Source organism: Oreochromis aureus, linkage group 3, assembly GCF_013358895.1.
Source record: "Oreochromis aureus strain Israel breed Guangdong linkage group 3, ZZ_aureus, whole genome shotgun sequence".
Lineage (NCBI taxonomy): Eukaryota > Metazoa > Chordata > Actinopteri > Cichliformes > Cichlidae > Oreochromis > Oreochromis aureus.
The window spans coordinates 100,391,290-100,463,378 of NC_052944.1; the positions used below are offsets into that span (position 1 = coordinate 100,391,290).

General features: G+C 41.4%; 3 protein-coding genes and 1 long non-coding RNA gene across 7 annotated transcripts; all 4 read right to left on the reverse strand.

Moving 5' to 3' along the window:
- Nucleotides 1-39,820: 39,820 nt before the first annotated feature.
- Nucleotides 39,821-41,814, reverse strand: LOC120434842. The gene is made up of 7 exons (XM_039603286.1): nt 41,776-41,814; nt 41,610-41,701; nt 41,387-41,501; nt 40,918-41,019; nt 40,556-40,723; nt 40,275-40,430; nt 39,821-40,035 (listed from the first exon to the last, which is right to left on the reverse strand). The coding sequence occupies exons 2-7, from the start codon at nt 41,688-41,690 to the stop codon at nt 39,821-39,823; spliced, it is 837 nt and encodes a 278-aa protein (XP_039459220.1). The 5' UTR covers nt 41,691-41,701; nt 41,776-41,814.
- Nucleotides 41,815-41,852: 38 nt separating this feature from the next.
- Nucleotides 41,853-44,686, reverse strand: LOC120437817. 4 transcript variants are annotated; one of them, XR_005611420.1, is made up of 7 exons: nt 44,614-44,686; nt 43,915-43,999; nt 43,398-43,771; nt 43,172-43,273; nt 42,608-42,840; nt 41,978-42,510; nt 41,853-41,882 (listed from the first exon to the last, which is right to left on the reverse strand). XR_005611420.1 is itself a non-coding variant. In XM_039608375.1 (6 exons), exons 3-6 carry the CDS (start codon nt 43,648-43,650, stop codon nt 42,451-42,453), a joined length of 648 nt encoding a protein of 215 aa, XP_039464309.1. In that variant the 5' UTR covers nt 43,651-43,771; nt 43,915-43,999; nt 44,614-44,686; the 3' UTR covers nt 41,860-42,450. The 4 variants fall into 4 exon arrangements, 3 of the variants coding, with proteins under 3 accessions (XP_039464309.1, XP_039464310.1, XP_039464311.1); XM_039608375.1 differs by having other exon boundaries at nt 41,860-42,510; XM_039608376.1 differs by having other exon boundaries at nt 41,860-42,510; nt 44,213-44,674.
- A 10,973-nt stretch (nt 44,687-55,659) lies between these two features.
- On the reverse strand, nt 55,660-56,298 carry LOC120437819 (stonustoxin subunit alpha-like; the record flags this gene model as incomplete). Its single annotated transcript, XM_039608380.1, has 1 exon — nt 55,660-56,298. A coding segment is annotated over one exon (537 nt), but the record flags the coding sequence as incomplete, so codon positions are not given.
- A 3,476-nt stretch (nt 56,299-59,774) lies between these two features.
- On the reverse strand, nt 59,775-62,612 carry LOC120437826. The gene is made up of 3 exons (XR_005611429.1): nt 62,555-62,612; nt 61,865-62,038; nt 59,775-59,832 (listed from the first exon to the last, which is right to left on the reverse strand). It is a non-coding gene; the product is annotated as an uncharacterized LOC120437826 (long non-coding RNA).
- Nucleotides 62,613-72,089: the final 9,477 nt, after the last annotated feature.

The window sequence follows — 72,089 nt, forward strand, 5'->3', positions numbered from 1 at the left end:
TGTGAGCAGCTGCTGTGTTATTGTCACTGTGACAGGGAGACACTCTCAGACACAGCGCTCATGTCAGCTTGTTCTCATGCAGGAGGATCAGGAGCTCCATGTTTGTCTTCATATTTGAATCATGATGTGTTTGTGCCATCAGAGTCTGTCATGAGTACTCAGGGTTTCACAGCAGCTCTTCTGGATGCTGACGAGGACTCCAACCTCATGTTTCACCTCTCTGAGCTTCTGATGTCTGTGAACACTCGTGTTTCTTCTCTGGGCTCATCTGGACAAAAACACCTTTCTGTGTTTGGCTCCAGCCTCATTGTGACTGACAGGAAGTGTGTTATCCATGAGCTGCACTTCTTTGTTTCCTGCTGTGTTTCCTGTCTGTGGACAAACACGAGTGTTTCAGCTGAGGACTTGGTTCCTTCCACCTGTCCATACAGGACATCACGCTGTCTTTTCTTTGATTTCTCTGACTTGTGTATTATGAACTAAATGTATCCTGATACACACAGAGATGGATGAGCAGAGGTCACATGATGAAAGAAAAAACATGGAGTCTTTGATTTATTTAGATATTTATTGATGAATGCAAACAAACCCTGACACTGAACCATCGTCGAGCTTTCACAGAACAAACCTGATCACATGACCTGCTGACCCAAACAGTGAAAAGCTCCATGACAACAACAACAAACAGCCTCACATATGTTAACAGAGGCTGTTAGAAGCACAGAGTCTTTACAGTCTTTCTCCTGTTTGTACACAGATCTCTGCACATCTTCATCACAGTTACTCACAGACGTGCAGAGTGTGTGGATATCAAAGCTAAGTTTCCACCATGTTTGTAGTCTGTACTGGGACTCATGGAGCATCTCTCTATGAGCACTCAGTGCTTTAAACAGTGAGTCCCAGTTTAACCAGCAGCCTTCACACCACACATCACACAGATATGGAAACTTCAAACCCTCAGACTGAAGTCACCATAATAAATAAATAGATGAAGATGAATAACTGGAACAGTTTGCTGTGGTTTCTTCTGTTCTTGTCAGAAATAAGAGTGGCAGCACTTTGCTCTCCTTCCACATGTTTAAGGAGGAAGTGAAGAAGAGTGAGTGAGTCATCTTCCTCTGTGGGCCCAACATCAGGCAGCAGCCATGGATTTTTAAAAACCCAGCACACTGGTTAGAACTGCATTCAAAACTATTGAGCCAATATTTTCAGCTTTTATGGCTGAAACATTTTCACATGATGAGCTTCCAACAATGAGTGAAACAGTAAGAGCATGTGGAGAGTTTGGAAACATCCCATTAAGAAAGAGAAATCAAACATTTGGATTCATCTTAATGAGCTCAGACTTGTTGAAAATGCAGAGGAGCTGGTTGTGAACTGAGCTTCAGAGAAACACAACATACTGATATTCACTGTGAAGCTGTGAGTGGAAAAAGACAGAAAACAACATGTGGATCCTAGAATAATGGGAGCTTCCATCTTTAAAGGACTGAAGAGGAAGAAGTTTACAAGGAATCATTTAGAACAGTTTAAAACATCAACTGATTGAATCCATGAATCTGACAACATGTTTCTGAGTGAAAGAGACAGACATGTACAGACTGAACTATCTGTTCAACAGTCAGAGTGTTTCTCTAACAGGAGACACTCTTTATACTCCACTCAGCACAGGGACACTGAGGCACCAGGATAGTTAAACCTAAACCCAGGATAAAGAGTTTGAGTGAATGTGGTGTTGAAGGTGTGGAGGTGGATCAGAGTGTCAGAGGAGACTCTGTAGAAGGACAGAGTGCCAGCAGGACAGTCCACATACACTGCTGCTCTGTTAGAGACAGAGGAGGAGGAGGAGGAGGAGGAGGAGATGGGTGTTCGTCTCTTATTGTGCCAGACAGAACGAGGACCATCATCAGAGCAGATCAGACTCCAGGACTGATCATTCCATCCAAACACACAGTCAGCACTGCCTCCTTTCCTTCTGATGCTTCTGTAACTCACTGATATAAAAACGTCTCCTCTCCACTCGACCTCCCAGTAACAGCGACCAGTCAGACCATTTCTACACAGCAGCTGAGGCCAGTAGTCAAATCTGTCTGGATGATCAGGATATGACTGAACCTCCTTCACACGTGTCACCTTCCTGTTGTTGTCAGACAGTTGGAGCTTTGTGTTCACTGTGTTTGTGTCGATTGTGAGTTGACAGGAATCTGATGGAGAGAACAAACACAATCCAGCTGCAGTTATTGATCCATCATCTGTTCATTGATTGACACTTTGATGATGACTCCTGACATGATGAAGATGGTTGAATGTGTGCTGCTTTGTTTTCATGAATCCCATTAAAAACACACTTACACTTCCTCAGACCTGGTCTCAACCATCGGACTCCAGCAGGCTCCACCCTGAAAGGAGGAGGGGGGTCAGAGCAGCACAGTCAGTATGCACACATGGACATTACATGGCTCTCATACACATGAACATTCACAGTGTTCATCAAAGTGAAAGGGAAAATTGTCTGGTGTCTGGTTTTTTTGTTAACAACAAAACAGTTTATCTCCACTAACTACACACCATCTGCACGCCGACTACACGCCAACTGCACACCAACTACACACCAACACGCCAACTGCACGCCAACTGCACACCAACTACACACCAACTACACACCAACATGCCAACTGCACGCCAACTGCACTCCAACTACACACCAACTGTAGCCTCCAAACATGCTAAACTAATGATACTTCCGGCACCGTCTCGGACGGCAGCCTGTCTAGCATGCTCTCTACAGTTGAAAATTACTTTCCCCTTTCTTTCTTTTCCTCTTATTTATTTCTTTTCATCTACTTAGTTAGTTTTTTAGTCTATACTTCTTGTGTAGTCGAGAAGTTTTTATCCGTGTTTGGACACGAAACTCCGTGTAAAACTACTGAGATGACCGTGACGCCACGATGCCCCTTTGTCTATAGCCGGGACCTGCTGCTGGGGCCAAGACAGCGCAGCCATGCCAGTGTTCAGCATGAGATCCCTGCAGTGATCAAGAGGAACTACCGCGGCTGCAGAGCCAGGAAAACACGAAGACTGGAGGAAAAGATTCTGTCCTGCTCTCCCGTCTGTAGTGACTGGCAATGTCAGATCGCTGGTTAATAAGATGGAGGAGATCGCGACGCAAACAAGGACAGAGAAAGTTTTCCGAGAATGCAGTGTTATGTGTTTCACGGAGACATGGCTGCACAAAAACATCCCGGACCAGGTGGTGCATATAAACGGATTTATGTGTGTGAGAGCGGACAGGGACCCAGGCAGCAGCGAGAAGAAGAGGGGAGGAGGACTCGCTCTTTATGTTAACAACCGCTGGTGCTCCCCGAGTCACGTTAAGGTGAGGATGGCTGTGTGTAACAAACACATCAAACTGTTAGCAGTCGGTCTTCGACCGTATTATTTACCATGTGAGTTTTCCCTCACCATTCTCGTTATTGTTTACATCGCCCCTGATGCCAACGCGGCGCAGGCGTATGACATCATCAGCTCTGCGACAGCGGACCTATTAAATCGTAGTCCCTCTGCGTTTGTGGCTATAATCGGCGATTTTAACCACACGAACCTCTCCACTGTTCTACCTACATTCAAGCAGTATGTGGACTGCAAAACAAGAGACAATAAAACACTGGACCTGTTTTATGCCAATGCTACTGAGGCATACACCTCCAGCCCTCTCCCTCCTCTGGGCAGGGCTGATCACAACCTGTTCTACCTCCAGCCCCTTTACAGACCTGCCATTTAGAGACAACCTGCAGCCACAAAACCGGTTACAACATGGACAAGGGAGTCGGAAGAGACTCTGCAGGGATGCTTTGAGTCAACTGACTGGGATGCTCTTTGTGATTCCAATCAGGACAATATTGACAATCTGACAGGCTGTGTAACAGATTATATCAACTTCTGTGGTGACACTGTGGTCCCCCAAAAAACATTCTGTGCTTCCCCAATAATAAACCCTGGGTTACCAAAGACATCAAAGCAACCCTGAACAAGAAAAAAAGAGCAGAAATGGTGACAGAGATCAGCTGAAACTGGTGCAGAAGGAGCTGAAAGCTAAGATTGCAGAGGGTAAAGAGTCCTACAGACGGAGGCTGGAAAACAAACTGCAGGAAAACAACACCAGGGAGGTGTGGAATGGAATGCGGGCCATCACTGGCCTGAGACAAAAGAGAGGTGTTGGGATGGATGGGGACGTCGAAAGTGCAAACAACCTAAATCTGCACTTCAATAGGTTCGACTGCCCTGCGTCTCCTGTCTCCACACCCAGCTCTTCCCATCTTCTCCTTTCGCCTCCCGGCTCTCCTGCCCCCTCAGACTGTCTCACCCTGTCCCTCTCAGCAGATGACATCAAAAAAGAATTGGGCAGACTCCACTCCGGCAAAGCTGCTGGTCCTGATGGTGTCAGTCCCAGGGCCCTCAGGTGCTGTGCTTCCCAACTGTCTGGAGTTCTACAACGGATCTTCAACATGAGTCTGGAAATGCAGAGAGTCCCATCACTCTGGAAGACATCCTGCCTGGTTCCTGTCCCTAAAAAGATCAACCCGTCGACCCTCGGTGACTACAGGCCAGTGGCTCTGACCTCACATGTCATGAAGACGCTGGAGAGACTCATCCTGAAACATCTGCGTCTGCTGGTGGAGCCCCGGCTGGACCCCCTGCAGTTTGCTTATCAACCTCATATCGGCGTGGAGGATGCCATCATCTACCTGCTGGACCAGGCTTATTCTCATCTGGACATTGTTGGGAGCACTGTGAGGGTCATGTTCTTTGACTTCTCTAGTGCTTTTAACATGATCAGACCATCACTGCTGGGGAATAAGCTCACGGAAATGCAGGTGGACGCCCCACTGGTAGGTTGGATTACGGACTATTTAACAAATCGACCACAGCATGACCGACTGAAGAGCTGCCGCTCAGATAACATCCGGAGCAGCACTGGGGCGCCGCAGGGGACGGTCCTATCACCCTTCCTCTTCACTCTCAACACATCTGACTTCAGACACAAGTCTCAGTCATGTCATCTGCAGAAATTCTCGGATGACTCTGCCATTGTGGGCTGTATCAGGGATGGACAGGAGGAGTACAGGAGTGTGGTGGACAGCTTTGTCGAGTGGTGTGAGCTAAACCATCTACAACTTAACATCACAAAGACAAAGGAACTGATCATGGACTTTAGGAAGCATGCTCCTCCTCCTACCCCTGTCACCATCAGAGGGGCTGATGTGGAGATCGTTGAGGACTACCGGTACCTGGGGGTACACTTGGACTGTAAACTGGACTGGACCAAGAACACCAATGGTATCTTCATAAAAGGGCAGAGTCGGCTTTTCCTACTGAGGCGGCTCAGGTCCTTCAATGTTGGTAGGAAAATGCTGACCATGTTCTATCACTCTGTGTTTGAGAGCGTCGTGTTCTTTGCAGCTGTGTGGTGGGGAAGTGGGGTGAAGACAGCTGATGCCGATAGGCTGAACAAACTGATTAGAAAGGCTGGTTCTGTCCTGGGTGTCAGACTTGAGAACCTGGAGGAGGTGTCTGAAAGGAGAATGCTAAAAAAGCTTCTTTCTATCATGGACAACCCCTCCCACCCCATGCACGCCCCCATAATGGACCATTGGAGCAAACGCAGCAAAAGACTCATTGCCCCGAAATGCAGAACTGACCGCCACAGTAAATCCTTTGTACCGGTGGCAATAAGACTGTTTAACTGCAAATAAGTCTGCCCCAGGGCAGCTGTGGCTACAACTGTAGCTTGCCTCCACCAGTGTGTGAATGTGTGTGTGAATGGGTGAATGACTGGGTATGTAAAGCGCTTTGGGGTCCTTAGGCGGGGCTAGTAAAAGCGCTATACAAATACAGGCCATTTACCATTTACCATAACTCTTCCTCACTCTGTGGGTGATTCTCCTGAGATGATTACCAATGTTATTCTGTTCCCTCCCAGACCGTGCAATATTACCCAAGAGTACTTATTGAATATTTGTTTCATCCCCCCATCATACGCTGCTACTCCCTTTATTCTATTGCACAATACTTTGTCACTTTCTAGAACCGCCTGAAGTTATTTATTCACCAGGATATAGTTATGTATATTACTTCGTTAGAGTTATCCGATACTATGTCTTGCACTATCCTACTGTATATTACTGTACACTACTATTCTTATTGTATATATTGTATATCTTATATCTTATATATCTGTTCCTCTGTCTCTCCTGCTGCTTTGAGCATGTACATGACAAAAGAATTTCCCTCGGGATAAATAAAGTTGTTCTTATTCTTATTCTTAAACATCACAAATCTCTTACGTATCAAAACCTGCTGAAAAGGTGAAAACAGCTGATTTCTTTCAGTCACACACATCAGTCTGTCCACTATCATTCTTTCCATGACTTTCCCTACATGAGATGTTAGAGCCGTAGGCCTATAACCTGTGGTCTTAGTGGGGTCTTTCCCTGGTTTCACAGTTCTTTCCAGCTTCCTGATATATTCTATTAGAGAAGAGCAGAGGAGCATCCTCTAACTGCTTCATCATGATGTAACACACCTGATCTTTCCCAGGTGAAGTAATTTTTATGCATTTAAGAGCTGCTTTGAATTCAAACATTACAAACTGAACATTAGAACTATCCTCCTCTCCAGGATTTTCCTGATTTAACATTTCAATATGATTTATTTTTATTCTCTCACATCTGCCGTCATCACTTCAATTATTCCCACTGTGGATTTGATCAAATTGTTTGACCAGCATCTCTACATTTTCCCATCCATACTACCTGTAGCTCATTATGGGGCGATTGTGGCTCAAGAGTTGGGAGTTCGCCTTGTAATCGGAAGGTTGCCGGTTCGAGCCCCGGCTTGGACAGTGTCCTTGGGCAAGACACTTCACCCGTTGCCTACTGGTGGTGGTCAGAGGGCCCGGTGGCGCCAGTGTCTGGCAGCCTCGCCTCTGTCAGTGCGCCCCAGGGTGGCTGTGGCTGTGTGAATGGGTGGATGACTGGATATGTAAAGCGCTTTGGGTTCCTTAGGGACTAGTAAAGCGCTATATAAATACAGACCATTTACCATTAATACTATTAATACTGGCAACTGCCATTGAAGCCTGATGGTGACACTTTATGGTGAAGAAGTTAACTGCAGTAACAGGACTGGTTGGCGTATGATGCACTGAACATTTCCGTCAGTGTGTTTACTGTAAGTAATAACAGGTTTATTACCTGTCAGGACCTTCATGGTTATTAGTTAATTGTATGGCCTGTTAACTATCCTCAGAATACCAGAGTATTCATCTCCTGGTTTATCATATGGTCTCTTTACATTTTCTCCAATCATCCCTGCTTCTAGAGTCTTGCCCCATCTGCAGGCAGTCCAAAAGAAACTGCCTCTGCCATTTTCTTCTTCTTAATCTTTGATTTTTCTCTTCACTTTTTCCATTGGGTCTGTTTAGACACACTTTCCAGAAAGCAGCAACATTTTTTTGTGCCCCACTTTATAAAACTGTGCATCTTACTTCAGCTTAATGTGTTTACTGATTTGTTTTTTTACACAGGTCATATAAAAAAAGTGTCTGACTAGGGCTGGGTGATATATCGAGTTTTAAAAAAATATCTATATATTTTTATACGAGATATAAGATGTGACAGTATCCTTTATATCGATATAGTCTATGTTACGTTATAATTATACTTGTGGAGCCGCAAGTTTGCCTCTCTTTCGTCCACTTTTGTCTCTACGCAACGTTACTCCGCCTCGCCTCTCTCCTTCACTGAACACAACTCCCCCTCCTCCCCCATCGCTTCAACTGCAGGCAGCGACAAGATGGACACGGCAAATCTCCGTTAACGAGTTACTGCGCATCGCCCCGTGCGTGGGGCTGGACGGCGTTAACGTGTTAACGAGCTAACCACGCTAACGAGCTAACCACGCTAACGCCATGCAGCCCAGAGGGGCTGCCAGACCTAAAATCCTTTCATTTTCTCAAAAGTTGACAGCGCACCTTATGGATGAATTCTGGTTGTGCTTGATGACTGCGAACTAATTTTATGTGGTACAAGGCGTGCAGCAATCTGTCAAAAAATGTTTTAGTACGACTTTGGTAAGCTACGGAGCTGCACCGCTTGATGGATTGTCGGAGCATTACGGCTACCGAGGAGCCTCGCGGAGGGATACGTACTGTGCTTCAACGTAACAATACCATACTCTGTGTGTATAAGGACCATAAATGGCGCCTGTTAAGCAGCTGTGAAATCTGTCTTTGTTATTATGCTCAGCATCTTTTAGTTTACATTTTGACTGCACAATTGTGAGCTCTTTGTTATGCACAAAAATAACATTGTTTCATTTTATTTATAGAGCATCATTATTTAATAAATGCTCATAATTTATTTTTGAGTAATTTTTTCATGTACATCTATACTGTATGTTAATAAAAGTGCCTGTGTGACATCTGGGACACAGCTTTGACTAAGAACTCTCTTTTTGTTCTTACTTTATGACTTTAAAAAAATATCGAGATATATATCTTATATCGCCATCCAGCTAAAACATATCGAGATATGAATTTTGGGTCATATCGCCCAGCCCTATGTCTGACATCAAAAATCCTACCAGAGGCTCGACAAAGCTGAACTGAAAGACAGCACAGGCACTAATTATAGCAGCACAGGACTTAAGCACACGGTCCATAGAGGCTGGGGTCTACCACACCAGGTGTAGGCTGTGTAAAGATGTCCTTTTACTCCTAGTGTACTTACACTGATTATCCATCCACACTAAATCTATAGTCTCCATCTGACTCAGACTCCGTGGACAGTAATTGAACTGAATACATTTTAATGTCACTGTCTAAATGTAGTCTGCAGACATTATACAAAGCAGACATTATAACATGAAAAGGCAGCAGAGGACCCTGTGGAACTACATGAATAATGCTAATGTGAGTGCCTTAACGCCCACTCACATCCTGGGCCATCTGACCTCAGGAAATCACATGATAGGGTGGGGCCAGGTTTCACAATGAGCACACCCGAAACTCTGGCTGATTGTGACCCACACCCGCTTTCACACCTTGGCTCATGTGATTAGGTAGAGGATCATCAGGGGGTCCTTTGTCCCTCTTTGGGGGGGAAACTCCCACTAGGTTTAAATCTGGGACTCTCCACCACTGATCCTTAGAACTGAAGAAGCTTCTCGGATGAGAGGTGAAACGTCTTCAAGCAACTCAAGAAGTCCAGACGCTTTTCTTTCCAAGCTCCTTAGTCTACGATGACCTGGATGACTGAGAACCTTCACAGACATATCCCCTGAAAAAGTTTCACTTGTGCTGTTTCTGTGTAAGTGACTGGTTTGTTTGAACAAGTTCATCAGCTCAACCATAAAAACTCCAAAACAATTTCTTTGTGATTCAGTGGGATTTTGCATTTTGTAATATTAGCATGTCAAACTCTATACACAGATGAGAAATGAAGTGTATTTAATAATAAAAGTTGTCTCTCAGACACAAAGTTAGTGTCTCATTCAGGTGTGTATCTGTGTAGCCTCAGACACATGCAGTGCTCATATTTGCTGTTTTGTTTGTCACTTAGACCTCTTCCTGACAGGGGCAGCAATTTCATTTAAAGTTACATTCACTGATACAGGCTGCTAGAGCTCCAACCAGGAGGTACACACAATCCAGGGAAAAATCTGATTAATATTTTTGTGCTGAAACTTTAACATATACGTTCTCTTAGATAAATATTAGGAGGTAGTAAAGTAGTAAAATACAGGACCTTTGGGTTAGATATAAGGTGATTTGACAAATCATGTCTGTTGTAAATGAGTAAGCCATTTATCGATGTGACTCAGGTTTTAAATCATCATCAGGAAAGACTGAATCCTAACCTGAGAATTGTACACTTTGGACTCTCCACTGCAAAAAATAGAAGCTTCAGTCCTGAATCCTGCAGGTTGTTGTTACCCAGGTCCAGCTCTCTCAGACTAGAGGACTGGGAGCTCAGCACTGAGGACAGAGCTTCACAGCTTCTGTCTGACAGGTTACAGCCACTCAGTCTGAGAAAATGATGACAAGAAGACATGAAACACTTGTGTTAAAGTATATTCATGGTACCATGAGGAGCTACTACATTTACAATATTTCAACACTGTTTCAGGACATGCTGGAATCCTTATTGCTTTATGTTACAAAAGAGTGGCAGTTTACTGTGACTTATTACGTGAATATTTTCCAAATGAAATTGATTAAATGACGTTAATTAATTTTAAAAAAATCAATATTGCTTGATCTGACCTCAGCATTTCCAGTTTGCAGTATTGACTCTTCATCCCAGCAGACAGAAGCTTCACTCCTGAATCCTGCAGGTTGTTGTTACCCAGGTCCAGCTCTGTCAGACTAGAGGACTGGGAGCTCAGCACTGAGGACAGAGCTTCACAGCTTCTGTCTGACAGGTTACAGCCACTCAGTCTGAGAAAATAATGACAAGAAGACATGAAACACTTGTGTTAAAGTATATTCATGGTGCCATGAGGAGCTACTACATTTACAATATTTCAACACTGTTTCAGGACATGCTGGAATCCTTATTGCTTTATGTTACAAAAGAGTAGCAGTTTACTGTGACTTATTATGTGAATATTTTCCAAGTGAAATTGATTAAATGACGTTAATTTTAAAAAATCAATATTGCTTGATCTGACCTCAGCATTTCCAGTTTGCAGTATTGACTCTTCATCCCAGCAGACAGAAGCTTCACTCCTGAATCCAGCACGTTGTTGTTACCCAGATCCAGCTCTGTCAGACTAGAGGACTGGGAGCTCAGGACTGAGGACAGAGCTTCACAGCATCTGTCTGACAGGTTACAGCCACTCAGTCTGAAATCAAGCGGGAAGGGAGACAAGATCAACAAAACAAATCAGAGCTTTATTGCTTTTTTTCTTGTTTTTAAGCAGAAATCAGTGAGGTGCTGGTAGATTCTGTTCTTTTGGTTTATTACCCAATAACACACACATAACCTATTATTCGTGACATTTGTAATAGTAGCATTTATAATGCATAGAAAAAGCGATCACACATTGAAGGGGCCTGAACACTACAATACAGTGACATTTTAAGATGACCTGTTCTTCCAATTTCCAACAACAGATTTCTCCAACCTTACAATTAAAAATAATTCTTTATCTCATACTGAATCTTGGTGCACCTCCCCCCAGTTTATTAGGCAAGGCAAGGCAAGTTTATTTATATAGCACAATTCAACAACAAGGTGATTCAAAGTGCTTTACAGAGACATTAAAAACAAAAACAAATAAAAAGCATAATTTGAAATTGATTTAAAAAAAACAGTAGATAAAATCAGAACAGTAGATAAAATCAGTAGTTAAAATGTAAGTTCTGAAACTTAAGCTTAAAAGTGTGGATTTGGTGCTTTATTCAAATGCAGCTGAGAACAGGTGAGTCTTCAATCTTGATTTAAATAAACTGAGTGTTTCAGCTGATCTGAGGCTTTCTGGGAGTTTGTTCCAGATATATGGAGCATAAAAGCTGAATGCAGCTTCTCCGTGTCTGGTTCTGACTCTGGGAACTGATAAAAGACTGGATCCAGATGACCTGAGAGATCTGGAAGGTTCATACTGGGTCAGGAGGTCACTGATGTATTTTGGTCCTAAACCATTCAGAGCTTTATAGACCAGCATCAGAACTTTAAAGTCTATCCTCTGACGGACAGGCAGCCAGTGTAAAGACCTCAGAGCTGGACTGATGTGGTCCACTTTTTTGGTCTTAGTGAGGACTCGAGCAGCAGAGTTCTGAATAAGCTGTAGTTGTCTGACTGATTTTTAGGTAGACCTGTAAGATGCTGTTACAGTAATCAAGCCTACTAAAGATGAATGCATGGACTAGTTTTTCCAGGTCCTGTTGAGACATCAGATCTTTTATCCTTGAAATATTCTGGAGGTGATAGTAAGCTGATTATGTTATTGTCTTAATGTGTTTTTCTAAGTTTAGGTCTGCATCCATCGCTACACCCAAGTTTCTCGCCTGGTTTGTGGTTTTTAGGTGTATAGATTGAAGTTCTCTGGTGACCTGTAATCATTTTTCTTTGGCTCCAAAGACTATTACTTCAGTTTTGTTTTTGTTTAGCTGGAGAAAATTGTGGCACAACCAATCATTAATTTCATCAATGCATTTACCAAGAGCATGTACAGGGCCTCGGTCTTCTGGTGACATTGTGATATATATTTGTGTGTCATCTGCATAGCTATGATAGTTTATTTTGTTGTTCATTATAATCTGTGCCAGTGGGAGCATGTAAATGTTAAAAGAAGGGGTCCCAAGATGGAACCTTGGGGAACTCCACATGTGATACTTGTCTGCTCAGATGTGAAGTTACCTATTAATACAAAGTATTTCCTGTTTTCTAAGTATGTTTTGAACCAGTTTAGTACAGTTCCTGAAAGACCTGCCCAGTTCTCCAGTCGTTTGAGTAATATGTTGTGGTCAACTGTATCAAATGCTGCACTGAGATCCAGTAAAACAGTGTCTGAATACTGTCTGTATTCAGACATATATCATTAAACACTTTGGTCAGAGCGGTTTCAGTGCTGCGGTCCTGTCTAAAACCTGACTGGAAGGCATCATAGCAGTTATTCTGTTTTAAGAAGTAATTGAGCTGTTGAGAAACTGCTTTTTCAAAGATCTTACTTAAAAATCGGAGATTTGAGATCGGCCTGTAGTTATTCATTTGTGTCTTGTCAAGATTATCCTTTTTCAGTATAGGTTTAATTACAGAAGTTTGTAGTGGTTCTGGAAACACATCTGACATTAAAGAAAAGTTGACGATTAAAATAAAGTGGTACTGAAATTGCTGTTAGTGATGTGTGATACCACTGATTTCCTTTCTCATACAATACAAAGTAAAATTCGGGCTGGTATCTGCGATACTGATGAAAACTATTCCTTCAGAATCAATACAAGACATCATAAGAAAATATAATGTTTTGTATAACATAAAAAGCCTGAATTTTAAAATATTCAATTAATAATCAAAAACAGATGTGACTGAAAATAATAATGCTGAGAAACATTTTATGGCCATTGCTACGGGCCATTCGATCCTTTTACAACCATTGCAAGAGCTTGGTCCATATAACCGGCAATAAGTCGGACCCGTTTCTGGTGGGTGATGGGCTCTGCCAGGGCTGCCCTTTGTTACTGATTCTGTTCATAATTTTTATGGACAGAATTTCTAGGCGCAGCCAAGTAATAAATTCTAGAACAGAAATATCAACATATATCAATAAGCAACAATGAACACACCACACCCAGCAGCCTGGACCCCCCTGATTCAGGTGAACCAGCCCAAGGCTACATACCGAGAGAAATGACAAAAGAACCAAATTCCCAAAAATCCAAACACAGAAGTATTTGCCTACATGTGATTCTGCACATGGGTCCATCCCACCAACCAACCTCAGATCTCCACGCATGCTCACATCAATGCACATACATTTGCAGACATACAGATTTTAATGTTCTGTTTTTAGAGTGTAACTAGAGTGTTTGATGTGGGTTCATAGATCAAAACATTTTAAGCTCCTTAAGTGTTTAAAGGCTGTATCAAAAGTTCATTCAAGTTACAATATTGTGGTCAAAAGTTTTTCTTTTACACTATACAACTATGTAGGCTCATGCCCAGCAGCCATTTTACAACTAAAGCTATGATCACAGATTTACTCACAGAGCTTTGTTGGAGGCTTTGACCACTGGCAGCAGCCTCAGAAGAGCCTCCTCTGAAGCAGAGTATTTCTTCAGGTCAAACTCATCCAGATCTTTTTCTGAGGACAGTAAGATGAAGACCAGAGCTGACCACTGAGCAGGAGACAGTTTATCTGTGGAGAGACTTTCTGATCTCAGGGACTGTTGGATCTCCTCCACTAGAGAACAATCATTCAGTTCATTCAGACAGTGGAGCAGATTGATGCTTTTCTCTGGAGACAGATTCTGACTGAGATTCTTGTTGATGTACTGGACTGTTTCCTGATTGATCTGTGAGCTACTTCCTGTCTGTGTCAGCAGACCTCGTAGGAGAGTCTGATTGGTCTGCCGTGAAAGACCCAGGAGGAAGCGGAGAAACAAGTCCAGGTGTCCATTTGGACTCTGTAAGGCCTTGTTCACAGCACTCTGGTGGAGAGAGGTTAAACTCTTTTTAAATAATTTAGACCACATGGAGGTAGTTTGCTGTTCTTCCATGAGATTGAGTCCAGAGTTGATGAAGGTCAGATGGACATGAAGAGCAGCCAGAAACTCCTGAACACTCAGATGGATGAAGCAGAACACCTTGTCCTGGTACAGTCCTCTCTCCTCTTTAAAGATCTGTGTGAACACTCCTGAGTACACTGAGGCTGCTCTGATATCGATGCCACACTCTGTCAGGTCTGATTCATAGAAGATCAGGTTTCCTTTCTGCAGCTGATCAAAAGCCAGTTTTCCCAGAGACTCAATCATCTTCCTGCTCTCTGGACTCCAGTGTGGATCTGTCTCAGCTCCTCCATCATACTTGATCTGCTTCACTTTGGCCTGAACCACCAGGAAGTGGATGTACATCTCAGTCAGGGTCTTGGGCAGCTGTCCTCCTCTCTGGTTTCCAGCACATCCTCCAGAACTGTAGCAGTGATCCAGCAGAAGACTGGGATGTGGCACATGATGTGGAGGCTTCGTGATGTCTTGATGTGGAGATGATCCTGCTGGCCTGCTCCTCATCTCTGAATCTCTTCCTGAAGTACTCCTGCTTCTGTGGGTCAGTGAACCCTCTGACCTCTGTCACCATGCCAACACAGTCAGGAGGGATCTGATTGGCTGCTGCAGGTCGTGTGGTTATCCAGAGGCGAGCAGAGGGAAGCAGTTTCCCCCTGATGAGGTTTATCAGCAGCACATCCACTGAGGTGGACTTTCTAGGGTCAGTTAGGATTGTAGTTTTGTGGAAGTCCAGAGGAAGTCGACACTCATCCAGACCATCAAAGATGAACACAACCTGGAGTCTTCAAAGCTGCAGATTCCTGCTTCTTTGGTTTCAGTAAAGAAGTGATGAACAAGTTCCACCAAGCTGAACGTTTCCTCTTTCAGCACATTCAGCTCTCTGAAAGTGAATGGAAATATGAACTGGATGTCCTGGTTGACTTTGTCTTCAGCCCAGTCCAGGCTGTATTTCTGTGTTAAGACTGTTTTCCCAATGCCAGACACTCCCTTTGTCAGCACTGTTCTGATTGGTTCATCCCTTCCAGGTGAGGCTTTAAAGATGTCTTCTTGTCTGATGGTTGTTTCTGGTCTGTCTGGTTTCCTGGATGCTGTTTCAATCTGTCTGACCTCATGTTCATCATTGACCTCTGCAGTCCCTCCCTCTGTGATGTAGAGCTCTGTGTAGATCTGATTCAGAAGGGTTGGGTTTCCTGCTTTAGCGATGCCCTCAAACACACACTGGAACTTCTTCTTCAGGGTGGATTTAAGGTTACGGTGACAAACAGCAGCTTGAAGTTCTGAATGAGAAGAAAAATAAACACTCAATTACAAAAAGAACTAATCTTTAAAACATGTTGCTCCATCTTCCATCTCTGGAAAATGTTCATTTATCCAAAACTTTAAATTTTACAGAAATCCTCTTACTGCTCTGCAGTCGGTCAGCCAGCTCCTCCTGATTCATTCTCCTCAGGAAGTTCAGTGTGATCTTCACAAATGCCTCTCTGTTGCTACTCTGCTCATTCTCCTCCCTCTGACTCTCTAAGCATTCTGGGTAATCTGGACACAGAACCTTCTGGATCTTCTTCAGCTCGTTCTTCACAAAAGTGATGATGTTGTCCTCCAGCAGCTGGAACAGAATACTTTATGAATGAGCCAATCAGACTGAAATCATGGAGCCAAACATCAGATCCATGTTGGACACACTGACAATCCACTGGTCTACAAAGAGCAGCATGGAGATGACTGTGAACAGAATAGATGTAAAGTAGTTGTGTACATGTACAGACCATAAATATGGAGTCCAGCTGTGTTTGATGCTGCTGGGCAGACTGACCACTGGGAACCTCTGAGCTCTGCTGGTCCACTCTGTGGAGGAACCATGGAGAATTAGATCAACACAGGATAAAGAACCAGAAGTTTCTGCTCAAATAACTTCATCTGAATCAAGTTTGTCGAGTATTAAACTCTCAGATTGTGAACATATCAGTAATTTTCAGTCTGTTTTTATGGACGTCCTTTTCAGTGGTGATGTGATTTTGAAGAAGCTCATTAAACTGAACCATCAGCAGATCACTGCTCCAACACCAGAACATGATCCGAGGTCTCCCACCACCAGAACACCAGCTTTACTAACGTGGTAGATCAGTGTAGTACAGATCAATAACTGATGAGTCATTTGATCAAAATCACTGAGTGCTTCACATCTGACCCTCTGATGTTTCTGTAGACATTTTGCATATTTAATGAATGTCTGACAGTTTTACATTCATTCTATGAATACAGTGGAAATGTTGTGTTATTGTCACCATGTTTTTTCCAGCATCATAAATTCTTAAGTTCAGAAAATTAGATTCTTTTTTTCACAGCTGAAAAACAACAACATTTATTCTCTATTGAAATCTGCATCGTCCACTCCAAAGGTCACAATCTGAAGGTAACATCTGGTTTTGTTCCCTGTGATTAAATCTGAGCATCAGTATGGTGGGATTTATCCACTACATCCACACCACTGTGGTTCAGTGTTGTCCTGATGGAGTCTGATTAACAGCAGCCAGTATGATCCAGGCTTTAGCTGCTGGGTCTCTGTGTGACCTCTCAGACTGTTTAACAGATCAGACACAAAGAGAATCAGAGCAGCTCTTTAAAGACAAACATGAACCCACTCAGGTCACACTTTCCCCACAGATATGAGCATCACTGTCCTCAAACAGCAAATGACCAAGTCTAACATTTGGATCTTTTCTCTTTCATTGTTTTCTTTTTAATGAATCTTTGTAACAATCTGAGGATGTTTCAGGTCAGATTTATCCAGGAAACACAAACATGTAAAGGAGTCATCACAGCTCTCTGACCTCGTTGGTCCAGGTTCAGCACTGAAGTGTGGAGGTTCATCTTTGGACCGGTCACTCCTCACAGACGTACAGCTGGATCCTGCAGACTGTGACCTCTGACCTCTGCAGACACAAACATGATTGAAGCAGCTGTGATCACACAGACTGCAGATAATGCAGCTGTTTCCTGTCAGTAACAGTCCTCTTAGATTAGAGTTCAGCTTTTTACAGGAAAACTGGACATTTCCTCATTTCCTCTCAGCTCACAAACACAGTCAGAAAATCAACCAGAATCAACACTGATTATAATGTCAGCGCAGAATTATTTCTGTTACTCAGTGAGTTCAGCTCTCTGACCTCGTTGGTCCAGGTTCAGCACTGAAGTCTGGCTGTTGATCTTTGGACCAGTCACTCCTCACAGACGGACAGCTGGATCCTGCAGACTCTGCTCTGTCCTCCTCTTCCTCCATCATCATCTTCAGTCAGTCTGACAGGTAAACCTCAAACACTCAGTGAGTTCACATTAACAGGAGTAACTGAGTTACAGTCGCTGACCTCTGACCTGTCATGTAACCTAGAAACCAGGTCAATATGTCTGTAGGTTCAGTCATCCAGGTCATGTGATCTAAGGAGCTTGGAGAGAAAAGAGACGTCTTTAAGTTTCTTGAAGACGTTTCATCCGAGAAGCTTCTTCAGCTCTACAACCAAACAGTGGAGAGTCCCAGATATTTAAACCTGAGAGGGAAAGAGACGCTCACCATTGATCATGTGATCAAGCACATGATCAATGGTGGGTCAACAATATAAACACTTATTTCAAGGAGGAAACTGAGAGCCTTTCCACCAGGAGCACAAACATCTGGAGCACAGACATCTGGAGCACAGACATCTGGAGCACAAACATCTGGAGCACAGACATCTGGACCACAGACATCTGGAGCACAGACATCTGGAGCACAGACATGTGGAGCACAAACATCTGGAGCACAGACATCTGGAGCACAAACATCTGGAGCACAAACATCCGGAGCACAAACATCTGGAGCACAAACATCTGGAGCAGCATGTCGATGCTGTTGGTTGAGATCCTGAAGACTGAAGTCCAGGCAGCTCCAGCAATGATCCACTGATGTGTTTTTATTCCATGTATGAATGTTGTTATTGACAGAGATGACGTTTGTGTGTCAGTGATGCAGTGACTGTTGTTGTTACCTGTACAGGCTGGTTAAACTCTATGAAACAGATCATACAGATCTCTGCATGTTAGAAGAGACTATTAAAGGTCATGAATGAGACAAAGGCAGGGAGGCGTCCTTTACAGCTAAACAGCAGAGTGAGAGAACAGCCAGCACCTCTACATTTATCACATTATACAGCACATGTATGATGCTGACAGGGATGATAAAAATTTAGTGATTGTGATTCCATCATTGATGTTACTTATTGATTCTCAGTAGCTCTGCTTTGACAGTCACCACCATCACTCAGCAGCATATCAAAGACATTTGTGCACATTAACTGCATGTTGTGGGTCAAATGTTTGTGCATGTTGGAGGCATTTCCTCTTTGTTGTGATCAGTGTTGGTCATTACTCAAAAAAGTTATTATTACACTGTCGACCATCTGACAACATAAAGTTGAGGTACAGCCCCACACACCAACACAGATCCTGATGAGGTCACGTGATCTTTCTCTGAGTGTTTATGAACACAAATCAAAGATGAAACAGCACAAAGACACTTCAAAGTGATTCTACTGTAGAAACATGAACAGGTAGAAACCAGCAGCCTGACTGCTCATCACTTTGTTACCTGTTCAAGTTCAGCAGCAGCAGCTCACTTTATCACGGTGCTGGTCTGGGGTCAGTGTTTACTCAGCTTTAACGTCATTCTGGGTTCTTGGCTAGCTTAGCATTAGCTTAGCTTTAGCTTGGCGTTAGCATGCGGTCTGGCTAGCTTAGCGTCACAGCTCTGCAGGTGTCTGTGTGTAAATATTAATCACAGCGACAGTAAAGGAGGTAAAAGGCTGTGACGTCATCACGTACGCTGCGTCCTCTGACTCAACTCACAAAGACCACGTGACTTTCGCGCATTGCATGCCGGGAACCTGAGGCAAAACAATCAAAGCAATGCATCAAACGCAAGCATTTGCAGCATCGCAAAACGTTCATTCTCCCGTTCCAATACCTTCTTGGTTTTTCTTTGCCCCCCCAAAAAGGAATGTACAAAGCGAAGGAGAATAATGCCGGACCGTATAAAGACAGACTCGACGAAAAGGCAAAGAAAAGATACGAGGAAAAAATCAAAGGAGTGAAAGGGTCAGACCCTTAGGAGCACACAGAGTGGACAAAAAACGTTAGCGTGCTGCCCAACTTTCACCACACTCATATTTATAATTATACGGTTCTTGGAGTGAGTGCATACACTCATGAAGTTTAGTAACTTCAGGTCACTGCAACAAGCCCAGGTACAGTTTACCGACGGATGGGTACAGGACCTTGAAATGCACCGTGTAGAACGAAAGACCACCGTACGAACAAAGGTAAGTTTACCAGTCTCACAAATCGTCTTCATAAATACACATTCGTTAACCGTTTATTAATAGGACCATTGAGCTCAACGGTAATTAATTAGTAGTGGAAATAATTTCTGGTAGGCATTACAGAAATGTAGAAGTGACGATAATATTGTATGCTGTAAAAGTACTGGGCAATATGTGATACAAAACAACTGTTTTATCCTGTGAATAAAAGTATATGTTTTTGTCAGTGTACCGTGGTAATAACAGAAGCGAAACGCAATATTGTGTCAGGACAATTCACTATTTATGCACAATAAATAAAGGAGCATAGCGCGACAATTTCTGTTCAGCGCCAGACTTGCTTGTAACCTATATCACCAATTATGTTATGAAAAATGACGTATTAACTACTACAAAACACTGACCTTTGTAGAAATGCTTGGAGCAGACTAACATGTGAGCTGGAGTGTTCTGGACGTTATATTTGGTCTTCGAATGGCTGCAATCCAGGCCATCCGTCGCCTCTTTGTTACTTCAGAAACATGGCTTAAAAAATTTCTCTTCAACGACATCGGATAAAAAAAACGATCTCTTTACCCGTCGGCTTCCCGTGGCTGTCATGCGACCGGCTATTGCAGTTAATAATACAACAGCTTCTTGCCATTTTTTGTGTTTCTTTTTATCGCTGTGCAACTGGTTTCAATTGAAAGCCTGGGTGCGCTAGTACCTCTTGCCACGGGTTCCCAGAATCTTTTGCGGTTTTACCCCTGAATGACGTCACATTTTCAATCTCTATAAGTACACAAACACGAACGTAGCTCAGAGTGGCGGACACACTCGGCCTCGTTGGTCCAGCTGTGAGTCCGTTACCGTGAACTATGGAGCGGCAGATTTGTGCTGAACTAAGCTGCACACAGCTGATGTTAGCCAGGAAAACATTACACACTGACTTTAATGGAGAGACCGGAAATACAAAAACACACAATTTGTTGTGTGAAGAAATCAAACATGAGCTGAACAAACAGTTCCTAAAGACAAACTGTTAAAGGAGGAAACAAAGCAAACTTACAGTTTCTTCACACACACCAACAACAAGCTCCACTCCACGAAGTTTAGGAAAGCGAAAGTAAACTTTGAGCAGGAAGGAAACACCCAGAGAGGCGTTTGAGGACAATCAGGAGCATTTGAACACTGTGTGCTGCGTTCAACCTCGGAAACTCCCAAACCTCTGGCAGACTGTGGTTTATTTCTTCTTGATTTCCTGTTTGAAACACAAACAGGTGTCATCACTTTCTTGTTCTTCTTCCTGCAGCATTTAAATACTGTCATGTGTTAAAAAAAACATAAATTACTTAGACTTAGTGAAACTTAAAAGAGTGTGTTTAATATATAAAGTCTTACACTCCCTTGCTCCACCACCACTAAAGCAGTTCATTAGGTATAAAGAAAGATGTGAGTGAAGTTGCCCCCCCGACCTTCTTCAAATCCAACAAAAGTGGTATCACACGTTTGTGCTGGTTTGTGCTGCAAAAATTTTCGTTTGTGCTACTATCATTTTAAAGATATTAATAAAAATTTCTAGAGGTCATCAGAGGTCAACCAGCCCCCCCCACATTAATTAAATCAAACAAAATGGGTGTCAATCAACTGTGCTACGTTTGTGCTGGTTTGTGCTGCTAAAATTGTTGTTTGTGCTGCTTCTGTTTTAAAGATATTAATAAAAATGTAAAGGTCAAAAGGTCAACCAGCCCCCCCACATTACCCAAATCAAACAAAATTGATGTCAAACGTTTGTGCTACGTTTGTGCTGGTTTGTGCTGCTATCATTTTAAAGATATTAATAAAAATTTCTAGAGGTCATCAGAGGTCAACCAGCCCCCCCCACATTAATTAAATCAAACAAAATGGGTGTCAATCAACTGTGCTACGTTTGTGCTGGTTTGTGCTGCTAAAATTGTTGTTTGTGCTGCTTCTGTTTTAAAGATATTAATAAAAATGTAAAGGTCAAAAGGTCAACCAGCCCCCCCACATTACCCAAATCAAACAAAATTGATGTCAAACGTTTGTGCTACGTTTGTGCTGGTTTGTGCTGCTATCATTTTAAAGATATTAATAAAAATTTCTAGAGGTCATCAGAGGTCAACCAGCCCCCCCACATTACCCAAATCCAACAAAAGTGGTATCAAACGTTTGTGCTACGTTTGTGCTGGTTTGTGCTGGAAAAATTTTCATTTGTGCTGCTATCATTTTAAAGATATTAATAAAAATTTCTAGAGGTCATCAGAGGTCAACCAGCCCCCCCACATTGATGGAATCAAACAAAATTGATGTCAAACGTTTGTGCTACGTTTGTGCTGGTTTGTGCTGCAAAAATGTTCTTTTGTGCCGCTATCATTTTAAAATTTAAAAAAAAAAACTGCTGTGTGCACATCTCTGATTGCTTCTTCTTCTTTTTATCCTGCAAAGCTCAAAATTCACTATAATACAAACATATTTCAGAAACGCTGCACTGAGTGAAAGATAACAGCCGTGACCTAAATGAGTCTCCAGCGTATTCAAATAGATTTTCTGTAAAGCATTAAAATAAAACATTTCCTTTTGGTTCTCATCATTTCCTTTTGGTTCTCATCCTTGTGCTCGTGCTCTGAGAACCTCCTTGTTTGTCCTCAGCCTTTGATATGGTTGACCATAACATTTTATTAACTGTGGGCATTCGGGGTGAAGCCCTTAACTGGTTCAAATCATACCTTGGGTACTTATTCTTCCTCAACTGCATCCTTATGCTGTGGTGTGCCCCAAGGCTCTGTGCTTGGCCCAATGTTATTCTCATTATATATGCTCCCCCTAGGCTTAATCTTTGAAAAATATAACATGTCTTATCACCTCTATGCCGATGATATACAAATATATTTTCAATTAGATGATGACGACATTACTCCTTCGTTGCACTGCTTCCTCGAGTGCATGAGAGAAGTCAGAGAATGGCTTTCAGGCAATTCCCTTATCACTGTAATCCCTAACAGTTGTTCTAGCTCATAACTAATAAGCTCATAACACTCAAATGTCGTTTTGTAGTTGAGCAAACTATAAAGTATTGAGCTCTGTTGGCTTTTATGCAACTTTAATTGAATAGGGCTCAATATTTTTTAGCTAATTTGTTTGGAACGCTCAAAAAGTTTAAGAAGCATATATTAGTGACGTTCTGGTGGGTGGAGTCTTGTCGCTCCCTCAGGAAAGCTGAGTCAGCCATCTTGAATTTACCTTGATGCGGGGAAGATTTGGCCTGCTGGTGTGGATTAAGAGTCCCCAACTTCAACCTACAACGACCACCACCTTAATTTTTTTCATCAACTGCCCTAAATTTGGTAAGTCTAACGTGTTTTTGTTTTGTTTAAATTTAATTTCGATAAACAGTCTTTTTTATTTTTTACTGGAAATATATTCGTACTTTGTGCACAGTGAATGTTTGTTATAAATAAATTCGAATCCAAGTAATTGTAATTTTAGAAGTTTTCGAATGTGACAAATACGTAATGTTATTTCAAATTACAACGGTGTAACGCTTTGGCGGTTTTCCGTGGGGACAACATTTCCCATAATGCATTGTATTCTTGCCCGAAGTTGACGGTGGCAGTTCTAGCTCCATGCGTTTGAACTTTCTACTAAATCTTTCTACTGTCCGTTTCTACCGGTTGTCGTATTCGCCGGTAATCCACGTGCATATTGTGAGTATACTTATTTCAATAAGTGTCCGCGTTACACAGTCAGTAGTTTACGCTGTAGAGCTATGTGTGTGTGTGTGCTAGCATGAAACGAACAATGCTAAACAACATGAGTGTGTTATCATGATTAGATACATGTTTGTATTTTTTCGTAGTCTCAAATATGTGGTTGTGAGATAATCTCGAAATCCTTTTAACAGTTTAGAGGGGTATTCCACTAAGCGAGCTCTACAAGTCAAGACTGGGCAGTGGGTCCATGAATAAACTGCCTCACTCCTGCAGGTGTCTGTCCATACTTCCCATCGTTCAAGTGAGGCTATGGACTTGTATACGTTGTTTGTATCACCTTTACTCTCCATAAAAATTAATGTGTGTTTTTTTTTGTTTTCTTTTTGTCCAGGAACCAAAAGATGGCTGCTGCCCAGAAGCATGTGCTGCATGTGTATGTTGAACGAGACACGCCCTGAAACTTACTCTACTTAAGCGACCAAAGTCAGTGGAGGAGCTGAAAGAAATAATTCAAGAGAGGTTCAAGCCAAGACTGAATGGGGACTTTAGCCTTCACTATGTCCTCATGGACACAACCTATGCCCTATGTCGCCAAGAAATTGTTGGAGCTGTTGGAGCTCCACGAGTGAGAGACATCGTGGACAGATGGCCAGCCCTACTTATGGAGTCACAGGTAAAAAAATAAAATATAAAATATGTGTATATAGATATAGATAGATAGATAGATAGATAGATGTGTGTGTGTGTGTGTGTGTGTATATGTCTGTCTGTCTCTTTACTGTTCTCCCAGTTTTTAAAAGTCTAGATTTTCAAACAATTTACCAAAAAGCAAATGACAGATGTAAAATGACAACACATCACTCTGTGACGTATTTTTTTTCCCCATTCACAGTAAACAAAGTCTCTAGAAGTTTATTTATTTAAATTTCCTTTAGATAACATTACAAAGAATGACGAATAACTTTCTATTTTGGCCTTGGTTCTGACTAGAATTGCTCTGGTTTTGCTAACCTGAGAACTTTTTAAAATACATTCACATTTCTGCTCCTAATTCATCTTTGTTCATTTCTGTGTATTTCTGTTCATGTACAGGTGGTTGCAGAGTTCCACCGAATCAAGAATGTTAACCTGCGCACTCAATTCTACAAGGAGCTGGACAGACACACGCCTAGACTCATCACTTTGTTCCGAGACAAGGCCATCAAGACTGGCAAGATTGCAGAGGAGCTAGCAAAGCTCATGAGAATTTATGACATTCAGGTAAATTTTTCATTTCACATGATTCAGAATTACATTAACAGATGGTTTGTACACAGCTGTAAGAAGCCATAGTGTCAATTGCTTCAGCTGTGCCCCGCGATTAAGTGATTATGCCATGGATACAAGGTTGTCATTTTAGGAGAAGGACATCTTGACAAAATGTATCCTTTCAAAAAGTGTTGTGTTAAAAAGATTTATCAGCTTCAATTTAAAGAAGTCCAAACAATTACTGTTTTTGTAAAAATTGGTTTACATTTGGAAGTTTTTCCTTTGTGAGTTGTTGATGTATTTACAATGGAAACTTATTAATTTAAAATGTGTATTACTAAAAATACGGTTATCCACAATACTGAATTTACTATCTTTAGCCCGTTACACAAAAAGTTTGGACACCCCTGATCTATAACCATGACAATCAGAACATGGCTATCCAACACTTTAGTATTTACACAAATGCAGAGTAAAAACATTCTAATAGATATTGTATGTTCATCTAGGAACAGCGTGATGTAAATACAAGACGGGTCCTCGTCCTTCATGCACTTCCTGTGTACTTGCGTGAAGATGCCTCCACGTTATTCAGGACTTGTGATGTAAGTGTACTGCCCTCAGCATCAACCCCTTTGCCTAGCTGTTCAGTCGAATATATCACTCAGAACTCAAGGAGAACCAGGGTGTATATCAGGAAGGAGGTTCAAAACTGTCCTCATCTGACTTGTTTTCTCCCATATATCAACTATTGTTGAATAAGATTGCAAGAAGATTGTTACGCATAAACCAGAAAACATGAAAATAGTTGAAAGATTATTAAACAAAAACAAATCCACAGATTAAAACTCTCTCCCTTTCTAAAATTAAAGTGTTCTATTTTTTTGGAGGTGCCATGTTGTGGTCAGAGAAATGTTTGCTAAATAACAAAAACAAATATCTTGACATATATTTATCATTGAAAACATTTATTTAAACATATGTTTTGAAACCAAACCCAAATTAAGATTATTGTAATGCATCATGATGTATCAAATTAAATCGTTGACATTATAATCCTAAAAGAAACGTGCGACTTATGAAGATTCACACCTCTAATCAATAGCATGATTTGTCCTTGAGGCGCTGAACTCATTCTTGTATTATTTGTGTTTTGCAGTCAGCAGATGGTCCAGACCTCACTGTCACTCCTGTGGCTCTGCTGACAGTTGTCACGGATGACACTACTGATTCGGCCCTCTTCAGTCCCGAAAGCATCTGCATTGTCGTTGAGGATGAAATACTTGTGAATGGTCCCACAAATCTGGCTGATTCATTTCTCCTGCTCTTTGGGTACATCTATGCACTAGACCTACAATACCCAAAGAAACTTGAGCTTACATTGACATTTATCCAGAAGGTTGTGATGTGCCTTGAGGACAACAAACCACTGAAAGGGCGTCTACTGATGCTGAAGAATGATTTGTTCAATGAGTGAATCACTCAGAATGGACTACTTGTTGAGCTGAGTATTGAGGAAGCTTTTTTTTTTCCCTAATCATTTGGCTCTTCTACTTTAAATTTAAAGTGAATGACTGCTCATTTCGTGGACTATTCATGTTTAACGTTCTGTTGCCTAATACCTTAATGCACTGCCTTGATGTTTGTTACCTATGAAGTACAGCAGTGGAAACCAGTACATTTTTTTAATGTATTTTTAAAATAAGTGAGCTGCAGCTGTCAAGGTACAGTAAGTGTTAAATGCCTCAATGTTCTAATAGCTGCAATTGCTGTTAATACTGAAAATGTTATTTAATTTTAGAATTGAGATGGAGACCCTTGAGTCTTTCTTTTGTTTTATTTATGAAGCACTTTTTATGAGTGAGCTCCGTTATCTGTGCCTTTTAAAAGCACATTGTGTTTAATAAAAAGTTGTTAAATTGTTAGTGTTGTTACTTTCATGTTTTCTAACACTTTTAGCTGATTATAATTTACTGGGCAAACAGTTTAGAGTTATTCGTAAATGTATTTCCCACAGTATTTTAAAAATATTTATTAGATTTTAAGTGTCATTTCCCATATTATAAGTTAGAAAATATGAAAAAGTTTGAGTTTATTTCCCACATCGTATGAGTTGCAATATGTAAAATATTTTGAGTGTATTTTCCACCTTAATTAAGTTGAAAAATATTGAACATTTTGAGTTTATTACTCCCTAATTATAAGTTGAGGAATATCAACATTTATAAGTTAACATTGAGGTAATTTAAGGCAACTGCAACTGTAATTTTTATTTTAGTTAAACTTAAAACTTTTAAAAACATCACTAAAAAATTGTTGTGTAATCTGTTACACAACAATTTTTGAGTTCTGTGAACTTATTAGGTTTTACAGTGATCCTGAATGAAAAGAAAACGGAGATTGTGGTGTTTGACAACCATATCCCTAGGGGCCTATTAGCTGATACCTTTGGTTCCTTTGCCACTTCTTTCTCTGACTCAGTTAGTGACCTAGGTGTCCTGCTGGACAGCTCTTTCAAATTTAACAAACAAGTGTCTTCAGTAATCAAATCTAGCTTTTACCAACTGCGCCTTATTGCTAAGGCTAAGCACTATGTCCCTCATAAAGATCTTGTGAAGCTCATTCATGCTTTTGTGACTTCTAGATTGGATTACTGTAATTCTCTCTACTTTGGTCTTCACTCCGCTCTCCTTCACAGACTTCAGCTTGTCCAGAATTCTGCAGCTCGCCTCCTGACTGGCATTAGAAAGCATGCCTCTATCACCCCTGTTCTTATTGATTTGCATTGGTTACCCATAAAATATCGCATTGAATTTAAAATATTGTTGCTCACCTTTAAAATGATAAATAATTTAGCCCCTCGTTATCTTGTCGATCTTCTTAGTCTATATGTCCCTGGGCGAGCCCTCAGGTCTTCAGCCCAATTACTCCTGGCTCAGCCGACATCTAGACTTAAATCTAGGGGTGACCGTGCTTTTGCCCTGGTTGCACCAAATCTGTGGAACAACCTTCCTATCGCTATCCGTGCGTCAGACTCCGTTTTATCTAGGGCTGGGCGATATATCAAAAATTTATCGTTACCGAAATTTATGACTCTCATCGACGTCATTTTGCCCATGTCGGTAAATTCGGTATTTAAAAAAAAAAGAAAAGGCATGTGCAGGTTGGCGATGTTCATGTCCCTTTAAGACGCTGTGCTACGTTACAGACTTGACGGGGTGGAGTCACATGACTCTACTACTCAGTGTTGCCAACTTAGCGACTTTGTCGCTATATTTAGCGAGTTTTCAGACCCCTTAGCGACTTTTTTTCTAAAAAGCGACTAGCGACAAATCTGGCGACTTTTTCTGGTGTTATTGGAGATTTATTTATGATGACTTTTTGACGTGAAAGTGGGTATCGCGTTTACTCTCAACAAGCAGCGGGTGCTGCCGTGGGCACCTCGCCCGTACCAAAGCGCTCACAGGCGGTGGATAGTCCTCCCCCAGCTGCTATCAGGGCAGACGATGTTCACACCTATGCGTCCGAACTGCAAATGAATCGCGCTTGAGCGAAGCCGCTGCTCTCGCACTGACTGTAACGCAGTCAGTTCTTCTTTTACTGTTATGCTGTTTTGTGGATCACGAGGTTTAAATCTACTTATAAACACACACACACACAAAGTAACTCCACCAGAGTGCCTATTTCGGGTCTTTTTTGCCAGTCCAAGCCCGGATAAAGGAGCAGGGTTGGAATTCTGACTTAAAAAAAAAAACAATAATTGCTCAAATAAATTTAATTTGTAGTTCTAAATAAATTCTAAATGCATTTAGGACGTTTTTTACTCACTTTATGTCTCTTCCACAATGTTATTTCTCTCTCCAACAACGTAGGTTACAATTATATTAGCATGACCAATTATGCAAATTAGGCGATGATGTCATTTAGCGGCTTCTGGCGACTTTTAGGACAGCCAATAGCGATTTTCCTTACTGAGGAGTTGGCAACACTGCTACCTGTAACAAGACGAGACACGGGTGAACAAATGGAGGACGATTTAAATGTTGAAGCAGCAGCGACGGAGGTAGAGCTGGTGGAGGAGGAAGAGGAGAGGCTTGTTAACAAAAAGAATGCATCATCAATCGTTTGGCAACATTTTGGATTCAACAAGGATGATATTGATCAAAAAATTGTTAAATGTAAACTCTGCAAAAAGACTGTTGCGTCAAGTCAAGGTAACACAACCAACCTCTTCCACCACCTGCAGCACAACCATGTGATTCGTTTGTTTCAATGTTTGTTTTTTTGGCACTTGGGGTGGTTATCGTCAATTTATCGTTATCGAGGTTAACTGCTCAATTTATCGTGATATTGATTTTAGGCCATATCGCCCAGCCCTAGTTTTATCTTTTAAATCCCGTTTAAAAACTCATTTATTCAACATAGCTTTTCCATCTAGTTAGTGTCCCTATTTTATATTTGGTTCAATTTCTTATTTATGTATTTTATCTTTTAGTTATTTCTGTTCTTAGTACTTTGTTCTCATATTCCCTTCTATTGCTGTATAATTAGTGCCCTTAACCTGATGACATATGTGGTACTTTATTAATAGTTTTTTATTTAATGTCTTAATTTTCCTGTTTTTATTGTAAAGCACTTTGGTGTACTGCTGGTCTTTTAAACGTGCTACACAAATAAAGTTGTATTGCATTGTATTGTATTGTAAAAAAACAAAAAACGATTATCATTTTTTTTGTACTTTATTGCACTTTTTTGCAATTTATGTAGTTACTATGAACTTAATGCATACATATTATTAAAATTTGGGCTATAACAGTTGTATTGATGTATAGCAACTTGAAATGCTCCCCAAAATGGCACTACAGCATGTAAAAATATAAAGTAAGCTCTGGCGTTCTTGGTTCTATGGTAGGTCTTAAAGGGTTAATAAGTGTCCATTGTTATTATAAGATGGTGTAAGATGGCGCCGGTGTGCACGGCTGTCGGATCCACTTTTGCTCTGGGTGTTTTTATTCACGCTGACTCTCTACTGACCTACGATCGTGAAACTCTGTTAAATATTCGAACTAGCGCTGATGGACAGGACTTTTTTCCACCTGCGCTACTATCTGGAGTCCCGCATCACCTGGATTATAGCCCAACCTCATCTCATAAGAAGAAGTGCTTTAAACGCAGCGGGCTGTTAGTGAAACTGAAATCATATTTAGCTCTTTCATCTGGCAGAGACAGAACAATTTCCAATGCACTCTGGCGGAAATCCGACCTTTGCACCGGCGTTTCGTCTCACGTCGCTTCCTGGAACCTATCGGCACCTGGCTGGTACCTGTGAAGGTTTAAAAAGGACTTTTTAAACCTACTTGATGCTTTTAATGTTTTGCAGTCTGTCACTTGTCCCACTCATAAACATGGACACACTCTGGTTTTGTCTCATGGTTTACCTGTTTATAATCTTCAAATTTATGATGTCGTCTTTTCTGAGCCTGTATTGTTTGAAGCTTCTCTTCCCTGTAATATCACTGCTTGTGTCCTCCTGCTGCTTCTCGCATGTTTAAACCATCAAGTGCCGCCCAGTTTTCTACCCCTTTAATAAGGCCTTTAATGTTGATTCAGAGCTCTCAGCTTGTGCTGACACTGAGGAGCTGACTGCAAAGTTTTTCTCTACTTGTGAAAACATTCTGGATACTGTTGCTCCTCTGAAGGTCAGGCGGCATAAATCGCAGTCTGAGCCATGGCTGAACGACATCATTCTGCAGAAAAGCAGAACGCAAATGGAAAAAGACAAGCTACAAGTGTCTTATGGTATCTTAAGAGATCGCTGGCATAAATATCAGAAAACTGTTAAGAACCAGATATCTGCCTATTTTGCAGGTGTTATTAACCACAGCCATAAGCCCTGTGTCTTATTTAGTATTTTAAACTCTGTTCTTAACCCTCCCCAATCCAACTGTACACAAGCTTCTGCTGAAACTTGTGGAGCTTTTTTAAATTTCTTTGTTGACAAGATTTTAACTATTAGAGCACATATTTGACCCCATCTTATGACCCTTCTGTTATTTTTACGCCTTTAGCAGTTTTTAGTCATTTTGAACCCGTGTCTCTGTCGTATCTGGTAAAATTGTCACCCAAATCAAGTCTGGCTCTCCCACTGATGTCCTCCCCCCTCGCTTTTTAAAGAAGTTTGGACCTATTGGACCTTATATTCAAAGGCTTATAAACAGCAGCCTGACTTTAGGCGATGTACCTGTAACTTTTAAACAGGCAGTGGTCCAGCCTCTGCTGAGACGCCCTGGCTTGGATGCCTCTTTGTTGTGTAATTTCCAACCCGTTCTCACTCCCGACGCGTAAAATACTGACGATTTGTCACGTCCCTTAACTTCTCATGCTGACGCTAAAGGTACCCTTCCACGTTTTTATGCGACGCTGTGGGTTGTCAATTCATTCCAATATGAACCCGCTCGCGGCGATCAGAGACGCTTCAAGCAGAGGCTCCAGCCATCCATTTACTCCAATAATAACCCCGTCACGGCGAAACATGACGCCATGAAGCACAATCTAACTGGAGAACCGGGGACCCTCTCCGCAAACGGGTTTTTCTCCCTAATTTAATGATTTCTTTTAATGACATCGATAACATTTCTCAACAAAAACACATGAAAGTATCACTGATAATTCAACAATAAAATCGCTTCATGTTGTGGCCATCACACAGTGTTTTCCAAAGTGATTCACGATCTGAAAGTGCGCAGATTTAACGTACATAATCCTTTGTTAGGTTTATTATTTTCATTTCACACGTAAAACACATTTATAGATTCATTCACCACTCCTGTTAGTTTTGGATACGCTCGGCTCCAACCAATCAGACCAATTTACGCAGACAGCGCACTAATCCCGTAACTGCACACTACCCATAATCCTCAACCGCCGTTGCTATGGAAATGAAGATAACAACAGCTTGGTGCTACCCGTTATTCCTTTATTTACTCTAAAATAATAACCAGCGATAATACGAAAATAAACTGGCCCAGTGTTTAATTATGTAATTACAAATTGCAAATTTATTTTTATTCATTTTATTTTTTATAAATTGCAATATTTATCTACAGCGCGCGTTTTGCGACACGTCAACAGATCTTAAGCAAGGCGATTGGATGGTTTTTACTGCAATGCATCTTGGGAGTCGTAGTAAATGTATCTTTCAACTCACGGTCCTGCAGGAATTTTTCGGCTCGACACGAGGCAGATCCTAGCTAAGTAAGTTGTGATAAACTGTGGGTAATTTGCATGTTCACTGAAATATTAATTTCAGTGATATTAAACTGATATTAAACTTGAAGTCTTTTCACAGAGCAGTCTGTGTACCAAGAGAACTACTTCTGCAAAAGTTTATTTAATTTTTTTTGTGATGTATTCTCATGTGTAAGACACTTGCTTGGCCACCCAGCTAATGTTAGTACTGCTCTATTTTAGCAGTGTATCTTTTCTGTAATTAATTCCGTTTTTTTTAACCCTATTCTCGTAATTAACTCAATATTAACGACTTTAATCTCTAATTGATTTTTTTTCTAAATATGGTGTAATAATGCCTCATAATATAAGTTATTTCTTTGGTCATAAATTATTTTTGTAATCATTTCACCAAAACAGACCTGAAATAATCCCTACGTGTTCCATTTTCATTTGCAGAAATGACAAAGCCAAAAACCAAACCATGCCCTTCCTGTCAGGCTCCAAACACCTGCAACAGGAAGACATGCAGTGGATGCCTGGGCAGCCTGAACGTAAAGGAGGGATTGAAAAAAAAACAAGAACAGTTTAAAAACAGCAACTGGGCTGCCTCTGTTAAAAAAATAGAAATGAGAGGAGGGTGGTTAATTCAGCCCAGTTGTCAGTAAGTTTAAAAGTTCTGATCTAATAAGTGGTTGGTCTGCTAGACAATTCTTTATTAATCACAGTTGTCAATGTTTTCTTGTATATCACGAAGTAAGAAACTAACAAGACATGTATATACACATAACATATTTATTTATAAAAGAGCATAAATAAAAAAGTTATTCACATCAGAATAACATCATCACACTAAAGACATCAAACTTGTTAAAAACTATTTTTATTTAAGCTACTTCTGATTTTTAATTTAATCGGCTATTAACTGAGAGACAAAACATTTCAAGATGGATTTTATCATTAATTTACAGGTTTGGTCACCATAAATACTTTTTAACTATCTACAACAATAAAACAACAAAGATGTGAAACTTAAAGGTTTGTTATACATCAATTTGTTTACATGAAAGACTGGCTGCAAATGTTTTTCTTTGTTGTTCTTGCAGGTTTCAAAACTACATGCCCTGGGCTACCAGCCTATTCTGTTTCTTGGACAGTTTGACCGTAAGGGCCGTATAGTAGGGGACGTGATCACTCAGATCGAACCAGCGGAAGGTGCTGCACGTGACATCCTTATGAAGATGAGGAAGCTTTATGAACACCTTCTGAGAAGTAAGATATGCTTTGTCCATTATCTGTAACCAGGTGTCCTTATCAGGTAGCCTATCCTAGCTGTCTTTGGGTGATACTCATGGTACACCCTAGATAAGAAGGCAGATCACCACGGGTTACACAGAGACAAACAAGATGGTGAGGATGAGGATAGTTAACAGTCACCAGCTATTCTATTTTACTCTACTCTACTGTATTTTGTTCTATTCTATTCTATTATTCAGCCAAGGTTCAGACCAGTAGCCTTCTTGCTGTGAGGTGACAGCTGCCCTACATGTCCTGTTGCTAACATGAAAATAGTGTTATATATGCCGTATTACCTCCCCATGTGGTGTTCACGTCACCAAAGCTAGCCATACTGAACCTCTGGTGTTACCCACCTGAACAATTTTGTGTGTGTGTGTGTGTATAGTATGGTCTTTCACACTCATGTATATACAAATGTAATTTTAAAAATCTTCTCGAAAACCAGACCTGATAATTCTCTTCGAGACTTTCTAGTATAACAAATGTTATATAATGTTACCAATATGAACACCAAGATTCTTATACACTTATATACTTCTTAAGAGGTTACCTGATTACCTCCCTGAGGGCGTTAGCATCACCATTGTACAAAACTCATAAGTCACAGTACTAGCTTTAAGTGTCAAATGTTATGCACTACAAAGTCAGGAAAGTAGTCTCATTAGAGGAAAAAAGTCATTAGCTATCTGGATTTATAGTCACACTCATTAATTTATTAATGTACAATGTAGAAAAGCACTACAGATGTCACACTACCCCCGAGGGCATTTGTACTGAATGATTTGGGTCAGTGAGTGTGTGAGATGACTTATTTGATGACAATATTTACAAGTTGTAACTTTAGTAAAAACTTAACTGAAAACATGCAAATCACTACTTATTATGTGTTTATGTGTACTGTACATTTTTTCAACCCATTTTAATGAATGTTTAATATTTAAAATTTTGCAGAATTACAAGCTTCACCTCCTGCTAAAAGTTCTACACCAGCAGCTGGACCATCCTCTGCTGACAATGTCGATGCTGGACCAGTCCCAGACCCAGAGGCTCTAAACGAGGAATTTATTCTTCATTTAGAGCCTGAACCAACATCTTCCCTCTGTCAGCCTCCTGTATCCTCCTCTTCATCTCTGCTTCCTCCTGCATCCTCCTCTCCATCTCTGCTTTCTCCTGCATCCTCTTCTTCATCTCTGCTTCCTCCTGCATCCTCCTCTCCATCTCAGCTTCCTCCTGCATCCTCCTCTCCATCTCTGCTTCCTCCTTCATCCTCCTCTTCATCTCTGCTTCCTCCTGCATCCTCCTCTTCGTCTCTGCTTCCTCCTGCATCTTCCTCTCCATCTCTGCTTCCTCCTGCATCCTCCTCTCTGTCTCTGCTTCCTCCTGCATCCTCCTCTTCATCTCTGCTTCCTCCTGCATCCTCCTCTTCGTCTCTGCTTCCTCCTGCATCTTCCTCTCCGTCTCTGCTTCCTCCTGCATCCTCCTCTCCGTCTCTGCTTCCTCCTGCATCCTCCTCTCCGTCTCTGCTTCCTCCTGCATCCTCCTCTTCATCTCTGCTTCCTCCTGCATCCTCCTCTTCATCTCTGCTTCCTCCTGCATCTTCCTCTCCATCTCTGCTTCCTCCTGCATCCTCCTCTCTGTCTCTGCTTCCTCCTGCATCCTCCTCTTCATCTCTGCTTCCTCCTGCATCCTCCTCTTCGTCTCTGCTTCCTCCTGCATCTTCCTCTCCGTCTCTGCTTCCTCCTGCATCCTCCTCTCCGTCTCTGCTTCCTCCTGCATCTTCCTCTCCGTCTCTGCTTCCTCCTGCATCCTCCTCTCCGTCTCTGCTTCCTCCTGCATCCTCCTCTTCGTCTCTGCTTCCTCCTGCATCCTCCTCTCCGTCTCTGCTTCCTCCTGCATCCTCCTCTCCGTCTCTGCTTCCTCCTGCATCCTCCTCTCCGTCTCTGCTTCCTCCTGCATCCTCCTCTCCGTCTCTGCTTCCTCCTGCATCCTCCTCTTCGTCTCTGCTTCCTCCTGCATCCTCCTCTCCATCTCTGCTTCCTCCTGCATCCTCCTCTCCATCTCTGCTTCCTCCTGCATCCTCCTCTTCATCTCTGCTTCCTCCTGCATCCTCCTCTCCATCTCTGCTTCCTCCTGCATCCTCTTCTTCGTCTGTGCTTCCTCCTGCATCCTCCTCTCCATCGCCGCTTCCTGCATTTCCCTCAATTTCTACGGTGTACACCTCGGATGTCCCAAACAAAAAAAAGACAAGGAAAGGTTAGACGTTATGGTATTGTAAATGTACGAAACACATGACAGGTTCGTTAAGTTTGTTAAGATTTCTTTTTCTTGATTTTTGCATTTTCTCCAGTTTCACAGACCTCATGTAAATATTTCATTTGTTATTTTTCAGAATGCCGAAAACACCGTACACAGAAGATTTTCAAATATGAAGAGATAGTAGACAGGAGAGTTGTAAATGTAAGTAATTTAGCCTGCTGTTGTGCAGATTTGTTTGCGTCTTTGGACTTCCCGGATTTGGACTGTGCCTGACTGACTATCCATGAGCTTTTGTATTTGATGAATCTACATTAATTCAGCCATTGAGTCTGGATTTCGCTCCAAATAGGACATTAAATAGGAACATACCACCTGATACAACCTGGTCATGCTGCCTTCCTGATGTTTACGTTCTTTAAAGTCCTCCTGACATCATGCTCAGAAGGAGTGGTTGATGTGGAGGTGCTCCTTCCCATTCAGTAACATCTGCTTCAGTTAGTTTTGCTTGTGAGCCACAATGTAAGCAGTGTTGCTTTGCTGACATGCACTCGATGCTGGCAGTACAAGCATTGTAATGGTTCTTATGTTTTTGTAAACTAATTGTATAATATATTGAGCCATTCAATAGTACATAAATGTTTATAAGCTCCTTTTTGTATCCAACTTGCATGTCTTTCTAAATTAATTGTTTGTTTATATCATGTTTTTCAGGAAAAGGAAGAAGTTAAAGTCAAGTGGAAGCCCTGCTCGATATGGTATGTAGTAACAACTTTGTTGGACCGGAACAGACATTCATATTGTTGATAAATACTTATCACCTCAGTTTGAATTCATGTATTTGGACTAAAGTAAATTGGGAGCTTTTAGCTATCGAGCTCCTCTTCTGTGAGGAGCTCGATAGCAGTCCACCTCCAAAGTCCATTATGAGTTTTGGAGGTGGACATGGTCAACACTTTTAAGAGTAGGCATAAGACTTTACTTCTTTATAGAGCTTATAGTTAGGGCTGGTTCAGGTCAGCCCTTAGTTATGCTGTCATAGGACCAGACTGCTGGGGGTTAGTGTCCCCCCCTCTCTGTCTGTCTCTTTCAGGGTTATGCAGGCTCAGTATTGGTTGAAGATGCAGTCACATCTCCTTTTACTGAAAACTCTCCCCCTCTCCCTCACCACCATCTGTAAACATACATGTCTCAGTAATGCAGTTAATGCACGTTACTAACTAAACTTCTTCCCTGGAGTTTCTGTGCTCTCTCATCCAGCAGGCTCCGATGGATCGTGGCTGCTGCTGTGGTCCTGCTTGACATCTACTACATATATTATTACTCTCTGACTTGATTTGATTAATTTAGATTACAATGAAGGTGTATAAAGCATGACATGAATATAGAAGATATTTCATCCTAAAAAATTGTCATATGTCACAACCTAAATTATCCTATTTTGTGTGTGGTTGTCGTTGTTGTTTGTTATGTTTTTCTCCTGACAGTGGCAAAATGTGGGATGACAGATGGGAACCTGCGCAGTTTTACACACAGTAAACCAGATCCCTGTGTGCGATCGCAGTTCAGTTTGTAGTTCAGCATAAAAGTTCAAAATAAAATATTTACTATACATTTCAACCAGTGCCAGTCTCTGTTTCACTCTCTAATTGTGGCTTCAGTACCTAACACATTCATGAATCTGATCGATCAATAATATCTTCCCTGCACTTGATATCTCATAGTTTTACATATCAGCCAACATTATTGTCTACATCCTCATAAATATAGAAGTGACTTCCTTATTATAACATATTACAAGTTAAAGTAATACTGCACTGCACGTAAAGTAAGTAACACCTACTGTGTATGGGAGCCTAAAGCAAAGTTAACTGCACCAGTAGCAGCTTCAGAACATATTGTAAATTATATGTTTCTACCTTTTTGTAATATGTCATGTTTAGATGCCGTGACAATTGCACATTTGGAGTTGTGGTCATATGTGGTTTTTATATACAGGGTATTAGAAAAGAAACTGACATTTTTTGCTATTTTTCTTGTTTATTTGCACATTATTATTGTGTACATATTACATATGTAACATTATTGTTAATATTATTATTAGATATCAAAGACACAATTTGATTAAGGGTTTTCCTGTCATAATTTCAATAAAAATGCAATTACACACGTAAACAATAGGATCAAAATAAACTTTTAAAAAGTCTGTTGATCAAATGCTGATTTTCAAAACATTCTAGAGGAAAATAGAGATAAAATAATCTGAATAGTAACAGTGATCTTGGATGATGATGTAGGCTTGAATGGATTATTCTGTTTCAATCAATAGGTTCGTATCTATGGGCTCAAAATAGTCGCACAGAGAGAGAGAGCGTGTCGCCCTGTAACCATGGCAACCAGGGGTTTTTCTTGGCTAAGTCCACACACAAATCTTTTTTACACACACAAATCTTTTTTACACATACAAATCTTTTTTTTACACACACACAAATTCTTTTTACACATACAAATCCTGATTTACAAGTACAAAATATTTATGACCACATTTTGAGCCCATACGTATCTATGACAATAATTTGATAAGTTTAACAGGTTGGTTTAGGCCTGGCAATACAGCAAATATTCACAAACTTTTGTTTTTGAAGAATGTTTATCTTTTTTGGGATGAAGCTATCTGGCAAAATGATACAACCCTTTTAACCTCATCTTTATGTCTATCATGTGGCTATGATACTGGATTTTGGTTTGATGCATATGCAGGTTACAGCTGGGGAATGGCAGTATGTTGTGGATTGATTTGGCATGTTCAACCACTGTTACACCAAACTCTCTCACTTATAACATGATAAAGGCCTATCCAGAAATATGTGCCTGAGGATAGTTGTCATGAAATCAATATTAAATCAAAGTATTACTTAATTACCACAGCTGACACGAGTTCTCCATAGCTGCCTGCTGTCTCAGGATCTGTCTCCAAAAAGGACCAGGGAGCGCTAACATGTTATGTTCTAAACTGATGCAGAAAATGCACATTAAAGATAATATAAACTTACTGAGTGAAGTAATGTCAAGAGGATTCCTTTAGCTCCTATTGGGTTGGTTCCTTGATCAATGCAATACAGAATCATTAATCTGGTTTTATGTAATGTCCTTAAAACATGTCAAAATGAGGCTCACTAGTCTGTGTGGCCTCCACATGCCTGTATGACCTCCCTACAACACCTGGGCATGCTCCTGATGAAGTGGCAGATGCTCTCCTGATGGATCTCCTCCCAGACTCCAGGACTAAAGCATCTGCCCACTCCTGGACATTTTGTGATGCAGTTGGTTGATGAGACATGATGTCCCAGATGTCCTCAATTGGATTCAGGTCTGGGGAACAGGCGGGCCAGTCCACAGCATCAATGCCTTCGTCTTGCAGGAACTGCTGACACACTCCAGCCACATGAGGTCTAGCATTGTCTTGCATTAGGAGGAACCCGGGGCCAACCGCACCAGCATATGGTCTCACAAGGGGTCTGAGCATCTCATCTCAGTACCTAATGGCTGTCAGGCTACCTCTGCCGAACACATGGAGGGCTGTGCAGCTCCCCAAAGAAATGCCACCCCACACCAAAATTGACCCACTGCCAAACTGGCATGCTGGAGGATGTTGCAGGCAGCAGAAGGTTCTCCACGGCGTCTCCAGACTCTGTCACAAGTGCTCAGTGTGAACCTGCTTTCATCTGTGAGGAGCACAGGGCACCAGAGGCAAAGTTGCCAATCTTTGTGTTCTCTGGCAAATGCCAAACATCCTGCACGGTGTTGGGCTGTAAGCACAACCCCACCTGTGGACGTCAGGCCCTCATACCACCCTCATGGAGTCCGTTTCTGACCGTTTGAGCAGACGTGCACATTTGTGGCCTGCTGGAGGTCATTTTGCACGGCTCTGGCCTTTCTTTCCTACCGCACAGTACCTTCCCTTACCGTTTGTTTCCTACTCTTTTACTTCTTCTTTGATGACGGTTGTCTTTCTAGATAAGCAATTTCATTTGCTCTGGGGCGAGTCACTGGCTCGGGTGCATTCTGGGACTGTCAGTTCACCAGTGTGCTGGCATGCTTCTTAACAAACACACCACTACAGCAAACATCTCAATTGTACTTGTTGATTTCTTCGACAAAACACTGAACAAAAAATTTCCTTGTGAGTTTGCTGCCTGGTGCTTTTAAATTTTGTGATAATTTGAGCAGCCCAGAAAGCATCCCATAAATTAAATTATGTTATCGTATCTGAACATGTACACTAGTCATTAAATTAGATGGGAAAGAATGATTCAGGGTAAACAACTCCACCAAGGAAATTCCATTTTTCTTCTCAAAATGTAAAATGTCTGTTGAAAAATCACATTAAACAGAGATGTGATTAACTTTTTATTTTACCAAACATAACATCAATGATGACACAATCAGTCTTCATCAGAAGTGCTCAAATCACTCTCGGTGGCATCGTCTGGAATGTCTTCCTCCTCCTCCGAGTCCATTTCCAGGAGTGGTTGGTGGCTGAGGATTCTCTTGTACATGTCCTTTATTTTGAGCATTTCAGCTTTCAGTTCACTTTGTTTTTTTAAAACCAGGCTACGGAGTCCCTTCTGTGCATCCTCCGACATGCCAACAAGGGAGGCTGTAAAAAGAACAAAACAAATAAATATGAGTAAAGTAAAAAAAACAAACAAACAAACAAAAAAACCCTCACCTCATAAACACAAGGAATTAGGATCCTGTAATTAAACTTTTTTTTAAAGGGAGAAGGCAGTGTTATCTAGCAATCTAGATATAGGTAAAAGATCCAGTAAGACTTTAGCATCTGCTCTTATTTTCAATCAATTCGTCAAAAAATGAATAAATAAATAAAGTGCTTACAGTCTGAGGAGATTGTCCCCAACACCACAGATCGCATTCGCAACACTGTCCAGTGATGCCGCATCTCCCTGCAAAGGATCATCTCCTCCTCTCTCAGGCGCCTCACAGCCATCACCTTCTCAAAGACCTTTCTCTTTGTCTGGAGTTGAGCAGCAGCTACAGTTTAACAACATCAGATGGGAAAACATAGTAGCACGTTATGACTCAAGAACAAAACATTCAACTACTGCTCAGATACTGGGAGTTTGTTTAAAAAGGATATTTATAAATCAAGAGCTTACGTTCACTTGTGCTCTGCCAGGGCCAAATGTCGGTCTGGATGAGGGCATCACTGGATACGATTTGCTTTGTTGGTTCAGCAAGCTTGTTGTAGTCGTCAACAGCAGCCGCCAAGCGTTTCTTCTCAACTAAGATGACCGTGCGAATTCTGTGTCGCCTCTTGTTGGTATCTGTAAATAATGATAAAAAATTCACACCTTCACATAATGTATATATTTACATTTTAATCTACACTCATCAATTTGTTTGCTAGAACACGTATCACATCCAGCTTAAACAAACCTGGATCTGATTTTATTCTGTTTACAAAGTAGCTGTACAAACTGAGTATCAAACGGTCCATTTCAAAGAAACTGGGACGTACCATTTTGTCTGTAAAGACTTTGTGTTCGCACTCTGATGATGACGACAAGCTCCTCTATTCGTGCCTGCAACGCTCCAAGGCTGCCATCAGTTTGATCAGTTTCTAAGTGAGAGGAATATTAATCAGAATACAGGATGAGTAACAGTCACCAAACTACAGTGGACTCTGTAATCACTGACTTGATGCTATTCATTATAAGACATCTGAAGCCTTCATGTGCTGCACTATCATTAGATAACAAGTATGTCGGTGTTCAGGTTTATAAAACCAACTAGTACGACATCATTTCAACCCAGGTTCAATCCAATTTGATGAAACGCAAAAACTCTGCCATAAATTCCACTTTTACAAGGCTTATTTTTCTTTGTTTGTTGACACTGTCAGAAAGATATTAACTCTACCTTAAGTTCTTTAATGAGGCCATGGTGGGTCCTATTGTTATACACGAGTGCGTTATATTGAGACTCACCTTCAGCCCATTTCTGCACATCGGCCACCCATTGCTGCAGTGTGTCGTCATCCACACCCAGCTCATTGTTGGTCGCATTCAGGCTCTCCACTTGTTCTCTAAGGATCCTTATGATCTAAGAATACAATAATAAATGTCATTCACATTGATGATTTTAGAGTACAGGTGTTTTTCCCCCATTACCACACACATTAAAATGGGTGTTGAAAAAAAAAAAAATCACCTTGAGATATCTCTGGCTCAAACTGCGGCCCAGTTGTTCCACTTTCCTTTTGGTCCACCCCAAAGCCAGGAGGGTCAGCATGTCTGTTCACCCTGCATTTCAGTTCGTATAAAAATAAGAATTAATGAGCAGGAGACTGAGTGGAATCTCACACACAGACACATACCTGCTTTTGTACTTCAATGGCCGCCCTAGACAGGAAACTGTTTACTTGTCCCACCTCTTTTCCAACTGTAGAACCGCCCCATCCTGAAACGCACCTCCCCATTTGATCTATAGAAAGGAGGTCACAATACATGACTGCTGAATTCATTCAACCTTATAACAAAATGTCTCAAACTAATCCAAAACTACAAGCTGCAGTATACCTCGCATTTCCAAATGAGAGCCTTTGCATGCATGACGGAGAGAAAAGGACGCATTGACAAGAGTCCTCAGCTGAGCCACCTTGTTAAATATGGGAAATATTTACAGGACACATCGGAGCAAAGGAACGTAATATGTCCTGGGACGCTAAAATTAAGTATACATTAAGAAAAAGTAAAGTAAATAGTATTATAACAACAACAAGAGAAAAATAAAATAAATACCCACCCATCCATATGTATTTATAACACAAACACACACACACACACACACACACATATGGTTATGGCGTTACGTCATTTTAATCAAATATGGCTTCTACAAAGCCATATTTGATTTATGTACACAATGCATAACGTACCTTGCATTAGATTGAAAGCGATAAAGCTTACAGTTTCCATCAACTGAGACGGCAAGCATGTCTGGAGTGCAGGCAGGGCAGCTAACGCATGGCTCCTTGCACATCCTGTCCACCTCAAACAGCACTCCACTCCACAAAGCTTTTACTGAAGGCATCAGCTGATATGCGGCCAGTCTTTTGAGTAGAGGACAAACAACAGAATATTCACGGACAGTCATCATAAACATTGATTTGCACAATTTCCTTAAACGTGACAAATTTAGAAACTCACCCTTCCGAAATGGGCTGTTCGTTCATCCAGCATTTTGACAAATGCCTTAAGTGACATCCCTGGTGCAGCCTTCTTAATGTCATAGAAAGACTGAAAGACATCCATTGAAAACAGGGTGCAGAAATTTAAGGTGCCAGGCCAATATCCACTACCCAGGATGTCCTTAACTGAGGGGGACCACATTAGGTCACAGCTGGTGCAGCTCACCACTGGCAGTGCAAGGTTATAACGGCCTTTAGGAAGGATAAAGATAAATTCAGTCGTGGGTCAAAGCATTCATTTTTTTCATGTTGTGAAGATTTCATGTTGTTTTCAAAGCAGTCTGGTAAATCCAAATGACCTTTGACAGGTGCCCACATACACTGCGGGCCGAGGGTAATTCAAAACAAGATAGCAATTCTTATAGATGTATCTATTATGTTTCTATTGTTCAGCACTTTGGTCAGCCTTGTGTGTTTTTAAAGTGCTATATAAATAAACAATGATGATAGCAATGTACAATTTGCACTAAAACCTGCAAACACATCTATTGTGTATGTACTGTGTGACAAAAGGGCAACTTACCATTTATGGTTACAAGAGCCACAACTGCGCCGGGTGAAACCTCAACGTTACCTGCTGGGCAGTCACACACATGGTCTGGCCTTTGCACAGGCAACAGCCGAACTAACATTAAAAACACACAATATATATAAAAAGAATTTGAAATTAAATGATACACAATACATGATACAATAACAGCACCCACTCATAGTACATAGCAAGAAATGCATAGGATTAAAAACCGTACCTATTGGCTTGTGAAACTCTGATGAAGGCTGCAAAAACCCTCCTGTTACTGCCTCTTGGTTGTGCAGGACAAAGCGTGTGTGAACTGCAATATCACACTCAGCACAAAGGAATGGAAGAGGCAGGCAGTCCAGACACCTCACAACTACTTGTTTGCCACACTGACACACACGGTGTGACAGTGGATCCAGAGTAGCTAACATATTGTCTATAAGACAAGGCCTGGCCTCTTTCCACTTTTGCAAGGACACCATGTTTCTGATCTCCTAGTGAGTAGTAGCTGACTCAGACGCCGTCTCACAAGTCATGGCTGCATCCTCTTCTCCATCCTCCAACAACTGAAGCAGCTCCTGAGAAGCACCTCAGTTCCATACACTAACAGAAAAAATAAATAAATAAAGAAACCCTTCCACAAAGTGAAAAACACTCTAGGCAGTATGTTTCTTAGGACTGCACAAAAGCCCTGCCTAACTCAACTATAACAACAAATATAAAAGTAAACTTTAAAAAAGGAATACCTTCTTTTATATATTGTGAAAGTGCCTTTTGTTGGGTTGACACTGGCAACATAACTAGGTTCTTCACGTGGACATTGATGCTGATCTGCGGAAAATGGGGGAAAAAAGAGATTGAAGAATATTTACTTACTGAAACATATATACAGATATATAAAATTTATAATAAATATATCAAATAATATAACGTTTACTACGTACAATAAATTAGACAAGTGTGTCCCCTCTTTAACGTTTGTTTCCAGTAGATCACATTTACAAAAAAAAAAAAAAAAAAAAAAAAAAAAAAAAAGAAGGTTACCTGCATGTCTTGACGGAGTTCGTCAGCAGCTTGAAGCTTAGCGCTCCGGTTAACGTTAGCAATTAACGTTAGCATCATAGGTTTGTAAAGAGCTAGCAGAACTATTAGCGCAAAAACTGCTTTACACACCATGTGAGGCTCTTTTACAACACACAAGTCCTTAAATGTTTATAATAGATTTAATGATCATCGTTGGATTGAATGGCTAATGCTGCACTAGCCACGTATAGTCGTTACCGTACTCTACCTAGCAAGCATGCTGACGGTAGCTGTAGCCATTTTTAAATGCATTAAATCGTTTCCGAGATCAGTCACCCCTGTTTGTTTGAAGCTTTTGTGAAAAAAAACCCTTTGAAACACACATCAAGCTATTACTCTAAATATATGTATTTTTTACATACCTGCATTTGAATCAATCAATTCCGCCTCCTTTTCTTATTCTTATAAACGGGTCTCTCCGTTCTCCCATCATCCTTTGCTTACACCGGTTGCGTCTGATTGGTTGGAGCCAAGCGCATCCAAAACTAACAGGAGTGGTGAATAAAACTATAAATGTGTTTTACGTGTGAAATAAAAATAATAAACCCAACCAAGGATTATGTACGTTAAATCTGCGCACTTTCAGATCGTGAATCACTTTGGAAAATGAAGCGATTTTATTGTTGAATTATCAGTGTTACTTTCATGTGTTTTTGTTGATAAATGTTAACGATGTCATTAAAAGAAAGCATTAAATTAGGGAGAAAAACCCGTTCGCGGAGAGGGTCCCCGGTTCTCCAGTTAGATTGTACTTCAAGGCGTCACGTTTCGCCGTGACGGGGTTATTATTGGAGTAAATAGATGGCTGGAGCCTCTGCACGAAGCGTCTCTGATCGCCGCGAGCGGCTTCATATTGGAATGAATTGACAACCCAGAGCGTCGCATAAAAACGTGGAAGGGTACCTTCAGCGTCAGCATGAGAAGTTAAGGGACGTGACAAATCGTCAGTATTTTACGCGTCGGGAGTGAGAACGGGTTGGTCACAGATGTGACCTAGTAAAGTGTAGCTGAACATTAGTAACGTTATTAACACTCTCAGCTCGTCCTTGTTCCAGACCTGAAGATCCTCTTCTTTCATTCAGCAGCAGCTTCAGGTCTCTGATGGTCCAGGGCTTGTTGTTGGGAAACAGCCCTGCTGGGATGATGGTGTCCTCACAGAAACAGTCAGTGATGCTGTTGATCTCCATCACAGAGCACGTCCCAGTCTGCAGTCTCAGTCCTGCAGGGCCTCGCTGGCTTCCTGACTCCACCCAGTCAACAACAGGAAGTGTTTGCAGGAACAAACTGAGGCTGTGGTCAAACAGGAGTTTTTATCTCCTGGCTCTGACTCTCACTGCGGCCCCGCTGCTGTGTCAACATGTGTTTGTGCTCAACAATGATGGAAAGTGTTATAAATGACTTGTTGGCCTCTGATCTGTCACAAACAGCTGAAACGTGTCTCTCATGAGTCACATGAAGGTTTCTGACAGAAAGGACAAAAAGTAGCTGCAGTCAGTTTGTGTCATTTTTATATTTATTCATCTGGGAGAAAAATCTGAGGACATTAAAAATGTGTTTTTCAACAGAGACAAGAACATAAATATAACGTCACAGGTAAATGAACATATTTCAAGTAAACAGCTGGACTGATCAGGTCCAAACACAGAGTGATCAACAAACAGCTGTCATATCTTTATATATAAGCTCTTTATAAATCCTGTTCACTGCAGTCTGTTTACTAATAATGTCAAACTGTTAGAAACACAGAAACATCAGAATCGTCTTTGTTCACATAAACCTGTCTGGGATCCTTTGTTGTTCTTTTGATGCAGAGTTACATTATAAATATAAAGAGTTATTTCAGAGTCTCATCAGTTTTCCTGCATGTCTTTATTGAACACATCAGCAGGGCTGAAGCTCTCATGTTAAACACACACTGATCTATGGACACGTTCATGTGTTTCTAACAGCATCATAACCAGGCTGTTATCAGCCTGCACTAACATGATGTCACACACACTGAATGTAACAGTGACAGTTTACATCATCACACAATCAGCTGTGATTGTTTCACTGTCATCAAACTAGTCAACAGGAAGTAGAATCAATAGTGTTTTATTTATATTATATTTATATGTGTTTTATTCTCAGTTACTTTCACACAAAGGCATCTGCTGTGATGTTCACAATTCTGATGAAGTCTCATGTGTATCAGTACTGATAAATTATCAGAATTATAATATTTCTGACTGTCTGAGGCTAAATTGAATTGAATCAGGACTTTGAGAACCTGAATTGAATGGATTATAGAAATCAGTGACGATACCCAGCCCTAGTTAGCAGCCTAGGCCTGACAGAAGTGGATGTAGCTGTGGGTAATAAGAAAAGATGAAAAGAACTATTGATAACTTTTGTGTTAAGTTAAGGCCTGATCCGTCTGAAATTCATAGGCAGCTCTGACACGGTGCCATCAATCTTTGAATGCTGAAAAAGCAGCAGTGTATCCAGAAAACACACTTCATGCTGCAATAAATGCACTGCCCAAGTGTCCCCTCTCCCCACTGCCTTTCAGCAGCATGCAACAGCAAACAGGTTGTCAGAGGAGGATAAGATGATGATTAAGTTTAACATTTTCTACAATATTGACAAAGCAATTTAAGCACAAGTTTGTTAGTTAATAATTTAGAAATGAATATTGTCTGTATGGACTTTCCCCCCAAAGAAAGTGCACATGTAAAACTGCGGTGTTAAGCGATGCATTTGAAAAATTTGAGTGCGCCTAACTTTTGTGCCGGTACGCCTAAATTTTTAAAGTTAGGCGCACCGGTACGCCAATGTCAAAAAGTTAGTCTAGAGCACTGCCCCTATGGGACACCTACATTCAGAATAAGGGTGGAGGAGGTTTTCTCTCCCGTTCTGACATTCTGGGGTCTGTCACTCAGGAAGTCCAATATCCCGGTGAACACTGAGCTGCTGAGTCCTATGTTGCTTAGTTTATTAACCAGTTTGTGGGGTTGAACTGTATTGAAGGCAGAGCTGAAGTCCACAAACAGCATTCTAGCATAGGTGTTACTACTGTCCAGGTGTGTGAGGGCTGTGTGAGTAGCTGTTATTATGGCGTCCTCTGTCGACCTGTTTGCCCTGTATGCAAACTGGTATGGATCGAGGTCTGCAGGGATGGCAGCTTTAATGTGTGACATGATGATTTGCTCTAAACTTTTACCAATTATGGGTGTTAAAGAAACTGGACGATAGTCATTCAAGCAGCTCACTGTGTTCTTCTTGGGCACTGGAATGATGGTGGCTGACTTAAGGCAGGATGGTACTTCAGACTGTAGCAGTGAGAGGTTGAAGATGGTGGTGAAAACCTCTGCTAGTTGGTCTGCATATGCTTTAAGCACTCTACTAGCTACAGCGTCAGGACCAGCTGCTTTCCTTGCGTTGACTCTGTGCAGTGTGGCTCTGACCTGATGCTGCTCCAGCTGGATGGGGGCGTCGGCCGTCTCTGAAACGGCAGAATGGGTTATGGTGTCCCTGTTTTGTTGGTCAAAGCAGGTGAAGAACTGGTTTAGGGTGTCAGGTAAGGTGATGTCCGGTTAGTTTGTTTGTATGGAACTGTCTATGCAGCCAGTGAGTGTCTTGATCCCCTGCCATACGTTTCTGGAGTTGTTTGTGTTAAAGTGTTCCTCGATGTGCTGTTTGTATTTGCACTTGAGTTCTTTCATGCCTTTAAAGATTGGCATGCCTCGTTGTAGAGTTGTTGGTCTCCTGATTTGAAGGCGCTGTCACATGCTCTCAGTAGAGCTTGCACCTCACTGTTGAGCCATGGCTTCTGGTTTGGGAACACTTTAACAGTCTTTATTGTTGTTACGCTCTCAGTACAGAAGCTGATGTATGAGAGTACGGCAGATGTGTGGCCCTCCAAGTCTGATCCTTCTGCAAATACACTCCAATTCGTGTTATCAAAACAGTCTTGTAGGGCCCTGGTTGCTTCCGCGGTCCACAGTCGTACTGTTTTTACAGATGGTTTTTGTCGTTGAATTAGAGGTTTATAAGCAGGGATCAGTGACAGAGAGAGATGGTCAGAGAGTCCGAGGTGAGGCAGGGGGATAGCTTTGTAAGCATCTGGGATGTTGGTGTAGACCTGGTCCAGTGTGTTGTTTTCCCTCGTCGGAAAGCTCATGTTTTTAAAGAATCCAGGCAGGACAGATTTCAGGTTTGCATGGTTAAAATCTCCTGCCACGTAGAGCAGGGCGATATGGCCAAAAATATTTATCACAAAATATATTTGCGATATATATTTGTGTCTATTTGTGATAACCATATAACTGACAATATAATTGATGCGAGACAAAATACAACTCCACAACTTTACTAGCGCAAAAAAACCCCATCCATTAATTTTCACTTAAACAAGAAGCTGTTTTTTTATGTGCATTAATGCTATATAAAAAAAATTACAAGTGCAAATGCAAATTCCTTGCTGAAAGTTTAACCAAAAGGCATTTCCAGTAGAAATGGGCTGACATATCCTGAGCACATCCATGTATAATATCCACTGAAGTTAAAAAAAGGTGCTTTGCAACATTAAACTGCAGTGTGCCAAATAAAAAAGTCAAATACGTATTTTTTGGACCATAAGGTGCACGGGATTATAAGGCACATTAAGCAAAACAAACCAGTCAGATAAATCAATCTTTATTCAACTCATTCTTCTTGCTTACTCCACTTCCCTACCATTAATTCATTAATGTTGAATTCTCTGGCAGCTGCTCTATTCCCATGTTGTTGCAGTATATTAATGACTAACTTCAGTTGTTGTCCTGACTGAAGTGTGGTCCGTTTACAGCATCCTACCCTACCAGGCGATTGCATTTCTCTAACCATCAGAAACCCTCACGTTAACTTTTATCGAGTGGAAAAGTGTTAGCATTCATCCTCCAGCTTGACTGTTTTTGTTATGCTAACATAGCTGTGTCGCTAGCGATCATCATTATATACCAGCTAGCCCAACTTCAGTAACCCTACAAACGTCACTGCTGTTTAGTTTCCTGTCTTCATTTATGTGGGAAGTGATAGCAGAGCTTTACATGTGAATTTCTTCAGAAATCTCTCAGTCAGAACATGCTATATACTCAACCTGGGTGTCTATTGTCTTGTGTAGTCTGAGAGAAGATTGGATGATGTGGGTGCAGTTTTCTCTGCGGTGGGGTGGGCTGCCTCGGTCTCTGTGGGGAGGGGTGGTGCTGCTGCTGCGGGCCCCGGTCCGGAAGGGCCTGGGCCCCCTTGCCCTGGTGGGTTCCAGAGTGTGGACGCGCCTACTGGGGTCAGCGGGGGAACTGGCCCCAGGAACGGGCCGCTTGCCCCTCCCTTTCTTCCCTCCCCATCCTCAGCTGCCTCCCTCTTCCTGCTCCACCACACCCACACACACGCAGGGCTTAGGGTGCAGGTGTGTCATCAGGGTGCAGGGGAGGCACTGCCCCTCTGTCCCCTTCTGGCCGCCTGTGCCTCAATTTGATTCCGCAACCTAGACATCCACATTACTCATACTCTCATAACACATAGGCCTTGGGGGTGGGCATGTTATGCAGAAAACTCTCCTGAGTTTCTCCGATACACCGGCTACATAGGGGATGACAATGTTGTTGCATCTGTCTTTCTTATCCTCCCTCGCTGGTGTCTGATCTTCTTTTCTGTGCATCTTTGCTGACTTTATAAACGCCCAATTAGGATAGCCACATGTTTTAAGTGCTTCCTTTACATGTGTGTGTTCCTTCTTTTTCCCTTCAGGCTTAGAGGGAACATGTTCTGCTCGGTGGTGTAGGGTCCTAATTACTCCAAGTTTGTGTTCCAGAGGGTGATGTGAGTCAAAGAGAAGGTACTGGTCCGTGTGTGTGGGCTTCTGGTACACTTCAATGTTGAGGTTGCCATTCTCTTCAATGTGCACAGCGCAGTCCAGGAAAGGCAAGCAGTTGTCCTTTGTGTCTTCCCTGGTGAACTTGATGTTTTTATCCACAGCGTTGATGTGCGCAGTGAAGGATTCCACTTCTTGTGTTTTGATTTTAACCCAGGAGTCGTCTACATATCTGTACCAGTGGCTGGGTACTCTCCCTTTAAAAGAGCCAAGAGCCTTCCTTTCCACTTCCTCCATGTAAAGGTTGGCTACAATAGGTGACATGGGGGAGCCCATGGCGCAGCCATGTTTTTGTCTGTAGAAGCCTTTGTTGTATTTGAAATATGTAGTGGTGAGGCAGAGGTCTAACAGTGTGCAAATCTGATCGGGTGTGAAGTTGGTCCTGTCCTCCAAGGCGCTGTCTTCTTGTCGTCGTTTTCTGACAGTCTCCACTGCCTCCGTACTGGGTATGCAAGTGAAGAGGGAGACTACATCAAAGGACACCATGGTTTCATCTGGATCCAGGATAAGTTTCTGGACCTTGTCAGTGAAGTCGGTGGAGTTCTTGATGTGGTGTGGGGTGTTCCCCACCAGAGGTGCAAGGATGGTAGCAAGGTGTTTCGAGATGTTGTAGGTGCCAAAGTCCCTCCGTCTAACCTCACATTACAAGAAAAGAAGGCCGTCGCATCACTGAGCAAAGACCACAACATCACTATATTGCCAGCCGATAAGGGAAGGTGCACAATGGTCCTAAACACAACGGATTACCACACAAAGATCACTACTCTCCTCAGTGACAAAAATACATACGAAGCCTTAAAGCGAGACTCCACAAGCAGCTACAAAAAAAAAAGTTATAGCTTGCCTTCAAGACCTTGAAAGGGACAAAATCATCAACCGCCTTACATGTCACACCGCCTTTACCCCGGAGATGCCATACCCTGCATCTATGGACTTCCCAAGATCCACAAGGAAGGTATCCCTCTCAGACCCATTGTCAGTAGCATAAATTCAGCCACCTACAACATCTCGAAACACCTTGCTAACCTCCTTGCACCTCTGGTGGGGAACACCCCACACCACATCAAGAACTCCACCGACTTCACTGACAGTGCCTCCCCTTCACCCTGATGACACACCTGCACCCTAAGCCCTGCGTGTGTGTGGGTGTGGTGGAGCAGGAAGAGGGAGGCAGCTGAGGATGGGGAGGGAAGAAAGGGAGGGGCAAGCGGCCCGTCCCTGGGGCCAGTTCCCCCGCTGACCCCAGTAGGCGCGCCCACACTCTGGAACCCACCAGGGCAAGGGGGCCCAGGCCCTTCCGGACCGGGGCCCGCAGCAGCAGCACCAACCCACCCCACAGAGACCGAGGTTTAACAACGAGCTCACCCGAAACCCTGGCTGATTGGGACCCACACCCGCTTTCACACCTTGGCTCATGTGATTAGGCAGAGGATCATCAGGATCATATTTGTCCCTCTTTGGGGGGAAACTCCCACTGGGTTTAAATCTGGGACTCTCCACCATTTGACCCTTAGAACTGAAGAAGCTTCTCGGATGAGAGGTGAAACGTCTTCAAGTAACTCAAAGAAGTCCAGACGCTTTTCTTTCCAAGCTCCTTAGACTACAATGACCTGGATGACTGAGAACCTTCACAGAAACACTACATATGAGCAGGCGGAGGGAGGTTTGGGCTCACTCATCCCCGTTCTGTTAACCATCGGGGCTGGGGGGCTGGGAGGAGGTGCTGGCCATCGGATTGGGGTCTGGGATGCGGGGCCTCCCTGCTACTGCAGATAAGGAGGCGGTCTCCTTTCCTCCACCCCAGAGAGAAGGGTTACATCTCCTGGGTCCGGGTACGGTTTGCCCCTCTGGGGGCAGGGGTACCCAGACCTGGGATATAGAGTATGTTTGGGGAGTGTGAATGTGTGTACAGTGTCTATTTGTGTCTGTCTCCACGTCGGGTGAGTGCCGAGTATTTGTTTGTGTATATGGGGGTGGGAATGCACGTCTGTGTCTCCGTGCACCTGTTCGTCTGTGTCTATATGTCAGCTTGGGTCTTAGACTTCACCTCTCTGGGAACATCTCAGGCTCTCCAAGGTATGGAGGCCTATCTCCCCTCACCACACTCTCTGCTGGTGGCTGATGCCCTCAGACGTTGGTGTGTTGGTGGTTCTTGGTGTCTGGGGGCTCATGTATGTACTGACTCACTCCTGGTGGCTGATTGGCGGGGCCTGGCGCCTGTGGCCCGGCTGGGCCCCTTCCGGGGGGTGGGGTGCCCTCAGGCCTCTGGCCTCTCGGCCTGAGGCCTGGTCCTCTCTGGCACAGCTGGCTGCCGGCAGAGCCTGCGGGCACGTCACTGCAACCCCCTTTGGCCTCTGCTCCCTGGGCCGCTGGGTAACCACTCGTTTGGGGCTCTCCTCAGCTCTTCCCAGGAGGGTGGCACAGTTATCCCCCGATGATCTTCCTTGGGTCCTCGTATTCTGGGGCCTCTGGATGTCTGGGGCCTGGATCTCCTCCATACCTGCTTAATGCCCTGTGGGACGGGGCTATGGCTCCCCACACTCCCTAGCAGATCATTACATGGAGAAACCTTTTGAATACATCTTGATGCATTCTCAATCATCCAGGAAAGTAAATCTCCAAAAGTTGATTCTGTTCATCTGGACGTAGCGTTTTGTGGGAGAAACGTTTCGTCACTAATCCAAGTGACTTCTTCAGTCGCTTTTCTGGCTGCTACCTCAAAGAACAATGTGCGCTGTTGATCTTGCTTACTGCACAATAACATGCAATATTTAGTATCTGCTGTTAGCTAGTTTATTGTGATGGTGTTGTATTTATTACGTAGCTCTTTTTTGCTTGTTTTCTCATCTGTTTTGTTCTTATCCTCGCCTCTGTCAGTGCGCCCCAGGGCAGCTGTGGCTACAATGTAGCTTGCCATCACCAGTGTGTGAATGTGTGTGTGAATGGGTGGATGACTAAATGTGTAAAGTGCTTTGGGGTCCTTAGGGACTAGTAAAGCACTATACAAATACAGGCCATTTACCATTTTTACCATCCCCATACAGGTGATCCAGGTGTTTTGTTTGTTTTTCTTTTTCTTTTTTCTCTCTTCCCCCCTTTCTCACCATCTCTTCTCCCCTCTATTTTTCTTTCTCTTCCTCTCTTTCTTTCATTTTTTCTCCCAGTCCTATCCACCCAGTCATGTCTGTCCCGTCTGTAACAACCAAAAAATTAAATAAAATAAATACATAATTATAATAAAGGTCAATCAAATGGACCAATACGGCAAGGCCATGATGATCCAATTGGTAAAGTAAATCCACTTGGCATCTTTCTTGGCCTTCAGACAACAATTCTGATGGCTAAAGATCCAAACGGGACATGCAAAAAATAAATAAATAAAAAAAATAAAGAACATGCTATATCTTGTTTAGGTAACTAGCAAAACTAGCGAACTAACTTCCTACTAACTTCTAACTCTGTTAAATGTAATAAATTCCTTTATAAGGGACACCTGGATGTTAAACTTCATAGTTACACTTTTTAAAGCAGCAATGCTGATCTTTTTATTAAAGATGAAAGAATTTAGACCGTTTTTAACTCTCAGTGATGCTGCAGTGTTCGTTTGACTTTAGGACCTGAAGCGGACGGCATTTAGAACCCAGATTACTCCCAGATTTACGAGCACCTTAGTCCGACAAATACGGCAATAACGGCGGCCTGCTTGCATGTTCTTTTTTCTTTCTTTATTTTCGCTTGCATGTTCTACAAATAAATGTGCTTTGTTGTGTATCTGATGGACAAACACCAAACCAGCTCCACATCACTGAAGTTGCACCATTTTCACAAAGCCATTCTCGTTCATCCGTTTCACTCAACAATTGGCCATGTGCTATGAAAACAAAGACACTGCGCATGTGCGTTTTACCCACATTCTATCACGATATTTCATTTACTTATCGATGCCTAACATTGTACCGGTATAACCGTGAACGGTATAATATGGCCCAGTGCTACTGCCATGATCACAGCACAGTCCGGGTGCGTTGTTAGCTGTTTATTAATGGAGCAATGGAGTAGCTCCATGGCTGACTTAGCATACAGCAGCACATAAACTGCTATTATTGTGATCGCTGTTAGCTCTCTCGGCAAGTAGAAGGCTCTAGATTGCATTATCATGTACTCTATGTCCGGGCAGCAGTGGAGACTTGAACTGTGTTGTTGGTGCACCAGTTATTGTTTACAAACACTAGCAGACCTCCGCGTTTCTTACTGGACTCTTTGTTTCTCTCCGCTCCGAATGTAGCATGGCCCGCAAGCTCAATCGCAGTGTCTGGGGTGAAAGAGCTCAGCCAAGTCTCTGTGAGTCCCAGTAATTGTCAGCGAAGGTGTGCAGGTTTTTCTGGTTTAAAACTGCAAGCAGTTCAGTTTTGCTATACTGCATATGTGCTCCTGCATGTCTGAGGAAAAGTGAAACAAAAATACACAAAACAAAAAGAAAGCCGCTAAGGTCACTGGCACCAAGTATTAAATCCAGTTCTTTGAAAGACACGGCTCAAAGTGGTCTAACTCAAAAAATGATCTTTAATTTTACATTTTCCAGAAAATGGAGACTGAGCACACACAGAAACGCCAGCTCAAGTCTGGGGCATCAGGAGCCTGTCTCGCTATATATTTGCAACACGTCACCCATAGTTTCGATACAAACAAACCCTTATATGGAACAAGTTCCTCTTTTGTCTGGCTTCCTGTATTTATTAATATGCTTGTACAGCTCTACACTAACTTCCTGTTTCTCAGTCTGGCTGAGCACTCAGTTTGTGAGTCAAAAGTGGCCTTGCTTTACAAACCTTCATTATTAAAATACATAAAACAATATAATCAGAAAATAAGCACTAAGAATATATATTTAAATCTCAACATTGCGCCGCCATCTTGAAACCACATCCAACATAGTGAAACAGCTTCTAAAAGTTTGACATCAAAGCAAATCTAATGTCTGTCAGATTCTTCAACAGGACCCTTTGTGGTAGTTTTCAAGTTTCATACACACTAAAGTGATACACAACATATGCAGTGCTATACACAACTCTTTACATGTTTCTAAGAGTTGATAACTAAGCTGTTACCAACATCCTGCACCATGTTCTTGTTCAACATGGGAAAAAACACAAGACTAGTTTAAAAGGCAGAGTGAAGCCTTTGCGGTTTATTAGATAAGCCACATGCAATATGATCCCTCCATACAATCAGATTCTGGTTAGAACTGCATTCAAAAATATTTCCAGCTTATATGGCTTAAACATTTTCACATGATGAGCTTCCAACAATGAGTGAAACAGTAAGAGCATGTGGAGAGTTTGGAAACATCCCATTAAGAAAGAGAAATCAAACATTTGGATTAATTTTAATGAGCTCAGACTTGCTGAAAATACAGAGGAGCTGGTTGTGAACTGAGCTTCAGAGAAACAAAACATACTGACATTCACTGTGAAGCTTTCAGTGGAAAAAGAAAAACAACACGTGGATCCTGGAATAATGGGAGAAAACGTTTCTGTGAGTGAAAGAGACAGACATGTACAGACTGAACTATCTGTTCAACAGTCAGTGTTTCTCTAACAGGAGACACTCTTTACACCTAGCACAGGGACACTGAGGCACCACAAGACCTAAACCTACATCCAGGATAAAGAGGTTCAGTGAATGTGGTGTTGAAGGTGTGGAGGTGGATCAGAGTGTCAGAGGAGACTCTGTAGAAGGACAGAGTGCCAGCAGGACAGTCCACATACACTGCTGCTCTGTTAGAGACAGAGGAGGAGGAGGAGGAGGAGGAAAAGGAGATGGAGGTTTCTCTCTTATTGTGACAGACAGAAAATATCAGGGAACCAAATCTATCATCACAGTATAGACTCCAGGACTGATCATTGTATCCAAACACACAGTCTTCACTGCCTCCTTTCCTTCTGATGCTTCTGTAACTCACTGATATATAAACGCTTCCTCTCCACTCGACCTCCCAGTAACAGCGACCAGTCAGACCATTTCTACACAGCAGCTGAGGAAGAACATCAAATCTGTCTGGATGATCAGGATATGACTGAACCTCCTCCACATGTGTCACCTTCCTGTTGTTGTCAGACAGTTGGAGGTTTGTGTTCACTGTGTTTGTGTCGATTGTGAGTTGACAGGAATCTGATGGAGAGAACAAACACAATCCAGCTGCAGTTACTGATCCATCATCTGTTCATTGATTGACACTTTGATGATGACTCCTGACATGATGAAGATGGTTGAATGTGTGCTGCTTTGTTTTCATGAATCCCATTAAAAACACACTTACACTTCCTCAGACCTGGTCTCAACCATCGGACTCCAGCAGGCTCCACCCTGAAAGGAGGAGGGGTCAGAGCAGCACAGTCAGCATGCACACATGGACATTACATGGCTCTCATACACACACACTGTTACACACTGATAAAGGAACAGTCCAACATTTTCACAAATACACTTCAATCCATACATGGATCAAACTGCTAATGATCCTTGATCCATCAGTACACCACTGTGTAGCCCTCTCAATCCACTGCTGTTGAAGACAGTTTTAAATGTTTAATATATGCATTACCAATTCTATCCAATAGAGGGCAGTGGTATCGCTATAGTTGTCCTTCACTGCGTTTGCGTACATAAGATTTTCTGGAGGAGGACAGACAGTTCAAATGTCTGTCCTCCTCCAGAAAATCTTATGTACGCAAACGCACCTGCGGACCACTTATGCGCACCCCTGGTTATAGGTGTTAAAGGTTTTTCAGTTACAGACTTATTGGGATTTAGCATCCCATTCTCCAGTTGTTTTTACTTTTGTGTTTTTTTGTGTGTTGTGTTTTTACAGTTGCTGGATACTTCGACCAGCGTTTGGAAGGCAAATCCAGTGCAGTGTTTTTTTCAGAGACATATTGCTCCACCCAGGAGGACAGCAAAAGAGGATTCTACTAAACTTTGCAGATAAGCACTGGGCTTATCCACAAACACACACACTACCCGGGCAGATTGACAAAGTTTTTCTCAGAGCTCTGAATTTCTTTTATTATCATTATTATTATTTATTCCTTTAACACCATATTTTCATTTTCTTTCCTTTCCTCACCAAATCAGAGTAGTTGGTGGAGGAAGAACTGTGACAAGAGACAGAAAATGGACCAATGTAGAAACTGAACTGAGGGGGGATTGTATTGGGCTTTGGTCACGGAAGTGTTTTTAACATTCTGCATATCATTAGAGTTACTGATAAGACTATAATGTGTTGTGCTGTAATAAATGCCATAGAGTGTTCTCTATACAGGTTTATCCCTGTGCTGGTCTCCTCTGTCTTATAGTGGACACAAACTATTTTTCGCAGTGGCACAAATCATTTGTGTGCCTTCTTATTTGATGCAGAACACCTGATTGTTCTGTAAATAGTTTGAAATTGTTATATAAAAAACGCCTGAGGCCTCAGTTGCATTTTAGGTAAGAAGTACTATGTCTTTATCCTGTTTTCCTTCTCTCACCCCAACCGGTTGCAGCAGATGGCCGCCTCTCCCTGAGCCTGGTTCTGCCGGAGGTTTCTTCCTGTTAAAAGGGAGTTTTTCCTTCCCGCTCTCGCCAACGTGCATGCTCATAGGGGGTCATATGATTGTTGGGTTTTTCTCTGTATCTACTGTACAATATAAAGCGTCTTGAGGCTACTTTTGTTGTGATTTGGCGCTATATAAATAAAATTGAATTGAATTGAAAATTGAATTGAATATAACTTTGTTGTTTGCAAAACTTGTGCATAATTTTTAGAAATGTACAATTTCTGTTTTCATTTCAAGTAATGAAAATGATTCATTAAACATGTTTGTGGTTTTTACAGTAAAAATATAACTATTTTTACTTTTAAGATTTTAAGTTTTTTGTCTGAATTTAGATCAATTTTGCTAATTTAGTATGCCATTATTTTTAATTAAATTCATACCATGGGGCAACATGACAGATACTATTGCTCACTAAAAAGTGTTCTTTTTCAAATAGAAATTTCTGCTCCCTGATTTTTCAGCTGTCTCTTTATGTATGTTCATGATCCAAGATATTCTGTATCACTTTTTAACAGTTTTTCTGTTTAATTCCATTTCTCTGGTGTTCTTCAATTTTAATGTTCATTTTAATCATTTATTCATTTTGTGTTCTATGTGTGCCATGTATTGGCTTTGCAAAGCACTCCGTGACATTTTTCTGCAAAAAGTGCTATAAATAAAGTAACAAATTAATTAACAAATCTAGCCAATAATTATTTTTTTCTTGATTTCCAACTATAGGCCAAAGGATAGGTCTTCTTAGTGCTAAGGTATGTTAGATATGAGCTACTTTGTGCACTGGTGAGGAGTCATGTTGGAAAAGGAAGGGGCTATCTTTAAACTGTTCCTTCAAAGTTGGGAGCACAAAATTGTCCAAAATGTCTTTGCATGCTGAAGCACTGAGAGTTCCTTTCACTGGAATTAAGAGGCGACGCCCAGCTCCCGAAGAACATAACCCCCCACCCACCAACCAAACTTAACACTGCACTATACACCTCAGCATTCATTAGGACCACTCTGTGATTTTAAGTGGACTACTACTTCATGGTTGAGGTCCTATTATTACCAGTCACCTCCACTCTATTGCAATTCCAATGACAGCTGACTTTTTAATGTTTCTTAGAGATTTTACAGCTGAACTTGTATCTATACCACACTGGGATTCACTGAACTCCTGAGACAACCACAAATGTTTGTAGAAGCGGTCTTCATGCCTAGATGCTTGATGTTATCCACCTGTGACCATGACAGTGATTATGACACCTGAATTCAATGATTTGGAGGGGTAATTAAATGCGTTTCACAATATTGTTTATGTTCTGGACCTGTGGCTATATAGAGATTTATATGAATCAAAGTCAGAGTGAAAAAACACATTTAAAATCAGTGTACATGTATGATGGTGGCAAAAGGCAATTTTGTGTACTGTTTTTTGTGTACTCATCGATAAATAACTCATAAATATTCAATTTAATTTTAATTTTATTCATATAGTGCCAAATCACACCAACAGTATCTTCAAGGCCCTTTTTATTGTAAGGTAAAGACTCCAAATAATCATATTGCCTCCTATTAGCAAGCACTTTGGTCACAATGGAGAAGAAAGAAATAACCAACTTTTAACAGGAAGAAACCTCTGGCAGATCCAGAGAAAGGCAGCTATCTGTCACAACCAGTAATGGTGAGGGGAGGAAGACAGATCAAAAGGCACACAGTGGAAGAGAGCCGGAGAATAATAACACCTCATGATTAGATGCAGAAAGGTGTATAAACACAATGAGTGAAAAGAGGTGAAAAAAGGAGAAACAGTTCAACAGATAGAAGTTTCCTGTGTGTGATATGTCACTTCTACATGAAACAAACATCAATTAAAGAATTAAATTATTTAAAGGAAATGTTTCCAGCTTTTCCCCCTCTATAGGACATTTTCTCCATACCTGAGAGTCTCCAGTCTCCAGCCTGGATCCTTCAGTCCGGCCGACAGCAGCTTCATTCCTGAGTCTCCTGGATGATTGTAGCTCAGGTCCAGCTCTCTCAGATGGGAGGGGTTGGAGCTCAGAGCTGAAGCCAGAGAAGTACAGCCTTCCTCTGTGATCAGACAGCCTGACAGACTGCAGACACACAAAACAACAACAAAAAAAGATTTTGACCAGGTTTTCCCCAGAGACTTAATTATCTAGGAAGCCAATGTTACATTTTCAAATTTGTTTCCGTGTCAGCTGCTCTGGCCCCAGAAATACTGTAGAAACTGGAATGTCTACATTCATTTCTGAGGACAGATTGAGTGAGGTGAACGAGTATATATTCAAAAACAGACCCCAAAATTTTTTATCCATTCTTAAAACTGATAGGTACTGTTGATTTTTTTTCACTGCCTTAAGGTTTTGTCAACACACAGGTCATGTTTTTATTTTCCATATTAAAAACATCAGGTTTACATCTAATGGAATGTGCAATAGAAACAAAATTGCCACTGCCATTTTATTAATTTATTTTCTTTATTTAGGTTTCCAAAGTTACTTATGTATTATTTATTTAATTTTTTTTTTCAATTTAAGGAAGTCAAAACGGATGAATGAGGAGCTGTTTAAAATTCTCATCATTTATTCAGTCAGAAACGATGAATTTTTACCAGGGTGTAAGTATTACCATACATAAATCAAACTTCAATATAAACATACTTTCTAAAAACCTACAGAATACAGAAAAGGAATCATACTGGAATGTTTTGTTAATGGAAGTAAATAGTTTTGACTTATTGGACAAGATAAAAGTATAATTTGGAGAAACCATGCTATGTACTTCCTTTTAGCCTTTGCTGTAATCTCACAGTGTACCTTCACTTCTCTTTTAAACTTGCTCTTCCCATTAAATCAAAGGTCCAATATCTTCTGCTAGTCCTTTTCAGGGGTCGCGGGGGGCTCTGGAGCTTATCCCAGCTGTCATAGGGTGAGAGGCGGGGTATACCCTGGACAGCTCACCAGTCTTTCACAGAGCTAACACATAGAGACAAACAACCATTCACACTCACATTCAAGACAAAAAAAACATTCTGTCATTGTCTTGGGTCATTGACCCAGCGTTTTGTATTTGTTATTATTATTACTAGTACCCTGGTTGTGGTTTTCTAGTTCTTTGGTTTTGGGTTCTGTTCTTCCTCGGTTTAGTGTTTAGTCATCCCTGCCCTTGTGTTCCCTCTGTTCTGTCAATGTTGTGTCTCTCAGTTCCGTCAGTGTATATTTCTGTTTTATTGTGAAGGTCCGTGTCTTATGTCAGTGTATTCAGTTTGTGTACTCCCTGTCTCGTCATGTCAATTAGGTTCAGCCGTGCCTCCCTCCTATTTGCCCTTCCGCGTCTCACTCTGTGTGTATTTACAGTGCGTGTCCTCTTGTGCTCGTCACTGGTCCGTCTGTATTGTCTCCCTGAGTCACTCTGTTTTTTCTCAGTACGTGTAAGGTTTCAGGTCTGTTTTGTTAGCTTCACCAGTCTAGGTAATCCTTAGTTTCTGTTCATGCCCTCTCCGCCTGCGTTTATACTCTGCCTCCTGAATAAAGCTCACTCACATTTCAGCTGTGCCTGTATTTTGGGTCCTCTTGCACAACCTCCAGACGTCTGCCACTGCAGCTATGACACATTCGGACTTACATTCACACCTGTGGGCAATGTAGAATGATCAGTTAACCTGACCCCACTAATTGCATGTCTTTGGATTTTGGGGAGGAAGCCAGAGTATCCAGAGAGAACCCTCGCAAAACAGGCAGAACATTCAAACTCCACACAGAAAGGACAAAGCAAGGTGGTGGAATTGAACTCAGGACCTACTAAGTACTGTGCCACCGTGCTGCCGTAAATAAAAGGGTTGAGTATATTTGCTGCAATCCTGTATGAAGCAGTTTGTATCAATGAAAAGAAATGCATATGTTATGAATCCAAAATATCTGAAATCTCTCAACAGACCAGTCCTTAAATAGCAGCATATACATGCAGGATTGTGCTTGATGACTTGTTTTAATGGATATGAAAAGGAATAAAAAGTAGTAATTCAGAATAAAAGATCAATTTAGAATAGAATGTTTTTGTTTGATCAATAGTATAATCCAGATTATGAATATAAATGAATGAAAAAAAAGCTTTCATGCTGACCTGATAGTTTCCAGGGGACATTTTGGACTCTTCAATCCAGCAGACAACAGCTTTACTCCTGAGTCTTGCAGGTCATTGTTACTCAGGTCCAGTTCTCTCAGTTTAAAGGATTTAGAGATGAAAACTGAGCACAGAGCATCACAGCTTCTCTTTGTGACGTTACAGGCAGACAGTCTGAAAATTAATTACATTTGTGATCAAATTAAATCAGTTATTTTCAACTTATCACAATAAAAAATATAATTGCATGTCTACTTCATAATTAAAAATACAACTTATAATTCAAACAAGGAAAAAAAGAAAAAAAAAAGAATTTGGTTTGAAACAGCAGTTACACCTCTGTATCTGTTAAACAAGTTGGGAGCTAGTACTTCTAGTCATTATAGATCAATACCCAATTACACAGGCATTCATACTTTCCAAAGTAAAAAATCTGTGATTGTTGTTGCTAGATACAGTTCAAAATAATCCTTAATAATCACAGACTGAAACCTGATGCAGCCACCAGGGATTTTTATTATTTTCTTTTTATTTGTTTTAATTTTTTAAGAGTTAAAGAAAAGCTCTGGGTCCACTTTGATAAGGGTTACATAGACAAATGTTTTATAAATGCTAAGAATTCCTTCTGCCAATAAACCATACATTGCATAAATATTGCAACAATAAAAGTGTGCATAGATGCATACATACAGAGCTTTTTTGGAGGCTTTGACCACTGGCAACAGCTTCACAAGAGCCTCCTCTGAAGCAGAGTATTTCTTCAGGTTAAACTCATCCAGATCTTCTTCTGATGACAGTAAGATGAAAACCAGAGCTGACCACTGAGCAGGAGACAGTTTATCTGTGGAGAGACTTCCTGATCTCAGGGACTGTTGGATCTCCTCCACTAGAGAACGATCATTCAGTTCATTCAGACAGTGGAACAGATTGATGCTTTTCTCTGCAGACAGGTTCTCAGTGAGCTTCTTCTTGATGTACTGGACTGTTTCCTGATTGGTCTGTGAGCTACTTCCTGTCTGTGTCAGCAGGCCTCGTAAGAGTGTCTCACTGGTCTGGAGTGAAAGACCCAGGAGGAAGCGGAGGAACAAGTCCAAGTGTCCATTTGGACTCTGTAAGGCTTTGTCCACAGCACTCTGGTAGAAATGTTTCTCTATAGATTCTCTTGCTTCAGATTTCTGGGAGGTTGTTTGTTGTTCTTCCAGCAGATTGAGTCCAGAGTTGATGAAGGTCAGATGGACATGAAGAGCAGCCAGAAACTCCTGAACACTCAGATGGATGAAGCAGAACACCTTGTCCTGGTACAGTCCTCTCTCCTCTTTAAAGATCTGTGTGAACACTCCTGAGTACACTGAGGCTGCTCTAATATCGATGCCACACTCTGTCAGGTCTGATTCATAGAAGATCAGGTTTCCTTTCTGCAGCTGATCAAAAGCCAGTTTTCCCAGAGACTCAATCATCTTCCTGCTCTCTGGACTCCAGTGTGGATCTGTCTCAGCTCCTCCATCATACTTGACCTTCTTCACTTTGGCCTGAACCACCAGGAAGTGGATGTACATCTCAGTCAGGGTCTTGGGCAGCTGTCCTCCCTCTCTGGTTTTCAGCACATCCTCCAGAACTGTAGCAGTGATCCAGCAGAAGACTGGGATGTGGCACATGATGTGGAGGCTTCGTGAGGTCTTGATGTGGGAGATGATCCTGCTGATCTGCTCCTTATCTCTGAATCTCTTTCTGAAGTACTCCACCTTCTGTGGGTCAGTGAACCCTCTGACCTCTGTCAGCTTGCCAACAAAGTTAGGTGGGATCTGGTCAGCTGCTGCAGGTCGTGTGGTTATCCAGAGGCGAGCAGATGGAAGCAGTTTCCCCCTGATGAGGTTTGTCAGCAGCACATCCACTGAGGTGGACTTTCTAGGGTCAGTTAGGATTGTAGTTTTGTGGAAGTCCAGAGGAAGTCGACACTCATCCAGACCATCAAAGATGAACACAACCTGGAAGTCTTCAAAGCTGCAGATTCCTGCTTCTTTGGTTTCAGTAAAGAAGTGATGAACAAGTTCCACCAAGCTGAACTTTTCCTCTTTCAGCACATTCAGCTCTCTGAAAGTGAATGGAAATATGAGCTGGATGTCCTGGTTGGCTTTGTCTTCAGCCCAGTCCAGGGTGTATTTCTGTGTTAAGACTGTTTTCCCAATGCCAGCCACTCCCTTTGTCAGCACTGTTCTGATTGGTTCATCTCTTCCAGGTGAGGCTTTAAAGATGTCTTCTTGTCTGATTATTGCTTCTAGACTGTCTGGTTCCCTGGATGCTGTTTCAATCTGTCTGACCTCATGTTCATCATTGACCTCTGCAGTCCCTCCCTCTGTGATGTAGAGCTCTGTGTAGATCTGATTCAGAAGGGTTGGGTTTCCTGCTTTAGCGATGCCCTCAAACACACACTGGAACTTCTTCTTCAGTGCAGATTTGAATTCATGCTGATGCCACTGAAAGTTCTTAGTGAAGTTTCCTGAATGATTATACACACACACACACACACACACACACACACACACACACACACACACACACACACACACACACAATTCAAGGATTTATCAGCACATAGAGCAGGGGTGTCGAACTCCAGGCCTCGAGGGCCGGTGTCCTGCAGGTTTTAGATCTCACCCTGGGTCAACACACCTGAATCAAATGATAAGTTCATTAGCTGGCATCTGGAGAACTTCATGACATGCTGAGGAGGTCATTTAGCCATTTGAATCAGCTGTGTTGGATCAAGGACACATCTAAAACCTGCAGGACAGGTTGGGAACTCCAGGCCTGGAGTTCCCAACCTGTGACATGGAGTATTTTGAATGTATTTTTGTCTGTTTATTTAGACTTTGTTTAAGCAAAATAAATGGGGAAAACTCTCACTTCTCAGCAAAAGTTCAGCGAACTTATTCTGCTTCATTCTCTTCAGGAATTCCACTGTAATAGTCACAAATGCGTCTCTGCTGCTCTTACTCTGTTCTTCATCCACCCTCTGTAATACATCCTCACACTGAATCTTAAAACACTGTAGATCATCTGGACTTAGATCTGTCTGGATCTTCTTCAGCTCATTCTTCACAAAAGTGATGATTTTGTCCTCCAGTATCTAGAACAAGATATTTTTATGAATGACCCAAAAGATATTCTCACACAAGAGAGAAAAGTAAAACATAGGATGAGGTATCTTTCTGGGAATCAATTTAATTTTCACAGATAAAAATCACAAAGTGCTTCACAATAAAACCAGAAATATAAATACAATAAAAAAATATAAAACAATGAGAAAAATTAATTAAAAGTTTGTTTGAATAGAAATGTACTCAACTGCTTTTTGAAAGAGTGAATGGAGTCTACAGTGTAAAGAGAATTCCAGAGCCTTGCTGCCAGTGCCTAAAAAGCCTGATCTCCACGTGTTTTGAACCTAGTATGTGGACCAACAGTGAGTTCTGACCTAAAGACCAAAGTGCTTGGGAAGAAACACGAGGTTTCAACAGATCAGAGATATACTGGGGAGCTTCACCATGTAGAGCTCTATAAGTACAGACTAAAATTTTACAATGAACCCTAAAATTTACTGGCAACCAATGAAGAGAAACAAAAACTGGAGTAATGTGTGACCTCTTGTTTGTGCCAGTTAAAAGTCTTGCCCCAGCATTCTGTACAGTCTGAAGGTGATCCAGAGCTGATTTGTTTAAATAAGTAAAAAAACAAAACAAAAAAAACCTTACAATAATCGAAACGAGAAGAAATAAAAGCATGCATTATCATGCTCAAGCTCTGTCTTTGACACCAATAGTCTGAGTTTAGAAAAGTTTCTTAGATGATAAAAACAGTTTCAACCCAGTTGCTTTGAGAGTTTCTCAAGAGACACTGAACTGTCAACTATGAGACCCATGTTTCTGAGACTCAACTGAACTGAAGGGCCTAAAAAACTGATAGGCTTAATTACTGAAAACGCGATTGGGAACCATAATCATAGTTTCTGTTTTATCTGTATTTAACTAGAGAAAGTTGTAATTTAATCATTGTTTAATTTCTGACAAACAATTATTTAAACAAGACAACTAATAAAACTCAGAAGCTTTGAAAGAACAGTATAACTGAATGTTATAAGCATAGAGAAATGCTGGGACCAATTCTGATAAGAAATATTATTGTAACGTCTGATAATTTGGCCTAGAGGGAGAATATAAAGCAAAAAGAGAATCAGACCTAAAATAGATCCTTGAGGTACCCCACAAGGCAGAACTGATGTTTCAGACAACTTGATTCATACAGACAGTAAAAAGATCTCTCAGATAGAACTGTGTACTCTCCAGAGTCTCCTGCCATCAAAATGTCACTAGACACTTTATGTAAAGTGGTTTCAGTAGAGTACAATTTGCAGAAACCAGAGCGGGAAAAGTCCACAACTTTTTGGAGAAAAACAATGTTAAGTTGTTTTGCTACCGTTTTTTCCAAGAGTTTACACACAAACGGTCAATTTTGATATTGCGTGTCACTGTTTGGAAGAGATGGATCCATCTCTACAACAATAGCTTGTTTAAAAAAGCAAAAGAGGACCAGGTATCAGAGGTAAGCAAAGTGCAAGTGTGGTACTGAGAGGATGATGGAGAAATATTAGATCTGATAGAAATGACCTTATTTACAAAAATTGTTAAAAAAATTAATTACAATCAGATTTAGTATAGATTGGTACATGAGGAGAAAGACAATATTCATAATTGTATCAAACAACACTTAAGGATTGTTCTTTTTTGAAGCTATTGAAAAATATTCAGTTCTGTCATTTTTTATCATGTCGTCAAATGAGAAAATTGATTCCTTGAGATTTACCCTATGAACCTCAAGCTTGGGGTCAGGTTTCACAATGAGCTCACCCAAAACCCTGGCTGATTGTGACCCACACCCGCTTTCACACCTTGGCTCATGTGATTAGGTAGAGGATCATCAGGGGGTCCATTGTGCCTCTTTGGGGGGACACTCCCACGGGGTTTAAATCTGGGACTCTCTACCAATTGACCCTAGAACTGAAGAAGCTTCTCTGATAAGAGGTGGAACGTCCTCAAGCAACCTAAAGAAGTCCAGACGCTTTTCTTTCCAAGCTCCTTAGACTACGATGACCTGGATGACTGAGAACCTTCACAGACAAGACTATACACGTTTGGAGTGGGAGTTGCAAGTTCAATTCCCACCTGGTATCCAGTAAGGGTCCTGGCTAGACCCCCCATGCTAAAAAACCAAGCCCTGGGATGGCGCAGCTACGTCTGCAGCTCAGACAAGCATTTCACTACATGTTGTACTCTGTATAATTGTGTATGTGACAAATAAAGGTTGCTTTTTTTGTTTGTCCCTATTCAGGGACAGAAATTTGAAGAGTGGACAACACTCTTCAAAGTCGAGGTCAAATTTATTTATATAGCACATTTAAAACAACAAATGTTGTCCAAGGTGCTGTACAATTAAGATAATCAAAAAATAAATAAATAAAAACAAAAACATAGGGAGACATGATAAAAGTTAAGAAAAAGAATCATAAAATTTGAAGGTTTGAGTAAGAGGTAGGATAAATAAAAGTAATACAAACTCATTCTGATTGAAAAGCCATGAAGTAAAAGTGGGTTTTCAGACAGGTTTTAAAAGTGTCCAATGTTGGACAGGTCCTGATGTGAAGGGGCAGTTTGTTCTGAAATTTGGGAGCAGTCACAGCAAAGGTCTGATCTCCTCTGTGCTTTAATCTGTTCCTCGGGACAGACAGGAGCAATTGATCCGCAGACCTCAATGATCTTGCAGGAGTGTACCAATTTAAAAGATCAGGAAGGTATGAGGGTGCTAACCCGTGCAATGCCTTAAAAACAAATAATAAAATCTTAAAATTAGTTCTAAAATTAACTGGCAGCCAGTCTAATGATGCCAATATGGGAGATACAGTGGCTTGCAAAAGTATTTGGCCCCCTTGAACTTTCCCACATTTTGTCACATCACAGCTACAAACATGAATCAATGTTATTGGAATTCCACGTGAAAGACCAATACAAAGTGGTGTACACGTGAGAAGTGGAACGAAAATCATACATGATTCCAAACATTTTTTACAAATAAATAACTGAAAAGTGGGGTGTGCGTAATTATTCAGCCCCCTTTGGTCTGAGTGCAGTCAGTTGCCCATAGACATTGCCTGATGAGTGCTAATGACTAAATAGAGTGCACCTGTGTGTAATCTAATATCAGTACAAATACAGCTGCTCTGTGACGGCCTCAGAGGTTGTCTAAGAGACACCATGAAGTCCAAAGAACACACCAGACAGGTCAGGGATAAAGTTATTGAGAAATTTAAAGCAGGCTTAGGCTACAAAGGAAGCTGGTCAGAGTTGATGGGAAGATGGATGGAGCCAAATACAGGGCAATCTTGGAAGAAAACCTCTTGGAGTCTGCAAAAGACTTGAGACTGGGGCGGAGGTTCACCTTCCAGCAGGACAACGACCCTAAACATGAAGCCAGGGCAACAATGTTTAAAACAAAACATATGACAAAGATGAAGAGTTTATCAAATACTTTAAAAAAGAATGGACTTCATATTTAGACTTTAATGACATTCCTGGAACATCAGCATCTGTCCTCTGGGATGCAGGGAAAGCCTTGATGAGAGGTAAAATAATCTCTTTCTCATCACATAAGAAGAAAGAAAAAAACAAAAATATTCAAGAACTGGAAAAAAACATCAAATCCTTAGAAAAAGCCTATGTATCACACCAAGATCAAGAAATATTAAACAATTTACGCAAAACAAAACTAGAATTAAATGAAATTATTAATAAAAAGACTAAATTCTTAGTACAAAGACTTCATACTGCAAAATTATGAACACGGTAACAAATCCGGACAATTTCTTGCTAACCAGTTAAAAATCAATAAAGGAAAAACAACTATATGTGCTGTTAAAGATTTATCTGGGAATACAATATATGATCTTAAAAAAATAAACAAAATTTTTAGGGATTTCTATAAAACTTTATATACACCACAAATAAACCCATCTAAAAACGAAATTGATCAGTTTCTGGACAACATAACTCTTCCAAAATTATTAGACACCCAAGCAATGGCACTGGATTCGCCACTGACGCCAGGTGAACTCCAGGAAGCCCTGATAAGTATGCCCAATAATAAGGCTCCAGGTCCAGATGGCTTTCCTGCAGAATTCTACAAAGAATTCTGGACGATTCTAGCACCAGTTTTTTACAGAATGTTGCAGGAAATCAAAGAAAATGGTAGACTACCACCAAATATGAACTCTGCAAATATCAGTCTCTTACTAAAACCAGGCAAAGTCCCTGTATATCCCTCAAGCTATCGTCCAATATCCCTTATTAATGTAAACCTTAAAATAATCTGCAAAGCTCTCTCAAAGAGATTAGAGAAAATAACCCCCCTCTTAATTCATCCTGACCAAACTGGTTTCATAAAAGGTCGGCACTCATCAACAAACACACGTAGATTACTTAATTTAACAGACTACTCATACAGTAAAAACACTGAAACCATAATATTGTCTCTTGATGCAGAAAAAGCATTTGACAGAGTTAACTGGAAATTTCTATTTGCAACTTTACACAAATTTGGTTTTGGAACCTCTTTCATAAACTGGTTAAAAATATTATATAATTCCCCAACAGCTTGTGTCAGAACAAATGACCAGACATCCTCCAGCTTCAGTCTCCTGAGGGGCACCAGGCAGGGATGCCCACTCTCCCCTTCACTGTTTGCAATTTTTATTGAACCACTAGCAGCAGCAATTAGACAGAATTCAGTAATTAAGGGCATAAAATGCAAGAATGTAGAACATAAAATCAGCCTTTATGCGGATGATGTGTTACTTTTTCTCCAAAACTCACAAACCAATATCTCTGGGGTGATTGAATTGATAAATTCTTTTTCAAGAGTCTCAGATTATTCAATCAACTGGTCAAAATCTACAGTTCTTCCGATTAATTGCTCCTTCCATAATTCTTCTCCTACACCACTGCAATCTGGAAATATAAAATATTTAGGTATTAATGTCTCTCCTAAGCTTTCAGAATTAACTAAATTAAACCACATTCCGCTTTTAAAGACAGTAGAAAGCGATCTGGCTAGATGGAAATCTTTACCCATATCACTCAGGGAAGGGTCGCTGCTATAAAAATGATGGTCTTGCCAAAAATAAATTATTTGTTTTCAATGATCCCAAATAAGCCATCACAAGATTGGTTCAGATCTCTAGACTCATGTATTTCTAAATTCCTTTGGAAAGACAAAACCCCACGTATCAGCTTAAAAACATTACAAAGGACCAAGGATAAAGGAGGATTAGATCTGCCTAACTTTAATCACTATTTTTTAGCCAACAGGCTTCAGTTCATCTCTAGATGGTTTAAACACAGCTTCTTAGATGAGCCCTGGCTAGATGTAGAACAGGCACTATGTAATAATCTAGAAATTTCAGACCTACTATTTATCAGCTCAAACATCAAAAGACATGAATGCTTTAAAAGCATCAACATCAGCTCTTCTCTGACAGCATGGTGGGAGTTTCTAAAAATGACAGCGTCCTCATTAATCCCATGCAAACGTACACCTATCTGGAATAACCCTGACATATTACAAAACAATAATATGATTAATTTTCCAGATTGGAGTTGTAAAGGAATTAAATACTTAGAACATATAATACAGGGCTCTAGACTAACTTTTTGACATGGGCGCACCGGTACGCCTAACTTAAAAAATTTAGGCGTACCGGCACAAAAGTTAGGCGCACTCAAATTTTCCAACCGCTTCGCTTAACACCACAGTTTTACATGTGCATCTTCTTTGGGGGGAGGTCCATACAGACAATATTCATTTCTAAATTATTAACTAACAATGTTGTGCTTAAAGTGCTTTGTCAATATTGTAGAAAATGATAAACTTAATCATCATCTTGGCCTCCTCTGACGACCTGTTTGCTGTTGCATGCTGCTGAAGGGCAGTGGGGAGAGGGGACACTTGGGCAGTGCATTTATTACAGCATGAAGTGTGTTTTCTGGATACACTGCTGCTTTTTCAGCATTCAAAGATTGATGGCACTGTGTCAGAGCACTGGCTATGAATTTCAGACGGATCAGGCCTTAACTTAACAAAAAAGTTATCAATAGTTCTTTTCATCTTTTCTTATTACCCACAGCTACATCCACTTCTGTCAGGCCTAGGCTGCTCACTAGGGCTGGGTATCATCACTGATTTCTATAATCCATTCGATTCCGGTTCTCAAAGTCCTGATTCGATTCAATTTAGCCTCAGACAGTCAGAAATATTATAATTCTGATCATTTATCAGTACTGACACTTGTGAGACTTCATCAGAATTGTGAACATCACAGCAGATGCCTTTGTGTGAAAGTAACTGAGAATAAAACACAGAAAAACATGAAGGAGATTTTCCTGGTCTGGCGTTTTATAGCAGATAACCTTAAAATATTCTGCAATATTCTGCAATTTTGCATAATTTTAAGAAGTTTAAATTTCTTCAGTATTGAACAGCAGAAATTAGGCTTTCTTGTCGGACGTCATTTACATGAAAAAAGAAAAAGACAGCGCTGTAAACAACGGTAGACTGGTGGGTAATAAGCGAATGAATAATCCAGAAAACAGAGATTTGAGACGGGAAACTTTTCTTGAAGTACACACAGGGAGCTGTGTAGGAAGTGTAATTTTATCGTGGGGAAGCAAAACAGCAAAAGTCAGAGGGAATTCATGACGACATTGATCAAATGTGAAGCGCAGTTTGCTGCTTCTTTTTGGCTCGGCGAATTTTGGTTGGAGAGACAAAACCTGCAGCTCAGAATCAGCGCAAAAACGTAAACACAGCGCGACCCGACGCATCAGAATCGCTAAGCTCCGACAGCGTGTCCGTCTGCGGGCCGTCCGTGAGAAAGCCGAGAAAGACAAAGCTGATTCTGATGCGTCGGGTCGCTCTGTGTTTACGTCTTTGTGTGGAATCCGTTAATGAATTGATATCGCCTTATTAAAGCTACTCACCTCCCTCTTCTACTTGCACTTTCCACTGGACCACGGCCAATCAGAGAGGTCCCGCCCCTGACTATCTCTGATTGGTTTAGTCCACGATAGGGGCATAATGTGTGTCTGCTGTTGACAACATGGAGAGTTGCAGAGATTTTTTTTGT

Excerpts from the sequence above, each read along its gene's own strand:
- LOC120434842 (XM_039603286.1), bottom strand. The coding sequence starts at position 41,690 with ATGCTGACCCTCCTGGCTTTGGGGTGGACCAAAAGGAAAGTGGAACAA. Across the intron at positions 41,502-41,609 it reads TGAGCCAGAGATATCTCAAG|ATCATAAGGATCCTTAGAGA; the intron begins GTGATTTTTTTT and ends TTGTATTCTTAG. Across the intron at positions 40,724-40,917 it reads AAGTCTTTACAGACAAAATG|ATACCAACAAGAGGCGACAC; the intron begins GTACGTCCCAGT and ends CATTATTTACAG.
- LOC120437817 (XM_039608375.1), bottom strand. The coding sequence starts at position 43,650 with ATGGTGTCCTTGCAAAAGTGGAAAGAGGCCAGGCCTTGTCTTATAGAC. Across the intron at positions 43,274-43,397 it reads AGAGTTTCACAAGCCAATAG|TTCGGCTGTTGCCTGTGCAA; the intron begins GTACGGTTTTTA and ends TTTTAATGTTAG. Across the intron at positions 42,841-43,171 it reads GGCTCTTGTAACCATAAATG|GCCGTTATAACCTTGCACTG; the intron begins GTAAGTTGCCCT and ends TCCTTCCTAAAG.